This window comes from Ranitomeya variabilis, chromosome 8 (genome assembly GCF_051348905.1).
Source record: "Ranitomeya variabilis isolate aRanVar5 chromosome 8, aRanVar5.hap1, whole genome shotgun sequence".
In the NCBI taxonomy this organism is placed as follows: domain Eukaryota; kingdom Metazoa; phylum Chordata; class Amphibia; order Anura; family Dendrobatidae; genus Ranitomeya; species Ranitomeya variabilis.
In genome coordinates this window covers 206,657,754-206,729,842 of record NC_135239.1, presented here as the reverse complement: position 1 = coordinate 206,729,842, position 72,089 = coordinate 206,657,754, and the positions used below count along the sequence as shown (strand labels likewise).

The following is a 72,089-nucleotide window of genomic DNA, read 5'->3' as shown; positions in this document are numbered from 1 at the left end:
GGTTTTCAGGTGTTTGATTCACCCTTTCCTTACCCGCTGGCTGCATGCTGGCCGCAATATTGGATTGAAGTTCATGCTGTGTCCTCCGTAGTACATGCCTGTGCAAGGCAATCTTCCGTACTTATCATATGTTTGGCTTGTGGGGTGGGGAGGCAACATGGAAGCGTCTTCTTACAAAGAAACATATCCAAGCCCATCTACGTTTTGTCAAAACCTACATCAAGTCTATTAAAAGCATATAGTTAACATGTTCTCCCCGTGTTTGCGTTAGTTTCCTCCATGTTCTCTGGTTTCCTCCCACACTCCAAAGACATACTGATAGGGATTCTAGATGGGGACAGTGCTGATGTCTTTGAAGTGCTGTGGAATTAATGGCGCTATGTAGGTGAGTAAAATAAATAAATGTTATTTCTAATGGGACCAAAGTGGAACCTTTTGACCATAATTCCCAAAGTTATGTTTGGTGAAAAGCCAACACTAAACATTGCCAAAATGACACCATGCCCACAATGATGCATGGTGGAGGCAGCATTGTGCTTTGAGGCTGTTTTCCTGCAGCATGAACGGAGGCTTTATTCAAGGTGGAATCCAAATATCAGTCAATTTTGGAACAAAACCTTCAGGCCTTTGCTGAAAAGCTGAAGACAAATAGAAATTTTAACTTTCAGTGGCACAACGACCATAATTGACCTCCAAATCACCAAAACAATAGCTTCACCAGAATCTTTTGAATGACCAAGCCTGAGCAAAGTCCTGAACCTAAGTGACATTGTGGTTGACCAGAAGAGAGCGTTGTACACAAGAGATGCTCTCGCAATCTGGCAGATATGAAGCTTCAGCAAGGAAGAACAGGCAAAGATGGCCAATTGAATACTTTTCTAAGAAAAATCATTAAAAAATGTACCCAGTAGGAACACAAGGCGCGATGTGAGAATATTCCCCGCTCTGACTTCCTCACTCATAAAGAAGAACTTGATAGATGCTCGTAACTTCCCTTTACTCTTAGTCAATACTACTTCCAATTACTTATGATATGTTTTTATTTGGCCTGATCTGGATTATTTGTCACCCATATTAGGGTCACACACCAAACAATGTTATGCTGATGTAGGGAGGAGAACTAAGCTAACGGCCCCCCTCGCGTGCCTGGGCCGGAACTGTCGGGGCTGTCACCATTGTTTTAGGGGGAAGAGATTTCTGACCGGAGCAGTTCAGGACACGTGACTGACTCTTTCTATAGATAAAGAACCTGTTGACCCTTGCTCTGCCTCCTGTGTGTCACTGCATCCTACACACGTGCTGTCATCCTACACTGACATTATGTAATGTTTACTTCATTAGCTCATTGCAATCTTTCCTCCTAGTTCCTTACAATGACGAGTGTAAGGGTAACGATGAGTTGAACTTGTGACTCTCAGGCTCCGTATCTCACCATCCACTACGGCTTCTAACGTGAGACCACCATCACTTTATAGACAATCATCTTGCATATCTCATACTCACATTGTGACTATTTAGCATGTGATTAGTTCTGCAGATTTTCGTCATGTCGCTGCATTGTTACTGATTTGCTCCAAAAATCTAAATTTTAATTATTATTTTGTCAGTATTTTGTAAATCCACCTTTGGCCTTCAGCACGGCCTGAATCCTTCTGGGCTGCTCTCAATCAGATTCATGCCTGTCTCCACCGAAATCTGATCCCAGGTCTCTTCTGCACGTTCCCCATGTTGGTGCACACTGGTCGCCTCACTTGGGTCTGTATACCGCTTATTCTTTACCCACAAGTTCTGGGTTAGGTTGAGGTTTGGAGACAATCTGGCTCCTCTACTTCATTGTCATTGAACCATTTATTCCCCAATCTCTACATATTCTTCGAGTCGTTCTCCTGCTGGAACACGATGTCGTCCTTGTCATACCCATAGTACTCGAGTGTACGAAGTAACTCATCTTGTAGGACACTCACATATAGCTCAGCACTGAGACCACCAACGATCCTGGTCAAGTATCTAACACCTCTGTCTGTGAATCAACCCCGTTATCATCAGGCTTCCTCCACCGAACTTGACAGTTCCTCCAATTTCTCGATCCATTGGCCCCTTTTTTCCTTTGTTTCTTTCAGACCCATTTGCCCCATCAGAGCCATCTATTGACTTCCGTCTCATCGCTCCATATCCTCGTTTCCAATCTTCTACTTTCCACTTTTCGTACTTTGTTGCAGACTCGAGGCGACGCTTCTTATGATGACATTGAAGTTGAGGCTTCTTCACCTTTTTCCTGGCCACCATTCCAGACTTGTGTAACGTACATCACACGGTGCTGACATCGACGTCTGAGATCTCACTACTATGAAGCATACGAGCCTCCTCCACTGCCGTGTTTGTCTCCAGAACTGATAGAACTTGTGAGGAGCCGACTTGGTGACTCCGATATATTGCCTGGACGTCCACCTCTTGGCTTCTGAATGGATGGACGGACTTCATCTCGTATTCTTCCAGCTGTCATGGCCTCACATGATGCAGTTTGGCAATTTTCTTGGCCGAGGGAAAACTATCGATGAGCTGGATGATGCTGTTTCTGTTTTCTTGGGAAATTCTCATGGCTGCTCCTCGATTCCAACCGGTGACGTTTAGGAATCAACCTAATAACCCACTGAGATATTAGGGAATGTGAGAACAGGTTGTAATTTGTAGTTTACTGGAAGAAAAAGATGTTTCCACCTCCAGGAGCAAAACAGTAACAATGCAGCGACTTGACGAGAATCTGCATAACTAATCATATGCTAAATAGCCGCAAGTCACATTTATGTATGAGAAAGCCAAGATGACTGTCTATAAAATGATGGAAGTCTCACGATCAAAGCTGCAGTGGATGGTGAGATATGGAGCCTGAGAGTCAGAAGGTCAGAACATTGTTACCCTTTAGCTCATCACTGTCTAACAAGAGTGCTTTCTTTTTCTTTGGAATACAACTTTGTCAGCCTTCATAATTCTGCAGTCTTAGAATTATTCCCCTCCTTCATGAGAATCATCTTCAGTGCTTGGTAGAGCCCCTCTGGCTGCTGTGACCCGCTGCTCTTCTGGCTGCTATGACCCGCTGCTCTTCTGGCTGCTATGACCTGCTGCAAACCTATAAAGTCAGACACCAGCTTCTGGCAGCTTTCTTGGGGAATCTTAGCCCAATCCTCATATGACCTAATATTCTTGAGATTGGAGCTGTAATTTTCCCTCTTCAAATCCCAACAAAGATTTTTTTATGGGGTCTAAGTCTGACAACTGTGACAGCTGCTCCAGATTCTTCGAGGACTTCTTCTGAAACCAAGCCTTGGTCAATGTCCAGCTATGCCTGGGATTATTGTCCGGTTAGAAGGTCAATGGTGCCCGAGCTTCAGCTAACTTACAGAAGGCATTATACACTCACTGGCCACTTTATTAGGTACACCTGTCCAACTTCTTGTTAACACTTAATTTCTAATCAGCCAATCACATGGCGGCAACTCAGTGCATTTAGGCATGTAGACATGGTCAAGACAATCTCCTGCAGTTCAAACCGAGCATCAGTATGGGGAAGAAAGGTGATTTGAGTGCCTTTGAACGTGGCATGGTTGTTGGTGCCAGAAGGGCTGGTCTGAGTATTTCAGAAGCTGCTGATCTACTGGGATTTTCACGCACAACCATCTCTAGGGTTTACAGAGAATGGTCCGAAAAAGAAAAAAAATCCAGTGAGCGGCAGTTCTGTGGGCGGAAATGCCTTGTTGATGCCAGAGGTCAGAGGAGAATGGGCAGACTGGTTCGAGCTGATAGAAAGGCAACAGTGACTCAAATCGCCACCCGTTACAACCAAGGTAGGCCTAAGAGCATCTCTGAACGCACAGTGCGTCGAACTTTGAGGCAGATGGGCTACAGCAGCAGAAGACCACACCGGGTACCACTCCTTTCAGCTAAGAACAGGAAACTGAGGCTACAATTTGTACAAGCTCATCGAAATTGGACAGTAGAAGATTGGAAAAACGTTGCTTGGTCTGATGAGTCTCGATTTCTGCTGCGACATTCGGATGGTAGGGTCAGAATTTGGCGTAAACAACATGAAAGCATGGATCCATCCTGCCTTGTATGGAGCATCTTTGGGATGTGCAGCCGACAAATCTGCGGCAACTGTGTGATGCCATCATGTCAATATGGACCAAAATCTCTGAGGAATGCTTCCAGCACCTTGTTGAATCTATGCCACGAAGAATTGAGGCAGTTCTGAAGGCAAAAGGGGGTCCAACCCGTTACTAGCATGGTGTACCTAATAAAGTGGCCGGTGAGTGTATTTCCTCCTAGGATTTCCTGACACCTTATTAGATCCATCTTGCCCTACACACACTGCAATTAGATCTGTTTATCATCTTCCATATAGTAAATTAATTACTACGCGCTCCCTTGGGCATAAAGACTAAAGCTGGCCATGAATTCGAAAGTAAAGTTGGCCAGTCCTACTGATTTTGAACTGATGGGTCATATTGCCATAAAAAAAAGTTTTTCCGATCCAGTACGAGATTAAAAATAAAAAGTTGCAATAAAGATTTTTTATCCCATACTGGATCGGGCAAACATTTTGTTATGACTTTAATCAAAGTATCATGAGGCTTCTCCAAGCAAAAAGGATTGACCCTATTCGGGAACAAATGTCATATACACATTGGAGGGGGTGCGCTGCATCTATGCTCGTTTTCATATTGCCAGGTCATTGTTACTGCAGAATGAAGCCTGTCAATCAAAACCCAAAACAAAATAGCAGAGTTGGGGGTTTTCACCGCACTTGACATTTTTTCCCATATTTTAGCGCATTATATGGTAAAGTGATTGGTGCCATTCAAAACTACAACTCCTCCAACAAAAAATCTATCTCTATCCCTCATACTGTTACGGGCTCACCTGTGGAGGTGGATTTTCTAAGCCGTAGATTGGGTAATCAACAAGGACCGAAAATGATGGCACCGCAGCCAGGACTCAACATTGTGGCACGTGGATCAGTGAGATTCAGGACAGTAGAATACACAGGACGGCAGGCAGACAAGCAGAACAGGAAATATCAGAAAACACAGAGCCGAAAGTGTAGACTCACACAGGAATTATAGACATACTGTACTGTCAATCCCAGGCTTGCAGCAAACAAATGGTTAAAGACAGTAGGATGCTCTCAGCAGACATATGGTCCTTGGAAGGGATGAAGGTAAATGGAATACTTGCTTGCAGAGAAGATACAAACTGTTGTTAAAGGGTTTGTAGTGTGTACAACTCCAGAGAAGAGATTGTTATGCTTACAGCAGATGAAGGGATAATAAGCAGGTCTGAGCCAGGACGTAAACACAGACAGTAGAAAATCAAACTGTAACTCTCTTTGGGACCATATTCCTTCTAGTATAACAGCAATAAGAGGTTTCCATGAATCTTCTTACAGTCTTTAATATGGTTGATCTCATATTCCATGTCAGGATCAGAAACAGGAGCTGTCTGGACAGGAGGAGAGAATTTATTATGGACCAGAGGATGTAGAAAGGGGACATGAAAAGTATTTGGAAATTTTATTGTGGGAGGTAGCCTCAGACTGAAAGTGATCTTATTAATTTTCTGAATAATTTGGAATGTACTGATGAACTTATCAGCCAGATTCTTGCAAAAAGTCTTTTAAAGGATGTTTTTGGTGGAAAGCAAAACCTTATCTCCAGGAGTGATGTTGGGAACACTTTGGGGGCTGCAGACAAATTGGATTGCACCTCAGTCTAAATTTTATGAATATCCTGAGAGATGCTGTTCACAGAAGGAAGTTGACTTTTAGATGCAATTGGCAGAAGGAAGACGAGACTCTCAACCATACTCTGAAACAAACGGGGACTTCCCAGAAGAAACTTGCTTTGGACGAATTTGGTCCAAGGATGTAAATCTGGGCAATTGTCTTGATGGAATTGGAGAAAATTTGCAGTTACTGTTGCATGGACTGATTAAACCTCTAAGTTTGTCCATTACTTTGGGGGTGATAGACAGAGGTAGTCTAAGGGGATTTTTAAATTCTTGCAAAGTGCCCTTGAGAACCTGAAAACAAAGTCCACAAAGCGGTCAGATACTACACAAGCTGGGTGACCGTTGGACTGGAACACTTTTTTGAGAAACACTAGGGCTAGATGTGGAGCTGATGGAAGTCCTGGTAATGGTAAAAAACATGACATCTTTGAAAAATGGTCCACTAAGGCTCAGATGGTAGTGAACCCTTACAGTTCATGAAGATCTATAACATAAGAGGCGAAAGAAAACAGAGAAACACCCGACAAGAGAATTTGAACTGGTCACACTGAAGATAAGATGCCACAGATTTTTTTCACATCTTATTTCCATTTTGGCCACCAGTAGAGTCAAGAATTGACTTTTGCAGTTCGTTAAACACTTGAGTGACCAGAGAGAAGAGAAGAATGGGTGAATGGGCCTGAGATGATACTTTCCGGCTGAATGCTTTGGAGACTGGTAAACATCCTTTAGGTGGGAAATTGGAAGAAGTAGAGAAGAAAGCAAGAACATTTTCATGTTCAATTACATCGAAGGGTGTATCTTGAGAGGCATCACATGGATCAAAGGACCTGGATAGGGCTTCAGCCCTGTAGTTTTTCTCAGCAGGAAAGTAGGTGAGGATGAAATCAAACCATTAGAAGAAGAAAGATCATCGAGCTTGATGGGGATTCAGCATACAGGCTGACTGAAGATATTCCAGAATTTTATGGTCTGAATGGATGGTCACCAAAAACGTACCTCTGTCAAATAGCTGTTGCCATTCCTCTAGAGCTCATTTTATGTCTAACGTATGACAGAAAGTGGCAAAACTAGAAAAGAAATGTCTTCAATGTGTAGTGCTCGAAACTGAAGAGTCATCTTCTCAGTCTGGAATTCCTGGACCATTCGAGGAGACTAGCCTCAAAGGGATCTGCAAAGACCCAAAAGGTGTTTTCAGCCTTTTAGCCAGAGAGAGGTCAATAAAAGTCTCTGCAGTTCTGGAATCAATGGAAGCTTGTCCTGGAAACACAGAAAAACTGAAGAAAATAGGCATTGGCATGACCAGTTTGTCTTTAGGGGAATATAAAGGTAAGCCCAAGACGATCTCTCCTCCTTCGCCTAGAGTCTGAAGTTTCCCAATTTGTCTTGGAGTGTGGAACAGTTCATGTGAGAAATGATCCAGTTCACCACAATATAGACAAGGTCCCTCAATAAGGCGAAGGTATCTTTCAGCCTACGACAATTTTGTCTTGCCAATGTGAATGCGTTCCACTATGGCCTCTCTAGGAGTCAAGTCCACTATCGTTGTGAGAGATATTGGATTATCAAAAGAAGACGGTAAATCATAACCAGCAAGTTCATCTTTGATCCATCTGGATAGGGTGACATAGAAGATAACCAAGAGAGCGTCATTCTTCCAGGCCAATACAGCAGGCAGAGTACGGAAATGGATGGTATAATGTCCCACAAATATAATATAATGTCTAAACAAGAGTATGGAATCAGCTGGTGGGTGAAAACCACCAAAATCAACAAACACTACCGAATTCAGACTCAAAGGATGGAAAAGAATGCATCAGATGATCTTCCCGTTCCGATTATGGTGTGGCCCATGCCAAAGCATCTCAAGATAACAAAGAGGAAATATATGCCACTTATGACCAATCGGAAAAAAAATTGTTGGGGACAAAGCTCAAAGTGTACTGTGCATCGGGTCACAAAACCACGGCAGGTCTTAGGATGTCCATCAAATTGGTCAGGAATAAAAGTAGAGAAGTTAACCAAGAAGAAGGTCCCAGGTTAGAAATAGGTTGTGCACCTGTTGAGGAGCCGGAGGTTTAACTTCAGGAGTTGGAGGCAGAGTGTCCATGTGGGCTGAGAAGTCACACGTAGTTTTACTGAATACTTGCTTTGCAGAGAAGATGTAAAATGTAGTGTGAACAACACCAGAGAAGAGTTTGTTATACTTAAAGCAGGAAAAGGGTTAATCCGCAGGTCTGAGCCATGAGCTAAACACAAACAGTAGAGAATAAAACAGGAGTTTGCTGAAAAGATATCTACCAACCCAAAGGACTGGATGGTTGGGCAAACTTTAAGGCACAGGGCAACGGAACACAAAGCTTATTGAATACTCAGACACGCACAGCCGTCTGAGTCTGCCTTAAAAGGTCTAGGGTGATGATATCACAAGAGTTCATAAGTCAAGCTGAAAACCAGACGTGGACCACAGCAAAGGGATGTGGCCATAAGAATAGGGAGCAAAACCTGGCCCTGGAGCCAAGACAGACGAGTAACATATATGACTGTGCTGAGGGAAAAGTAAAAACAAATATGGCTCTTGGAAGAAGGGAAAGAAATAAAGAACACACAAAATTGGAAAAATTGCCCTTTCATTGAGGGATAAAATGAGCCCTGATCATTTGTTATATCGCCAATCGCAGCTTGTTTGGGCAGGACATTGGCCTCTAGGAAGCCGCACCACTGAGCCACCCTATCTGCAAGTATTTAGCAGAAATTCTACAGAATAACTTACATCATTGACTTCCTCTTTCAGAAGCCACAGACAAAGGTTTTATAAGTCTTGTAGGAAATAATAATCATGGAACGTTTCACTTTTCACACGCACTTCGGAGTCGGTGCAGACTCCTCTGACCATAGATGAGGATGAAGAGCAGCCGTCCCGGGCTCATGTACACTATGAGCGAGATGATGTTGGATAAGCAAAGTTTTCCATTAAGGCGGCGATACAGATGGATGAACATTGAGTAAACCTGATCATTTCTGGGGGAACAACCAACATCTTATGTGTATGGGGTACCCCAACCTTCAGGGGAACACACAGTGTGCATGTTGGATTTCAACAATCCCAAATTTTTGATAATAAGCTGCCGCCACAGGTATCTGGCAGCAACTTTTTCCCACTTTCCCCATGGAGAACTCATATTGAGCCCAACGTGCTGTATACGTGTTTTTGTGTGTGTGTATGAGAGGGAAAAAGAAGAAATATCTCAGCTACTCAAGAGCGCTACCATTAGTGTATGTGCACATGGTGTCGAAAATACCAATAAATAAGAAATGTATTTTATTCTTATACGGGTGGAGCTTCAAAGCATTTCATTCAGTGTTTAAAACAAAGGTTCTTACATGAAGCCGAGTCGACGAGATTATTTTTTTTTGCTCATGTGATGGAGCCGTTACTACGGTCGACTATCGTCTTTCAAGTTTGCCTAATTTTGTAGTCCACCCACTGTACGAGCATAAAACTTTCATTGTGCACAAAAACAAAGTGTCTGTGCTTAATAAACTACCATGCGTCCCCCGCGTCCAAATGGCTGAGACCATTGAGAGACAAATGGATCATTCTAGAAAAGCTTAAAATTCAAATGTAATAATAATATAATATCTATGTGTTAATTACAATGTAACTTTTATCACAAACTGAATCCAAGTGCAGAGGATTTGGATCATTACAGTCATACCAGACTGCACTCTGCTGCCTGGTCGCAATGTTGTCAGCTGCGCCTCCCTCCTCTCCCCTGGTCCGGACGCTCTGTCCTAGCTGTCAGGCCGGGCAATTGGCACCAATTGAGGACAACATCAAGTGCGTCATTTAATGCTTGGATACCTGGCGATCATCTCTGATCCTTGGTTTGTATCCCAACCTTACTATTTTGTTACTTTCTTGGATTCTTGTTGGATACCTTTAGTTTCATAGTTTTTAAGGTTGAAAGAAGACACAAGTCCATGGAGTTCAACCTATAGCCTAACATGTTGATCAACATAACAACTTGATGAAAATTATACCCATAGAAACTTATTTTAGGTAGATAAGTAAAATTGCATATTATTATGGGCTACATCGGGATTATAAATAATGCTGGGGTAATCGCAAACTACTAAAACACAACTGCAAAAAAATACGATCAAACAAACACCCAAACAAAATAGCATTTTTTTGAAAATTACAAACAACTTTATTAAATATTCCAGGATATTTGACAAAAGCAGGGGGAAATGGATTCAAGCCGCATTGCACATGTAGGAAACGCAAGTGTGCACAACCATGGGTAGAGTAGAATTATAGTATTATATGGATTTCACAACCAGTATAATACTAGCAATGTGAATCCAAATATATAGTAAAGTATCACAAATCTAGCCTAATTAGATTAAGTAGCAGACATACAATTTCAGTTAGATTAGTCCATATCAAGATCACAATATTAAGTTGAATAATTACCTGGGCAGGCTAGAAAGTTAAACACCCACAGAGTGCGCACACCCCGACGCGCGTTTCGGCGTGATGGCCTTTTTCAAGGGGTGATTAAGAAGAGGGCAAAACCCCCGTCAGGCAGATACTAGTTGACCCATATTAGGAGAAAAACAAATATTTCCCGACTCCACATACAGCAATCAGACAAGTTCTCTGGATCCTCACCCCATCACAGAATCCAGTATGCAGAATCTGTAATATTATAGGCATCCAAGCCTTGTTGTACTTTTTACACTTTTGGCTATGGCTGGTTTCTGACCGAGCTCTTTCTCTACTGTATGTGCTCTTGCTGTTCGCTCACCACCTGCTGATTGCTATGGATTACATTTCTTATAGTGATGCACAACCACCAACAATCCAGGACTTTTTTGGAGTCACCGACCTTGGGATTCCCAGTAGTGAAGTCCAGACCATTGTATGGGGAGGTTCCCATAGATTGCACATCTCCCTTGTTCTGGCCTTGGGATTGAAGAGATGAATTTAGTAGGTGCTAAACTGGAAATAGGATGATACTGTCGGATATAGGAGGTGATTGACGCTTGATATGATAACATGGTGGATGCGAGAATTCCCAATGGTGGTAAGACGTTCATTTTATGGGGAAGCTTTGACTGTCATTATACGGATATTGTGGGTTCTCCGTGCCACTACTGTGGGGGAGTCAGGAGCTGGATGTCATTATTCGGGGGAGGTCTCGGCTCTGGATGTCGCTCAAGACCCTCTCTCAGACCTGAAAGTGGCTCTCAAGTGAAGGAAGGTTGAAGACTTCTGCCATAGGGTGTGAATTTCCACATTGTGCTTCCAGAACAGTGAGTGACCGCTCTGTACTGCACAGGAGCAAGAGGAAAGGTGTAGTCACCCACCGGCTGCATTGTCTGTTGCTAAGCAACATAACTGAATGTTGCAAAGAAAGCAAACACAGTGCTTCCAAAATGTAAGGAGTCATTAGCCAATACGTGAACCTTTTCGGTAGTTTCCAATATTGCATTACTTCATTACATCCTCATGTTTTTTTTTTCTAGGACTTCCTTGACCAGACAATTCTTTGTACCCAGGGCAGAAAGTCTCAATTCTTTACATGGCCATACACGTCAGGTGGAAGTCATCTGAACGATGCTTTGGCCGATCCTCGGCAGAGTCATCCAAGCCAACTAACGGCTTCAAGACTGAACTTTTCAAGATGGATTATTGTCAACACAAATACCCAAATCCCTGTTGTACCTCTGAGCAGCTTCAGCTCATGGCGCCGGCACTCCTATAGAAAGAATGAAGAGCTGCAGTGTTGGTCTTCATGGCATCACAGCAGATCCTTCATTCTGTAGGCTTGGGCTACAATGTGACGTAGGACAGTAATTCTCAGGGAAAAGCGAGAACAGCACTTTTCTGAGCGTAGTAGGTGAGTATAGGGGTCACCAATAAAAGGCAAGCCTCTTACCTGCTGGGGATCTGCGGACCGGGCACCACCCCATATACAGGTGCGTGCAGCCGACCTGGTTCCTGCAGAACAGTCTGCCATGGAGAGATCCAGCAGAGCAAAATCAGGAGGAGAAAATGAAGGTGACCGGTGCGCTTAAAAAATGGAACATTCACCGAAATGGATAAAAATATAAAATTAAAAAACCTAATGCATTTCAGCTGTACCTAATCTTCCTCAGGGGTGTCTGGTGACACCTGAGGAGGGCTGGGTACAGTCGAAACTCATTGAGTTTTTTAATGGTCATTTTTATTTTTTGTTTTATCATTTCCAGAGAAAGATCCATTTTTTTGGCTTTGAAAGCGCCGATCAGACTTACATTAAAGTCTATGACAAGGGACAGAAAATCAAACACATTTCGAAAGATTTGCGTTTCTGCAGGTTAAGGTGCGACACCATAGGAAATGATTAGATGCAATGTCAAAGCGCGACACCAAGATGTCAGCGGATTCTACAATTGGTGACATTTCCATAGACTGCCGTCTTATTTCCCAGTACCGGTTCTTCCATATTGCGTCTTCTACAGATTCTAACTATATGTGAGAAAATGACATTGGAAGCAGAAGTAGATGATTATCCAAGGTGAAACTTTGCTGTTAAAAGGGGTTCTCTTGTAAAGACAACCGCCACCTATAAGTCCTCTTCTACCATACAGATCTGATGGGACACTCCCTTTAAGGGCTTTGATGAGAATGTGCCATCCATACGGTCCTATAGATTTCAGCGTGTGGCTCAGAGCGGCACAGACATTGGGGATTAATGGTCAGACACTATTGTCACGTTATTGGGACGAAGGTCATTTGTTAAATAGCCGAGCCCCATAGTCCTCGTCTCTGTAGATAAACTTCACACAGGGACGTATTTGTCTCTTTCTGCAGAGTTTGAGAATACAAAAAAAAAAAAAACCTCTAGATCGTGCTCCAATTAAAACAACCCACTAATTTGTCACAATTACAGAGGACAATTAGGGGAACTATGTTCTTTATTCCTTTGTAAATCCTCCAAGTGCCGTGAAAGTAACGGAATGCCGGACAATATAATTGTGCTATGATTAATTAGGAGACCGGCAATTAGTGATACGCAGGCGGCTTCTTACTCCCAACATCTTTCCTAAGACTCTGAGCAATTCTCTTCTGCAGACATTTCTTATATTTAAATGTTGCTAAATATCTTTAGTTTTATTTTTACATTTGCGATAATGTTTCTCTTTTAGAGTTAGCGGGGGGTTTTGAGTTAACGTCTATTTTCCATATGCATTTGATACATTGTATGTACGATTAATGTATATAATGTAAGGCCACATCATTTGTAAGAAAATAAGGAGTGGGAGATAAATGCAGAAGTGGGGCATATGCTTCTATTATAATTTTCCTCTGATTGTTCCACTCCTGATTTTGGCTTACAAATACTGATGTAAAATACTGACCAAATACTGCTAGTGTGAACGTGGCCTCATCCAGATAAATTCCTCCTGTGATGTTCACCGTTCCCCCTCTTTGGACAATTCCTCTTTGTTCGGGCTCATTCAGATGTCAGAATTTTCCCCATATGAGATCAGGGTTGATCAAAGTGTGGTCTGAGTCTCTTATACGTGAAGAAAAAGATAAGTTTCTCCACCTTCTCATATGAAGGTCCATGATAATCGGACTGCACTCTGATACCATCTGAGTGCAGTCCAATTTTACATGTCCTAATTTGTTCTTCTTCCTACGACCAAGTGTCCTATATATGAAATCCATCTCTGGCCCATTATGGAGACATAGCGAAGTGTCTATTCAATGTGGGTAATGAGAAATGCAGATTGCTTCATTTAATGCAGTTGTTGTACATAGGATTCAGCTAAAGACAGCGGAAGTTGGAATCAGGAATGCCGGTCCCATGGATCCTGCCAAACTGGTTCCACCTGGAAACAAAATACTGCAGTTGTCTTAGCATGTTTAGTAGTAGGATAATTCTCTGTAGATTAGTGTGATCTGTGAAAATTTAACATAGCAATAGGACTTAAAGAGATGGAATGCTCACGGAATGCTCACGGAATGCTCACGGAATGCTCACGGAATGCTCACGGAATGCTCACGGAATGCTCACGGAATGCTCACGGAATGCTCACGGAATGCTCACGGAATGCTGTTTCACTATTTTCATAAATTAAACGTGAACATGGACAAAACCCGATACACATTTTTAGAACTTTGGTTAATTGTTCTGATTGTCACAGAATTGTAAATAAACTTGTAAATCATCATCTTACAATTACTCGTTGATCGTCACATTAAGTCTTTTGGCTTCTTTACTATTTTGAAGAGTCAATCAGTATTTGTACACAACCTGGCAATGTTCTATACCCTCCTACCCCAGGCTCCATGTACTTTCTCCATCCAAAGTTGTAGCTTTAAGGCCACGTTCACACATTCCGCTTTTGGTCAGGATTTTACATCAGTATATGGAAGCCAAAACCAGGAGTGGGTGATAAATGCAGAAGTGGGGCATATGTTTCTATTACACTTTTCCTCTAATTCGCTCCTGATTTTGGCTTACAAATACTGATGTAAAATACTGACCAAATACTGAGTGTGTGAACGTGGCATAAACAAGATATAAAGATGAATCCAAGAACAAACAGCCAAACACAAAATGGATACATCATACCAAGATCTATTTACTGCATAAACTGCACCATAGTAACAATATGTTAATAGGTGGAGTTATTTGATTTTATAGAGCGGATTATCCCGATTTGTGAATTTTGAATTATTTTTTTGGACATTAATAATTTACAACAAAAAAAAAAACAGATGTAGCACTGATCTGCAGTATAATGCCACTTGTGCATTGTGATCCAACCCCAATCCTCAATTCAGAATCAGCAATTGATCATTGTCCGAACCAGAAGGTTAGGGTCGGGGTCACACTTGTGAGTGCAATGTGAGAAACTCCCGCATCAATATCCGGCACTGCCGCCAGCACTCAGGACCGCTCCGGACCAGCTGCATAGAAATACATGTAACCACTCTCCAGTCCAGAGTGCCGGCGGCAGTGCTGGATATTAATGAGAGAATCGCACAAGTTTCACGCATTGCACACAAGTGTGACCCCGGCCTTAGTCTGGATTCCATTCATCGTTTTCACACCTTTCAGGACAATTTTGTCCAGATCATTTTTTTTCCAAGGTTTTTTTTTAATTTGTCAGTTTCGTGGTCAGTAAATTCTATTGCATTTATAGGATTAATTTTTTTAACATTAAGGCTACATTCCTGCAGTTTGAGGAATTTTTTTTTACACTATTTTCGGAAAAAAAAAATGCAAGTAATTTATTTTATTTAATGGGTGCAGAAAATCCACATCAAAAATTCACCAAAAACTGATCATGTGAATCTAGCCCAAGTGTCTACATAAGGGGCTATGCTCACAAAGCTTTCAGTTAATGTTTGATGTTGCAGATTTTCTGCATTAAGTAAAAAATAGTTTTTGGTGAGTCTTATATTGCATATTTAGAAGAAAAAAAACTTCATTGTGGGAACATAACTTAAGACTTCAAAATGACAAAAAGCACATGAAAAAGTTACAAAATAAAAAAAAACTAATACTTAAAAAAAAGTGTGAAGGACGTCTTTCAATTTCTAGCAGGTTTTGCATTTATAGAAAAATTAATAAACTATCCATTTCGGAATCATCATAAAAATATCCAAAAAAAGTTAAATATTTCTATTATATTTATCAATCACTCTGGATTATATAATATGATTTTTTTTTATTTAATATTCAGATTTTACCAAACTAAGGGATCTTTTTAGATATCAATAAATGTGTAAATAAAAGAAAATCCAAAATTCCACAAAAGTTTTTTTTATTATTATTCATAATATTCACCTTCATTGAATAGGAGGATAGCATACACTTTTTTACAGACAATATTATAAACATGGTTTACAGAATCAACAATAACTTAAGGTCACTAAACAAAACAAGGTAAAAAATAAAAACAAAAAAATACTGTATCATTTTTATGCGGCTACCGATACAAAATAATTTATTCCGGGCCCCCAGAACGAACTGCAGGCTGGCAAGATATTGCACTTTTATATTTCTTGTATCAGTGATATAATTTCCCTCCCCAACCACCAAAAAATAAAAAAAGGTACAAAATAATGTACAGCTTGTACCATGAGCATTAACCCTCGTGCAACTGGAAGTGTTTCCTGGCATCCAAGAGTTTAAAGAAATTTTTTTTTAAAGAGGACCTTCAGGTGCAATCCCAAGTTTTTATCTTTTTTTATCAACGTCTTTAATATGTGCATCTATGCCCGCACTCATACAAGTTGGCCCTAAATTAATAAGCCCCCCCCAAAAAAAAAAAAAAAATTGTTGTACATTGTGTAAATGTTTAACAGGAGAATTAATTTCGATACTTTTCCATCGATGGATTTGTTTTCTGTATTTTATCCTCCACCAGCTATGCCCTCAGATTAATAATATATACATATTAATGTGATATTAAATCATTAACATTTAGACTTTTTTTTAAGATGGGGCAAGCATGTTACATTTTCACATTATTATATTAAAATTACAAGATGATCAAATTTTCTGCTAAAAGAGAAATGGGAGGACACAGAAAATCTTTTTTGCATTTTTTGTTTACGTGTCCTAAATTGGCTTTATATAAAAATCAATTTTAGGGCGATGAGACTTCACCTCTTGAACAATTAAGGGTCGAACATTAAAAAAAGCCATCCTGAAATGATAAAATAGAGATCCAAATATTTCTCCGTTACATTGAAAACATATCTGAATTTCAAGAAAATCTGGCACGTGCAAACAAGGAATGTCGGGGAGCGAAGCCAATGAGCCTTAAAAATAAAAAAATAAAGTAAGAAAAAAGTTCAAGAAATCTAGGACCAGGTGAAATCACTTACAGAGGACCACATAAAACAATTTTTCAATGTTTGTTTGCCTTCACGGTTGTTTAGTCCCGAAAAACCTCTTCCAGCACCAGAAGGGTTAAGTTCAGGTCAAAGATGTCCAAGAAGGAGCAACCAGGCAGTGAAACAGTCAAATAAAAGCTCAAACCAGATGATTCCCAGGGCAAAGACGGATTGAGAAAAAAAAAAAAATTTCCAGGAGCAAAAAATAAATATTTGTTTCATTTTTTTAAAATTAAGCCTTTCATTTTTATTTATTTTTTTTAATTTTTGTTTTCTCTATATAAAAAGGTGTCCATTATTTATTTTTTTTGAAACAAGTCTGTAGTATAAATCCAGCATCAACTACCACCGGGTTTCTTTTTTTTTCCACCCACAAGAGACGTTAATGTATTTACAATATTCACAGTAATTTAGAAACAAGGAGAAAAGTAAGAAGATAAGATCTCACGATGTCCATCTTATTACCTTCACCGCGGGTTGGTTGGTTGGTCAGTAAGTGGAAAAAAACAGATTATTCCTATTTCCAGTCCGGAGGGAGGGAGGAGGAAAGTGCTTATCTGGTCCCACCATGGAGTCCTGTTCAAGTCCAATGTGAACGCCTAGACGAGGTGCAGGCCAACTCTACATTGTCTTCTCGGAGGTCTCCGGGCGCCAACCCAAGGCAATGCCCACGTGCGCGTACAGTCTCTGTAGGAATTATATTTATCCCATTGCTGTTACCATGCTGGATGGGTGTGGGTGCCCAAAGGACAAACTGGAGGAAGGGTGGATTGGTGTCGGTGTCTGCAAAATGTGGCCGGAGTGGCTGAACGGAGGCAAGTGCCCCATCGGAGCCATGTGGCTGGCCAGGGCCGCGGCGCTGAAAGGGGACGTTTTCTCCTGCATACACTTGGAAAGTTCCTCAAAACAGTCCGGGCCTTTCTTGTTTTTCTTGGACTTGTTGGACATTTTCCGATTCCTGGTCTGAATTCCTTCCTTTTTCATGGTCAGGGGCCGATTCACCTGTAACAAAATACAAGAAACATCAGACTCGGGGTCTAATCTAAACCATGTACAAGACTTCTGCGCTCCGGCAGAAGAGATGTGCCAGGTTAATGCTATTTCCTTAAGTAGTAAGCCATCCCTTCTATCAAGAGGGACACAGATGGTTTTTATTTAAAAAATGTAATCTAACCAAAATAAAAATAAAAAAGTAGCCCTTACTCAATGGCAGCGGCGCGTCATGGCTGGAGAACAAGTCGGCAATGTCACCGGTGCCCAATTTAGCTACTGACGACATTGGGTTGGTAGAAAATGGAACATCAAATTGTAGGAAAATCTTCAAACTTTATTATTTCATATTCATCAAGTTAAAAAACAGATTATCTAAAAAAAACTCGACGGGTTTCTGACACTGCCCGTCGTTTATATAGCGCCGATGTACTGGGCAAAGTGACTGGTTCTATTGCACAAAAGTTACAGATTAAGAAAATATGTAAAAAAAGTTATCATTTTTGGAGTCTTTATTGCAATTTTTGCCCCCTTGTTACTGATCTGAGGGTTTCGGGACAAGTAGACATCATTCAGTAGCCGAATGGTTAAACCAACATCATCCAAATTAATTCAACAAATTGAAAGAGAAGGGGAGGATTGTGCGGCCATTGTCTCGCCGTCTCCCTTTTGGTTTTACGGGGCTGCAGTAGCCAAGCTGTTGCATTGTTAGGTCACATTGGATGTGGCATTGCTATGCTGCGGGATGAATGGTGCATTACCCCGGGGAGCACCTAACAGAAACCAATCTCATTGAATTCCAAGGAAGCCAAGCTCTGCCACAGCGAAAGCCTCATCACCGGGGGCGACTTACATTGTGTAATTTGTAGTACAGTCCGCAGGCGTTACACACCGGGTCTCCATTTGCATTGCGTCGCCATAAGGTCGTGGTCGTCGTTTGACAGTTTGCACAACAGGTCCCCGCTCTCCGAGCTGCTGACTTAAGGGAGAGATCAATACCGGTCAGTATGTGCCACCAGAAGCAGGCAACCTTTATCATGTTACATAGTCTACAGGCCGATAAAGCAATACATTGATGATTTCTGAAGATTTACTGAAAAAGCAGAAAAATTACTAAACTTGGTAACACTTGAGACCTCAGATCTTTTTTCCTCCATGAATGTTAAAAAAAAAAAAAAAAAAACACCATTCCATCATTGTGATTGATCAGATTTTCAGTGTTTGGTCAGTGTGTCGATCTTTACTATCAGTATGAAAAAGAATTCTTACCCAATTAGGCCTCAGATGTCGCTAATCACTTGTTCTGTCCATGATGCTCACTGGTAAAATATATACATACCCAATAAATCCCGACAGCCACCTCTCCGCTAGTCCTTCCCCAAATCCCTTCACTGGCCACCAATTCCCCAACGTATCCAATTCAATCTACTAACAATGACCTACAGTTCCATCCATAACCTGTCTCCTCCATATATCGCCGAGCTAATCTGCCGATATCTTCCCTCACATAGCCTCCGATCCTCCCAAGACCTCCTCCTCCACATTGATTCGATCTTCACCCAATTATCTCCAAGATTTCTCCCAAGTGTCCCCCATTCTCTGGAATTCTGTGCCCCAACACGTCCGATCATCTGATACATTTTCATGTTCCATCTAAAAGTTCCAAATGTATCTCTTCAAAAAAGCTTAAAGACTACACTGACACTGCTGCCACCTCACCACCTCCTCGCCACACCCCTGGAGCGACCACCAGAACTGCCACCTCACTACTCCAGGAGCGACCACCAGAGCTGCCACCTCGCCACTCCCAGAGCGACCACTATAGCTGCCACCTCGCCACCCCCAGAGCACCCACCAGAGCTGCCACCTCGCCACCCCCAGAGTGACCACCGGAGCTGCCACCTTGCCACCAACGGAGCGACCACCAGAGCTGCCACCCCCGGAGCAACCACCAGAGCTGCCACCTCACCACCCCTGGAGCAACCACCAGAGGTGCCACCTCACCACCCCCAGAGCTGTCACCTAGCCACCCTCAGAGTAACCACCAGAGGTGCCACCTCACCACCCCCGGAGCAACCACCAGAGGTGCCACCTCACCAACCCCGAAGCAACCAGTGCTGCCACCTCGCCACTCCGGAGCAACCACCATAGCTGCCACCTCACCACCCCCGGAGCGACCACCAGAACTGCCACATCACTACTCCAGGAGTGACCACTATAGCTGCCACCTCACCACCCCCAGAGCGTCCAGAGCTGCCACCTCGCCACCCCCAGAGCAACCACTATAGCTGCCACCTTGCCAGCCCCAGAGTGCCCACCAGAGCTGCCACATCGCAACCAGAGCTGCCACGACACCACCCCCAGAACCACCCCCAGAGCTGCCACCTCGCCACCCCCAGAGCAACCACCAGAGCTGCCACCTCGCCACCATATCCCCTTGACCTACTGTCTTTCCCCATTATCCTGTAGACTAAGCCCGCAAGGGCACAGCCCTCTCCCCTCTGTACCCTTCTGTCATTAGTTTGTTCTTGAATATATATATATTTTTTTTTAATGTCCAGAAACATGGAATCAATGACGCTTAAAAATAAAGTCTATGGCGATATTAACACCTTTTCGCAGATCATGTGTCCAGAAAAGCATCAAGGCGACATGTCCATTTTTGATCAGATCAGCATTACCCGCAGAAGTCTATGGATCCAAGAAAATTACGGTCAGAACAGGGACGGCGTCAGTGTGCAGCCCGTGTACTGTGCGTAAATAACACTCCAATAGATTGGAGACATTTTGTAATTTTTTTTATAGCAGAAAATCAGTGATGGTAAAAACTGACATTGATCAACCACTGACGAAACTCAATGTTTTTTGCATATGTGAAAAATTAGACAAATAAATGAGGTCTAAATAGAGAAAAACAGATGTGTGAACAGTCACAGTCTATAAAGCTACATTTTCATTGTGTTTACACCGCATATTTTTTTGAAAAAAATGCAAGTAACGTATTCCACATAATGGGCGCTGAAAATCTGCAACATCAAACACACAAATACTCATGAGAATGTAGCTAATGGGCAGATTCTATCCAGGAAAAACATGGAACATACATACATACTATCTAAACGTCAAAAAAAATAAAAAAATGAAATATGTTCAATCAGCTGATGAATTTGTAATTTGCCACATTTTATTAATACCCCGAATAATTTGTTTTTCAAGCTTCTTAACAATGCTGCCACTGGGGATTTGACTATTCTAAGCTTGAAAGTCAATTAGGCAGAGAAGAGCTAATGTTTTAGGTGACTCAAAGGAATTCCCCATCTGAGTAACAGGATGACTTAGAGGTCAGAGCGAAGTCTTCACTGGCGCTTCAGGAGTTAATATTTTGATTATTTTTTTATTTTTTTGGGAGGGGGGTGTTCTACCTTCCCTCTAAGTCTTTCCAAGAAAACACATACATTTATTATTATTAACCTCAGAGGCATTATTTGTAAAGTATTGGACATTTCAAAACAGCCGGGACGGCCTCGCCTACAGGGTAAAACTCTCTAAACTTTTTATTTTATGTCCGGAAACAGAGAGTGGAGGTTTCCTTATCAGCACAATGCAGATATCCGGATAGGAAGCTTCCAGCATGAGCTCACAGAGCCCTGAACAACAAAGGCACAAAGTGGAGAGGTGACTCCATGGAAAAAGAAAGAAAATGAATAGCTTAGAAAATGTAGGGATTGTCCTGGAGAGAGAGAGGGGGAAGAAAAGTCACTGTGCTCCAGACTACACAAGACCAGAGACTCCATGCCCAGCACAGCCAGGGTGTTCCCCTGATTTATGGGGCTGATAAGGGGACTGGTCGGGCAGAGCACGAAGGGAGCAGCCCGATCACCCTGCATTGTTCTCAGGCTCCTGGGGAACTACAAGGACCTGTGCACACCTTGCAGATTGGTCACTTTTTTTCTGCACATGTGTTACAAAACCTAAAGGGTTTCCTGATGTCAGCAAAGAGAATGAGAATCCTGAAGTCTCATGCACACATTGCATATTTTTGACTTGCAGATTTAAAAATCAGCAGGATGGGGAAAATCTGCACCAAAAAACACGTAAAAAAAAATAACGCACCTATTTTATGCAACGAGAAAAATTTCTGCACCAAATACTGAACATATGAACACTAATGAGAATTTCTGCACCAAATACTGAACATATGCACACTAATGAGAATTTCTGCACCAAAAAACAAAAAAAAAAGCGCTTTTTTAAGCAGTGTTTTTCCTCCCAAGAAATGCAGACTTCACACCTAATGTGTGCACACCATGAGTCTTGGGGGAGATTTTTACACTTTTCAAAAAAAATGCAAGTGTCATTTTATTTAATGGCTTCATAAATGGTGCAGAAAATCTGCAACATCGAAAAGCTCATGGGAACAGATTAATGGAAAAATCTGCACCAAAAACACCTATTTTATGCAACGTTTTCCTGCCAAGAAATGGTGCAGAAAGTTCTGCACAAGTTTTTTTTTTTTTTTTTTTTAAGGTTTAATTGAACAAGAAACAGTACAAAAATTGTTCAAAAGCATCAGAAAAGATCCGACAAATAGAATTTGACAGTACTTTTAAACAGACCGTGCTGCACAAAATATTTAACGTTTGCACAAATCAAGTCCTAAACTAGCTGTAACGTCATCCTGGAACTTTAGCCCCAGTCAATGACACTAGTGTAACAGGATCAATATTCCATGATTGTGACTGCCTGCAGCTGTCAGGACTGGTGGCAGCAGTGCCTGCTCCGAAGTCAGGCAGAGAGCTTGATCATCCAGAAATGATATATACACCCCTGGGTGGGGGTTGTAATTTAACCCTGTAACCAAAAATAAGTCACCCCTTCCCCAAGTTCAATGTTATAGGAAACCTGGCAGGAAGAAATGTGATGTCACAGGTTCCCCTGCGGAGCCTTCTGACCACACACTGATCACATCCTTACTAAGACGTCATTCACATGTCTGGATTTAAACAGCAAAAAAAAAAAAAATGTGCAGGTGTCATCTGTGTTTTGCATCCTTTTCTGTAAATATTTAACATTGCAAAGTATTGGAATGATGTAATTAATGCTATGTCCACAGAAGGGATCCAGCAGGAATCCATGGGCAAGAAAGTTATGCACAACTTTTGTCCACCCCCCCCAAAAAAAAAAACCTGATCCAGTTAATTTATTATTTGTAAAGCGCTGCGGGATATGTTGGTGATCTATAAATAATAATAATAATAATAATTATTATTATTATTATTTATTATAATAAATATCCAGTTTAAACATTTATGGAAAAAGGATCAGTTAGCCATCGGTTTCTACCATGTGAAAAGGATCCGTTTTTTGCTTAGTGGATCACTTTGAATGGAGATTACTCTGAAGTTCACATGTCCAGTAGTAGATGCTAAATATTTATTTTTCTGCCAAAAGTGGATTCTTTTCAAATAGGAGAAAAACAGATGGCTCGGTTTTCCAGACTTCAATGTTACAAAAAAAAAACAAAAAAAAAAAAACAGATCCAGTATAGTTTTTAGATGGACAAAAAAAGTTGTGCTTGCACAATTTTGTTAATGGATTGCTGCTGGATCCGTTCTAACACATCAGTGCTGGCCATTAAAAAATGGATCCAGTTGAAATGAGTTTAACATTGAAGTCTATGGAACACTGATCCGTCAGTCATCCGTTTGCTTACTCTATCAGTTTCAAATTAAAAAAAAAAAAAAAAAAAAACAACTTTATTCGTTTCTTTATCCAATCGGTGAAAAACGCAGATGCACTGATGCAAAATAATGACAAGTATTTTTTTTTCACATAGGTGTGAATTAAGCCAAAAAAATGCAACCTAGACATTGTAAAAGAAAATTTTAAAAAAAACTCAGAAGACAATAAATAGATCTCCAAGTGTAAATTAGTATCCATATATCTAACATAGCAATATAGGAGGATATATGACCAAGCCCAGAAATCGCACAAGAAATATATAATCTATCAGTGTGAACTGCAACCTGTGACTCAGCACTCCCAGCTTCCTATGTGATGAGAGTTGTAGTCCTGACATTAGCTGGCCTAGGTCACACTCCCTCCTCCCAAGCAGCGCTCCGACCACAGTCACCTACCAGTCTCCTCTTGGGTTTTATGAGTGGTCTATTCTGACCATTCATTTTGTGGTAGAGGCCGCAGGCGTTGCACAGATAGTGGCCGGTGCCGTCCCTCCTCCACAGCGGCGTGGCCGTGGCTCCACAGTTCACACACTCTCTCCCTTCTAAATGGAAACACGAAGAAACCGGATTTCTTTCTTTAAAAACAAATTCACAATATTTTTGCACTGATCTCCAGACACAAATCAGAAAAAAAAGCAGTAAAGTTTGCACATCAATGATTCGTTATATAACACCTTATTGCACCCCCAGAAATGCAGAAACAAATATATATAATGCAGTATAGAAAAAGCAATCGGGAGAAACCCGACAACTGCTAATAAACGTAGTCGGAAGTAACAATATTTATCTTCTGGTTTCTTATTTGTAAACAACGATAATTCCATAATAAAACATACGATAATTCTATAATTAATAAACATAACATACTGATAATTCTATCATTAACATAACATACGATAATTCTATTATATAATCTGTATAATGAACAACAAGATATATTACAAGGTAATGAGATTTAATTATATCTCATCCGTTCTATGCAAAAAAATAAATAATTTTATACAGGACAAAAAAAAAAAAAAAAGGTAGAAGTCGATAAACTAATATTTTTTTTTTTCCATATAAAGACCATAATAGTTAGCAACATTTTTTACATGACAATATATAAAAAAGCCTCTAACACAAGGCATAAAGGTTTCTAAAAAAAAAAAAAAATCAAGGGAAGAGGTTTCCTCCCGGTCTTCAGTGAGCAGGAAGCAGGAGTCGTCCCTTAGGTTTTAGATTTCCAATTTATATATTTTTCTGACCTTTTTTTAACATTTGGATGCAAATTTAGTGCAGCTACTAACTGACAGCTAAACACAAAAAAATGCTATCCGTGGGAAAAATATAATCTTGTAGCTGAAGCTACAGAAGTGACCTACTAATAGTATAACAATTATATAATAAAAAGACGCTGCATCTGCACACAGCTCTATTCATTCTATTTATTCTGATGGAAATTGCTCCTGTAATTAACAAGCAGTGACGATCGTCATCAGCTACTTATGTCCTATAATATAAATCTCTGTACTTTATATTCGGGATGGATTAATTCAACATTTCCTGCATTTTACATAATTATCGGAGATTTACTAAAATTGTTAAAAACGTATCTTAAAATAATTGCTTTTTCGGTATATAACATTTCCTGTTTTATACTTTTCTATTCCATAGATAATTTGGAATATTGCACAGCCCGAATCTATATAAAATTATCCATTTTGTTTTTATTTCTCTTTCACGTTAATTCTAGATTTAAAAAAAATAATAATTCTGCATTGGTGAAACATTCCTTTTGTGCAGACATTGGGAAGTCATGTATATTCATGACCTAGATAGAGTGATAGTAAAGTCATATTTTCTCCATTACCCCTCTCCTGGAGCCAGGGTCGCCCACCAAGCTTCCCCCTGTTTGTAGTGTGGCCAGTTCCCCCTGAAGGGTCTGTCGCCCACCTATTGATAGCGATTTATCCCTGCCATGTTCTACAAATGTATCCAGCCTGTGTTCCGGAGCTGCCAGACATTTTCCCAGTAGGGATATATTTTATACATCATCATTTATATATTTTCTGCACCATTTACAAGGTTAACAGCTGTTCCCTATGGAAGGGAATTATCTGACTTTTTGGAAAGTTTTATTTGCGCCTCTGAAACATTTTTTATTCGTTTTTTTAATTCGCAAATACTAGGATTTCACCGCTCACCCAACAAGACATTAGATTCCAATTCTCAGTAGACATGTGCAGAGCACGATCACCTCCCAGGTGAAAATGCAAATCACTCACTTGTCTAGCTCATGAAGATATTGAATGGAGATGAAAATAGAATAAAATTATTGTCCTTTATTAGCGCATCCTTAAAACAAGCTGACGCGTTTCAGGCAAAACTGCGCTATTGCCTGAAACGCGTCAGCTTGTTTTTATCTTGCGCTAATAAAGGACAAGATTTTTATTCTATTTTCATCCTCTCCATTCAATATTTTCAGAGCTGGACAAGTGAGTGATTTTCTTTTTTAATGCATAGAGGAAATCGTTCATCTTGTATATAGGATCTATAGGGAATCACTGGGGATTATTGGTCATTCATGTGTTCACATTTTCCAAAGTTGATACAGTGAGAAGCTCTAGGCAGTTTTGGGGTCTCACCTGAACACGATCTGCTTTTGCTCCTCTGTTTCGGGGTGAAGCTGGAGGCCGGGCCTCCCAATAAGCTGCCGGGATGGAAGAGGCCGCTGCTGTAGTCATGAGCTGCCGGCACATAGGAGGGGTAGGTGGGGATGGGGTGGTGGGTGGAGGACTGGGCGCCCATGTTCCCCAGGCTGCTCCTCAGGGGGCTTCCTCCCTCCATCTTCATCCCCTCAGACAGGGACATCTGGTACTTGATACTGTCCTTGTCCTCTATCCTGGAGGCCGGGGAGGCCGCACTGCCCGGATCCGGGGATACATCCTTGGGAGGGGTCGGGGGGAAACCGAACAGGTGCGGGCTGGAATGTGAGGCGGAGGCGGCCCCCGAGGAGCCCCCGCCAGGATATAGGGAGCCCCCCGTGGCCGCATGGTGCAGGGGGGTCTTGGCAAAGGGATTGACAGTCCAGGGGTTGTGGTGATGGGCAGCGGCCAGGGGAGACTTGCCGCCGTCCAGCCAGGGCAGTGCCGGGCTGTGCAGGATGTGTGGCCGGCACATCTGGCTGCCGGTCAGGCGAGCTGCGAGCAGAAGAGACCGGCAATTAGCCACAATAATCCCTGACTGCAACATATCCAACCTGCAGCCCCCAATATACCACCCAGCATCACAGCCCCCCAATATACCACCCAGCATCACAGCCCCCCAATATACCACCCAGCATCACAGCCCCCCAATATACCACCCAGACCCCATCCAGCATCACAGCCCCCCAATATACCATCCAGCATCACAGCCCCCCAATATACCATCCAGCATCACAGCCCCCCAATATACCATCCAGCATCACAGCCCCCCAATATACCATCCAGCATCACAGCCCCCCAATATACCACCCAGACCGTATCCAGCCTCCCCAATATACCATATATCATGCAAATAACGCTCCGCAGCAAACAAATAGTACATAAAACAAGAGCTCAAACTATGAAAAAATAAAGTGAAAAATTCGGCAGAAGTTGTCGGGACTCTATAGATATTAGAAGCTGTCAACAGACCTGGAATCTTCAGATAGAGTTCGGCCTAAATCTTCCCCGGATGAGGCTCACATCCAGCACAATAAATAAGACTCCCCCAATCTCACATATCCCCTCCCTTGATGTTTATTTTTTTGGGGGGGTATCCATGTGTTTGTGCAAATTGATAAATAAGTATACTTAAATAAAAAATAATACTAAAATAGAATTGTATAATAAATTCTGAAATAAACTAATGATAAAAACTAAAATATTAAAATACAAATGATGCAAATAATATTAATTTTAGCAAGTTTGTTGGGGTCCAATAAACTGAAGTGGGCTCTTGTGTGGTCAGTGGCAAATAAAGGGTTACCGAAGATGGCAGCCACTGGAGGAGGAAGTCTGACAGATCGCGTGGTCCCCAGGACAGGAGCACATTCACACCGTGCGGTCCCAGGACAGGAGCACATTCACACCGTGCGGTCCCCAGGACAGGAGCACATTCACACCGTGCGGTTCCCACATACCGTGCGCCTGGCTGTAGGACACCCGGGCCCGGGCATGCGCAGAGTTGGCATAATAGGGATTTCCCTGGGAGTCCAGATGGTTGAAGAAGACATCGACCTCATCGGGGGGCAGCAGCTGGGTGGGCTCCATGTAGTTGTGCGCCAGTCCCGGGTGGTGGCTCTCGGGGTGCTGCCCGTTCAGCACGGCATGGTGGGCCATCCAGCGGGGCTGCTCGGTGGCCACTTCCATCATCGCTCCCCAGTGCAGCTCGGGTCCTGTACACTGGTGACTGAAGGGGAAATCCTCGGGTTCCTCAGAAGAACCGGGAGCACCTGTGGAGAGCAGAGGACATTACACTCAGCCAGTGTCACCGAGCGCCCAGCCCCCGGCGGCGGCAGCAAAGCACCAGGAACGGGGACAGCACACATGGATACATTGTATCAGCAATAGTGCAAGAAGTGGAAGCACAGAATGTCACGGAGGATACATTGTATCACGGCCCTCTCCGCAGCGCTCTGTTATCAGCTCAGCACGGGAAGAAGAAGTTTCAGAAAAGTTACTTACAGCAGAAAGTGCGCAGCGATCGGGCAGAGCGGCGGGGCGGCGTCAGTGTGAGGGCAGCCTGTCCGCTCCCGGCCTCCCCGGTCCCGTCCGCAGCCTCCGCTCTCAGCCCTGGCGCCAGCTGGACTCCCCTCACTAAACAGCGGCTCGCAGCCTCTCACAGCTAATAACCCCCTGCCAGCCAATCACAGCGCGCAGCCGCTCAGCCCGCCGCTCCTATTGGTCACTCCCCTGAAAAGCCACATTCCCTAATTCACTCCAAACATCTAAAGACCCCAGAGAGGGGGGGGGGTCTGATTACTGGGGACATGGGGGGGTCATTAGTGGCCGCACTAATGGGAGGGGTGGTCTGCTGCACCATTTACATACTCTGCATACTGGACATGTGCAATATATGGCGGCATGGAAACTCATCAGTCATCATCAGGGCTGAGGCTAGCTACACATCACATAGAGGATAGATAGAATAGATAGATAGATAGATAGATAGATAGATAGATAGATAGATAGATAGATAGATAGATAGATAGATAGATAGATAGTAGATAGACAGATAGATAATAGATGATAGATAGATAATAGACAGATAGATAATAGATAGATAGATAGATAGATAGATAGATTAGATAATAGATAGAAGATAGATAATAGATAGATGATAGATAATAGATAGATAATAGATAGATAGATAATAGATAGATGATAGATAGATAGATAGATAGATAGATAGATAGATTAGATAATAGAAGATAGATAATAGATAATAGATAGAAGATAGATAATAGATAGATGATAGATAATAGATAGATAGATAAAGATAGATCGATAGATCATAGATAGATAATAGATAGATAGATGATAGATAATAGATAGATGATAGATAATAGATAGATAATAGATAGATAGATAATAGATAGATAATAGATAGATAGATAGATAGATAGATAGATAGATAATAGATAGAAGATAGATAATAGATAGATAATAGATAGATAGATAATAGATAGATGATAGATGAAAGATAGATAATAGATAATAGATAACAGATAGATAGACAGATAGATAGATAAAACTGACTATAAGAAGATGATTGATACATTTATCTATTATCTATCTTTTATCTATCTATTATCTATGTATCTACACACCTACACATGTAGTACACACTACATACCTTTGTCACATCTTAATATTATTTATTTAATTAACTTTGAATGACACACACACACCTACTGGCAATGTTACCTTCTCCAGTTACTATATATAATGTTAAATTATACTTTTGTATATAAATAAAAATAATATAATAACAAATATATATTTAAATAGATATTAGTAAGTGGATAGTTTGATAAGTTGAAATAGTGATGGACAGATGATAGATAATAGTAATAGTCAGTGTGAGACATTACATCTCTTAACACATAATTTACTTGTTAATTGAGATTTTGTCTCCTTGTTGCCCACAGATCGCTGCCTGTCCCCAGAGTTGTAGACTGGGGTCTGTCTGCACCCACACCTGATATTGGGGGATGTGCCATAGTGGGGGCTGGCTCAGTGGGCACATGGTGGGGTGCAGGTGATGGGGCTGCCAGTAACTGTGACAGGTAGAAGATTAACACATAAATAGTAAAATAAACAATACAGTCACCAGATTAAAGTCTGCACAAAGCCGCCCTAGAATATGCAGATCGCAGCTCTGGGGTCTTCTGTTCCTCCCACCACAAACACAACAACTAATTAAAACAAAACAAGTTCATTCACCCAGTAAACCGGACTAGTCTGGCTGTTTGTTTTTTTTTCTTTTTCTGCCAAACACGCCGCAAACGGGTTAATGCTAATAGTGGCTTTTATTTTGGGGTGATGATGACCGCAGGGCGTTATGGAGACAGGGGCACTTACTCACTGAGTCACTGAGCCAGGATTGGACCCTTTGTTTGGTTTGTGTGTGTTTTGCACATGAGCTTTTTTTGTTGGGGGGGGGGGGGGATTTAAAGGGCCGAAAGTTAGTAATTAGGTAATAGGGGGCTGGCTTTGGCTTTTGATGCTGTGTCTCTCGTTCGCCAATGCAGCCATCCAGACGCCTGCTCCCTGACGTCACCAAATCTGCAAGGAAATGGAGGGTTGTGTCCCACAGTTTAATAAAATTCCAATCAGCCTGTGGCTACAAGTGGGAAACGAATAGTATCGATGATGATGATGATGATGATGAGCGTTATAGTTGTCCGTAGTAGTGCAGAGTGGAGGCCGAGCCCCCAGCCCCCTCCTGACCCCAGGATTTTGCACTATTATACAGTTTTTCTCCAGGGCTCCTGTCCGCTCTTCCCATAAACCTTTCCGTCCACACATTGTAGCAACAGATAGAAAGTATCCAAGAAAGGGCAGAAACCAGTTATAATGGTGTGATGTCCCAGTATTACCACCAGTCATATTCTGGGAGGACCGGCCGGCGCTGCAGAGGTTAACTCCCCATAGAGTCAGGAGGAAATGCAGCCGCAGACAGAGGAGCTGTGTTCAGGAGCAGAAGGAGGAGAACAGGGACCCCCGGACACCGCGCTCCGGGAACCTGGGGACCCCGCACTGAGACCATCCCCTGCCCGGGAACCTGGGGCCCCGCACTGAGACCACCCCCTGCCCGGGAACCTGGGGCCCCGCACTGAGACCATCCCCTGCCCGGGAACCTGGGGCCCCGCACTGAGACCACCCCCTGCCCGGGAACCTGGGGCCCCGCACTGAGAGTGACCACCCCCTGCCCGGGAACCTGGGGCCCCGCACTGAGACCACCCCCTGCCCGGGAACCTGGGGACCCCGCACTGAGACCACCCCCTGCCCGGGAACCTGGGGACCCCGCACTGAGACCACCCCCTGCCCGGGAACCTGGGGACCCCGCACTGAGACCACCCCCTACCCGGGAATCTGGGGACCCCGCACTGAGACCATCCCCTGCCCGGGAACCTGGGGCCCCGCACTGAAACCACCCCCTGCCCGGGAACCTGGGGACCCCGCACTGAGACCACCCCCTGCCCGGGAACCTGGGGACCCCGCACTGAGACCACCCCCTGCCCGGGAACCTGGGGCCCCGCACTGAGACCACCCCCTGCCCGGGAACCTGGGGCCCCGCACTGAGACCACCCCCTGCCCGGGAACCTGGGGCCCCGCACTGAGACCACCCCCTGCCCGGGAACCTGGGGACCCCGCACTGAGACCACCCCCTGCCCGGGAACCCCGCACTGAGACCACCCCCTGCCCGGGAACCTGGGGCCCCCGCACTGAGACCACCCCCTGCCCGGGAACCTGGGGCCCCGCACTGAGACCACCCCCTGCCCGGGAACCTGGGGGCCCGCACTGAGACCACCCCCTGCCTGGGAACCTGGGGCCCCGCACTGAGACCACCCCCTGCCCGGGAACCTGGGGCCCCGCACTGAGACCACCCCCTGCCCGGGAACCTGGGGCCCCGCACTGAGACCACCCCCTGCCCGGGAACCTGGGGGCCCGCACTGAGACCACCCCCTGCCTGGGAACCTGGGGACCCGCACTGAGACCACCCCCTGCCTGGGAACCTGGGGCCCCGCACCGAGACCACCCCCTGCCCGGGAACCTGGGGCCCCGCACTGAGACCACCCCCTGCCCGGGAACCTGGGGCCCCGCACTGAGACCACCCCCTGCCCGGGAACCTGGGGGCCCGCACTGAGACCACCCCCTGCCTGGGAACCTGGGGACCCGCACTGAGACCACCCCCTGCCTGGGAACCTGGGGCCCCGCACCGAGACCACCCCCTGCCCGGGAACCTGGGGCCCCGCACTGAGACCACCCCCTGCCCGGGAACCTGGGACCCCGCACTGAGACAACCCCCTGCCCGGGAACCTGGGGACCCGCACTGGATCCGGCGGCTGCAGCCCCCTCATTATCGGTGGATTGCGGACTCCTCTGGAGATGAGACCCCTGTAGGTGAGTAACTTCCATCACTTGTGTTTATAGCGCGGGGCTGAGGGGCTTCTGCTGGGGTCCTATGTGCAGGATTAGGGGACTGTTCACACCTGCGCACACCCTGGATCACACATCCGTCTCTTATTCGGCGCTGTCACTTTATTGCCAATTGATACAGACACAATCTGTACAATAATGGCAGGAAAAGGCTCAAAAGGAGCAGAAAAGGCTCAGAGAAGCCTTGATATAAAGCGCAGACTAGCCTCGGTGTAAGGCGCAGGGACCACTCGGTGTAGGGTGCAGAGATGCCTCACTATAAGGCCCAGAGATGCCTCAGTATAAGGTGCAGAGAAGCCTCAGTATAAGGTGCAGAGAAGCCTCAGTATAAGGTGCAGAGAAGCCTCTGTATAAGGCACCTCGTCGCCTACTTTGCGCCCCATTATTACTGTGTAGATACATTGTAACATTCTGAATCTTAACTGTTGATTCTTTCAATAAATATTTTCACAAAATGCCCAATAAATGTGTGAATGATACTTTTCTCCTGTGATTTATTTCTGCGGGTTATTAGATAGAAATCGAGGACAACAAATAATACAGATAAGTTTTACGCCAGATCCTGACTGCGGTGAGAGGACGATATAATCGTATGCGATCCCAGATGTCGCGACATTGTGCTTGTTATATGGTGGCCCCGGCAGTGCAGGGACATTACTGATGAGGAGGAGAGTTCTGTGTGTGAACAGTGTCAGTGGCCGCAATGAAGTCACCAGAGCCGCCGAGCAGTGCGGGGAGCAGGGAGCGGTGCGGGGAGCAGGGAGCGGTGCGGGGAGCAGGGAGCGGTGCGGGGAGATGGGAGCAGTGCGGGGAGCAGGGAGCAGTGCGGGGAGACGGGAGCAGTGCGGGGAGCAGTGCGGAGAGACGGGAGCAGTGCGGGGAGCGGTGCGGGGAGCTGTGCGGGGAGACGGGAGCAGTGCGGGAAGCGGTGCGGGGAGCAGGGAGCTGTGCGGGGAGCAGGGAGCTGTGTGGGGAGCAGGGAGCTGTGCGGGGAGCAGGGAGCTGTGCAGGGAGCGGTGCAGGGAGCAGGGAACTGTGCGGGGAGCGGTGCAGGGAGCAGGGAGCGGTGCGGGGAGCAGGGAGCGGTGCGGGGAGCAGGGAGCGGTGCGGGGAGCTGTGCGGGGAGCGGTGCGGGGAGCAGGGAGCTGTGCGGGGAACGGTGCGGGGAGCTGTCACTGCCGCCCGGAGAAGGGACTCTCTGATTACATGGTAGATTGGAATGAAAGCTCCTCGCTCCCCGGATTGTTAACCCTCTCTCCGCCGGCTCTCCGGGAACATTATCCTCTCTGGAGGTCGGGAGGGGGCTGCAGCTGACCGGGCACCGCCGCCTGCTCCTCTCCGGAGCTTCATTCATTAATCCACTCAACGGGACGTGAAATATCTCGCACACGACCGTCTGCAGCGGCTTAGCCCGGCCGGCCTCATTCACACGGCTGCTTACACAGGTCTCCTGCCCAATTATGTGCAGCCCCCCAAGGAAACAGATCAGACTGCGAGGAGGGAAGGCGAGAAGGGACATGGGGCAAATAGCAGAGAATCTACTGCGCCCATCTCTCCAGATAAACGATACAAGTGTGTGTGTCTATATACTGTATATATGTGTGTGTATATAATGTCTATATACTGTATATATGTGTGTGTATATAATGTCTATATACTGTATATATGTGTGTGTATATAATGTCTATATACTGTATATATGTGTGTGTATATAATGTCTATATACTGTATATATGTGTGTGTATATAATGTCTGTATGTATATGTGTGTGTGTGTGTATATATATAATATCTGTATATGCATATGTGTCTGTGTACATAATGTCTGTATGTGTTTTTCTATATATATGTATATGTGTGTGTCGATATATATATACACACACACACACACACACACATATATATATATATATATATATATATATATATATATATATATATATATATATATATATATATATACATATACATATACACGCACACTCCGCTCTTCTCATACACAAGTGCTGGAGCATCTCAGGATTATTCTCCACAATTATATCATCTTGTTATTTATTATCTCATTTTTATACTTTGCTATTTATTTCGATACAAGATATAATATTCATCTACTACATAATATTCGATCCTATATTACAAGTGAAGAAATCACACCCAAGATAAAGGTCACAGAATGGGAGAGATGATAGTAAATAATGAAGATGATCCTGAGGATGAGGATGATAACTGCAACTCGTAGTAGTTCAGCAGTTGTTTCCGCAGGTCACCTGGCGTGTGTGTGTGTGTGTGTGTATACAGCATAGGTGTGTGTGTATTTGGTGTGTGTATATATATATGTGTGTGGGTATTTGGTTTGTGCGTGTGTGTGTGTGTGTGTGTGTGTGTGTGTATATATGTGTGTGTGTATTTGGTGTGTGTGTGTATACAGCACATGTGTGAGTGTGTGTGTATTTGGTGTATGTATATATATGTGTGTGTCTCGGTTTGGAGGATTGGAGTGCTTGTTCCCGGCACTCGGGGGTCGTGCCCACTGTCCTTTCTTCTCTTCGCCTCCATTCTTCTCTCCTCTCATCTGTGCCCCTAATTGGTTTACAGCGACAATGACAGGCATGGAGGACGCCAGGTATCATCACATCCTCCAGCAGCACCAGGAGCTGCACAACAAGCACCAGCAAACCCTGTGTCAAGTCTGTGCACAGATGGTGATGAAGGTGGTGGTGGTGGTGTGTGTGTGTGTGTGTGTGGGGGGGGGGGGGCAGAGGGTCTTACCTGCCTGGAAAACCTACAGCGAGGGTCTGCGGGGTTTAGTAGGAAGGAGCCTCCATAGGAGCATAATAGCGGCTGTGTGCAGGAGAGGAGCTGCTCCCTCTACACAGGCACATAGCAGTGACGTCACTGCAGGGCACACACTCACTGAAGGGCACACTCACTGCACGCTCTCTGCAGGGCACACACTCACTGCAAGGGACACTCACTGCAGGGCACACACTCACCGCACAGTTACTGCTGCCTTTGGGTCACTCCTGCTGATGCAAATGGGGGGGCACTGTGGAAAAATGTATTATGAACCCATTTTGGTGCCCTATATAACTGCTGATAGTGTGGATGCAAATATGTATCCATCCTGCACATACACCTTACACCATAAATAATAATAATAATTATATATATATATATATATATATATATATATATATATATATATATATATATATATGTATATATATATATATATATATATATATATAATGGATAGGTAATTCGAGATGATTAAACATGGTAGTTTTATAGATATGGAATATAGGAATATATATTGGTGGATATCTGATGAATTAATATAACAGCCGGGTAAACAGATACAAATTAGTTGTAGATATACATGAAATCGGTAGATGGATTCTAGATGAATAAACATGAAAGATTGATATTAGGAAGGTATAACATCTAAATAAATAGATAAGAGATAAATGCAAATAAAAGATGAATATTGCTTCAATTAGATACATTTAGGATTAAATAAGTAGATATGTGATAAATATAATAGTCAGAAAGGGAGATAAGGAGAAAGATGTGAGGTTAAGTGGGTAGATAATAGAATAATAGATAGATAATAGATAGATGTATAATAGATATATAGATAATAGATAAATAATAGAGACATAGATAATAGATAATAGATAGATGATAGATAGACAGATAGATGTATAAATAATAGATATAGATAGAGAGATAATAGATAGATGTACAATAGATAGATAGATAAATAATAGATATAGATAGATAATAGATAGATAGATGATAGATAACAGATAAATGATAGATAATAGATAGATAGATGATAGATAATAGATAGATAGAGATAATAGATAGATAGATAGATAGATAGATAGATAGAGATAATAGATAGATAGATAGATAGATAGATAGATAGATAGATAGATAGATAGATAGATAGATAGATAGATAATAGATAGATCTGATTGATCATTTTGGCTGCTTTTAAACGAAGAACAATTTCCAGTTGGATGATACTGGGATTATATTTGCGACTGTTCATGGACAGCTGACATCACACAGCGCCTTGTTCACACATCATTATTTAGCTGGAGATGAATATTTGCTGCATACAAGGACTAATGAGCACATTCCAGGCTCAGCCCGGTCCGTGTACACTGTCCGCACTTCACCAGTGTTCCCCCCGCAGAGCTCCTGCTCCTCTAGATAAGATGATGATGATGATGATGATGGTGACAGGACCATTATCAGGGGGGCTGGAGATGTGCAGATAACGCTATTATTTCTCCCTGCAATAACACCCGGCGCTATCCCGACATTACAGGCGCAGTCCGCCCGGAAAATCCTTTTGTTCCTCTGCTTCATCTGCGACAGCCCCGAGCTCCTGGGCACGTGTGTGAGGGTCCGCTCCCCCCAATGCCGGGGCTGGGGGTCCTGCACACTACTGGGGGGAATGTCCTGCACAAAATAAAGTGGCTTAAACATGCAAAGCTGAAAATCTCCTGCACGGGAGCGACAGACGCAGCAGGTGCCGGAGAGGCTGCGACATCAGGCCCTGTGCACACTGCTGCGACATCCCCCACAGGAAGCTCTCATACCTGTCCATCCGTCTATCTATCTATTCATCTATCTATTTATTATCTATCATCTACCTATTATCTATCTATCTTCTATCTATCTATTCATCTATATATTATCTATCCCTCTATCTCATAACTATTTCATATTTATCTGTCTCCATATATAATCAATCTGTATCATAAATGGTTTAAATATCCATTATACTGTATTTACTTTGCTACAGCTGTTTCCATTTAAATTCTTTTACATTTTTACTAAGATTCTTTAAAAAAAAAAAAAAAGCAAACAAAATGTAAGCAATTTTCATTAAAATATAATATGGTAAAAATAAATAAAATTAAAAATATAGATAATGTAATAATTATATAGATAATATAGATAGAGAATAGGTAGATATATAACAGGTAGATAATAGATAGATAATAGATATATTTATAATAGATAGATAATAGATAAATAATAGGTAGATAATAGATAGATAATGGATAGATAATAGATAATAGATAGAAAGATAGATAATAGACACAAGATACATAATTGCTAGATATATAGATGATAGATAAGATAATATAATATATATATATATATATATATATATATATATATATATATATATATAATTGATAGAGATACAGATAGACAGTAGGATATTTTACTAATAATTAACCAATAACTGAGTCCTGTAGATCAGATTTGAAGACGCACAGAATTATATTATTTCCAACCTTCATATGGCAAAAGCTTCTCTACAAAACATTTGGAATCTGATTTGTTCATTTCCGTCTGTAATGATCCTGTGTATTTCTATGTGTTTATATCTATATTTATAGAGGGACGTTAGAGATCTGAAAAATAATCGCTATAAGAAGATACAACAATATTTTGTCGATGGTGATGTGGGAAGCAGAGAGGCTGCTGACATCTCCTGACATTATTCATTCACTAAAAACTTGTTCCCGAGGAGAAGCCGCAGCCGGCACCAGTGTGCACAGCGCTGTACGTCTCCGAATGTATCACACAACGAAAGCATCAGCGCCGTATAATACAGATCTATCGTGTAGAAATAGACAAAAGTCTGCAAACAAATGGAATCTGTTGTGATGGATGATACAGCAGGTGATAGAAGCACATAAGCAGCAGCAGAGAATCCTGACACCATCACAGATCAGCAGATGTGCACAGTGCTGGTGCAGGGATATGGTGCACACTGTCACCTCTGCACACTGTCACCTCTGCACACTGTCACCTCTGCACACTGTCACCTCTGCACAGCGGCCCCGTCCTCACCTGCTGTCCTGGGCGATGCTCGGAGGCTTCACATCCCCTGCAGCACTGGCAGCCCTGGGCCCGGCTCCTCCACAGCTGGCAGCCCTGGGCCCGGCTCCTCCACAGCTGGCAGCAGCTCCTCTCTCCTCCACAGCTGGCAGCAGCTCCTCACCAGCACTGGGGATGGCAGCAGCACAGGCTCTGTACACAATCAGGCGCTCTGCCCCTGGCCCTCATTTGCATTGTTACAATATCTATACAAGCTGATCGCATTGTCCGCCTCTTGCACCTATTGTTACTGGCTGCTGTCACTGCCTACGCGACTTGACTTTGATATTTTGCTGTGGATTGATATTATGGCACCGAGAGAGGCAGAGCCCGGGCAGGCGCAGAAAAGGCGCAACAACTCTGCTACACTGCCACCTGTGGCTTTACATGGGCTGGGGAACTACAGATCCCAGCCAGCAACAATGTCTGCTCTATAATAGGGGGACACCAGTAGGCCTCTAACAACCAGATGTTTCTATTTTAATACAATTACCATCAGGATCGATCTATATATCCATCTATCTATCTATCTATCTATCTATCTATCTATCTATATCTGTCTATCTTATATTATCTAGCTATTATCTATCTTACATTATCTATCTATCTATCTATCTATCTATCTATCTATCTATCTATCTATCATCTATCTATTATCTATCTATAGATCTATCTATTATTATCTATCTATTATCTATCTTATATTATCTATCTATCTATCTATCTATCTATCTATCTATCTATCTATCTATCATCTATCTATTATCTATCTATCTATCTATCTATCTATCTATCTATCTATCTATCTATCTATCTATCTATCTATATTATCTATTATATCTATCCAGCTATCTATTATCTATCTATTATTTATCTAACTATCATCTATCCATCTATCTATCTATCTATCTATCTATCTATCTATCTATCTATCTATCTATCTATCTATCTATCTATATTATCTATTATATCTATCCAGCTATCTATTACACAGGTCAACAAAAAAAAAATTTTTTTCTGGTGTCCAAAATATTTTAATGAATTTGGGGTATTTTTGGGGTGCTGATTCTGAATATGCTATCAGTTTTGCCAGATTGGCTCAAGTTTTTGAGATTTTTGGTATCTTATTTATAGCACTTGTTGGTAAATGCGACGCATCATCTCATTAATTTCTTTGGATTAGTACTTGAACTGAGCAGTTCTCAATATAGTTTTGTGTTAATTAGTGTTCTAAAAGTTTGTTCATAGCTTGATTTTTGCACTAACTTTATGTTGTTGTCTGTTTTCCAGTGAAAATCATGAACTCATCAAGAAGAAGTTGTCTTAACGATCCAGACTCATTCTGTTACATTTGTGGTGAATACACACTGCCAAAACATAGAAGAAACATAACAGACTTCGTAAAAAAAAGTGTATTTTGCCTATTTTGGGGTTATGCTTGGGGACCAAGACAAGTTTTGGGCACCACACATACTGTGCAAAGCATGTATCGAATTATTACGAAAATGGAGCAAAGGACAAAGAAAAAGCTTCAAATTTGGTGTTCCAATGGTGTGGAGAGAGCCAAAAAATCATCATGATGACTGTTATTTCTGTGCAGTGCAAGTGCAAGGATTCAATAAGCATAAGAAACGAAAATGGGAGTAACATGGAATCTGCAAGAAGGCCTGTCCCTCATTGTGAAGATGTGCCTGTACCTGTGTTTACCATAAATAACAGTCATCATGATGATTTTTTGGCTCTCTCCACACCATTGGAACACCAAATTTGAAGCTTTTTCTTTGTCCTTTGCTCCATTTTCGTAATAATTCGATAAATGCTTTGCACACTATGTGTGGTGCCCAAAACTTGTCTTGGTCCCCAAGCATAACCCCAAAATAGGCAAAATACACTTTTTTTACAAAGTCTGTTATGTTTCTTCTATGTTTTGGCAGTGTGTATTCACCACAAATGTAACAGAATGAGTCTGGATCGTTAAGACAACTTCTTCTTGATGAGTTCATGCTTTTCACTGGAAAACAGACAACAACATAAAGTTAGTGCAAAAATCAAGCTATGAACAAACTTTTAGAACACTAATTAACACAAAACTATATTGAGAACTGCTCAGTTCAAGTACTAATCCAAAGAAATTAATGAGATGATGTGTCGCATTTACCAACAAGTGCTATAAATAAGATACCAAAAATCTCAAAAACTTGAGCCAATCTGGCAAAACTGATGACATATTCAGAATCAGCACCCCAAAAATACCCTAAATTCGATGAAATATCTTTGGCACCAAAAATGCTGTTGACCAGTGTTATCTATCTATTATTTATCTATCTATCATCTATCCATCTATCTATTATCTATCTATCTATCTATCTATCTATCTATCTATCTATCTATCTATCATCTATCTTCTATCTATCTATCTATCTATCTATCTATCTATCTATCATCTATCTATCTATCTATCTATCTATCTATCTATCTATCATCTATATTTGTCTATCTTATATTATCTATCTATTATCTATCTATCATCTATCTATTATCTATCTATAGATCTATCTATTATTATCTATCTATTATTATCTATCTATCTATCTATCTATCTATCTATCTATCTATCTATTATCTATCTATAGATCTATCTATTATTATCTATCTATTATTATCTATCTATCTATCTATCTATCTATCTATCTATCTATCTATCTATCTATCTATCTATCTATCATGTGTTTCTTTATATTTTTCTACTCTTTACAAAAAAGTGGATTATGACAAACATTTGTGAAGCACAATAAACCCAATAATTTCCACCTTTCCTCCTCATTATGGCTCCATCTTTGCTCCTCACTTCAGACCTCCCCCCATCCCATAAGTGGCAGCACATAGAGAATACATCCACAGAGCATTGTTCCCTGGCATCAATGATGAGAGTGCCAGTATTTCATAGCTGATCAGGGCATTTCATCCCTCGCCCCCTCTTTTATCTGCTTCTTCCCATTCTCCATTTTTATTTATTTATTTTTTTTCTAGGTTTTTTTTTTCGCTCTGCTTTTTATTTGCCATCAAATTGCTGAACACACAGCAAATAAAATCAGGCGAATGAAGAAGATCCAGCTATCAGCAGAGACATTGTTTAGAAGAAAGAAGCCTCCAAATGTTTAAGTCCTATTAAGGAAGCCAGCCATAACTAATATATAAAAGGGAAGGTTGTGCTTGTGTATCAGCAACCTGAGCATTCAGCCCTGATAGCAGGTAACAAGGCTCGTCCCATCAGCTAGATAGACATGCAAATAGGGATTCTGCAGCCTGAAAACACCATTATTAAAATATGAGACCCACACAATTAAAAATTGCCAAAATGCTATCTTGTTCTCTCTTCACATAGAAAATATACAGCTCTAGAAGAATCAATTCAAAGGCAAAAAGGCCTGCAGAAAAAAAAAAAAGAAAAAAAACTAATAGGAAAAAATTATCATAATAATGAGGGTGAGGATGTTACAGGAGCAGAATGAGGCCTATTCTACTGGCATTTCTGCCTGGCTTTGTGATAGGGTTCAGGGAAAGAGCTCTTGATATTGTGCAGATAAAGTCTTATCTGTATCACACAGCACAGATCCAGAAGAAGCGGCCTAATTACTCCCCTCCATTATCAGATCTGTACAAGGAGATGGACACTGGGCCTACACTTGTATTGTGCAGCCTCAGAGATCAGGTATGTTCAAATATACAAGATATTTACAATTAAAGGAGCTTCATAAGACCCTATTCACACATCAGTATTTCTCATCAGTATTTCTCATCAGTATTTCTCATCAGTATTTCTCATCAGTATTTTTCATCAGTATTTCTCATCAGTATTTCTCATCAGTATTTTTCATCAGTATTTTTCATCAGTATTTGTATGGCAAAACCAGGAGCGTCTCCAAAACACACAGCAGGTGTCAATCTTTTAATTATAGTTTTTCCCTGTAAGTTCCGCTCCATACAAACACTAATAAAAATGCTGGCCAAATAATCATATGTGAATGAGGCTGAAAAGTTACCCTCCCACAGTGAGTTTTTGGTGATTGTGCATTTTGAAAAAAAAAAAATGCAAGTACCGTATTTTAAATAAAGGGGTATTGCTATCTCAAAGATCCTATTTCAATATGTAGTAGGTGTAATAATAATAATATTACCTCCAATACCTCCAATTAGAAATGTATAGTTCTTCTGATAAGCTATGTCACACCATGTGCAAGGCATTGCAGTATATAAAGTATCCGTGTTTAGGACCACTCATATAGTGACAGTTCGCTAGTTGCTAGTTATCGCAACCATGGATACCTAAGCTACTGCAATACCTGCACATAGGGTGAGCACCATAGCTCATCAGAAGAACTATACTACAATTCTAATTGAAGGTATTTGCTAATATTATTATTATTATTACACTTATTGCATATTGGGATAGGATCTTGTAGATAGAAAAAAACACTTTAATGGATTCAGAAATGGCGCAGAAACTTTTGCAACATTAAAAACTCAACAAAAGCTCACCATGGGAACATAGCATTAGATGGTTTTATTCACACATCAGAATTTCATCACTATTTTATGCCAAAACCAAGAGTGTCTACAAAACACAGAACCAGTGTCAGTCTCTCAATCATAGTTTTTCTCTGTAAATTCTACTCCTGGTTTTAGTTTACAAATACTGATGTAAAATACTGACCAAATACTGACCTTACAGAGAAAAGCTATAACTGAAAGATTCACACCTGTTTGTGTTTTGGAGGAACTCTTTGTTTTGGCATAAAAATACTGATGAAATACTGATTAAAAAAATACTGATGTGTGAATAAGTAAAATGTCCCTAAACAATTTTTTTTAACAAACTAATATTTCAATCAAAGGTTGCCAGTAAATAATATATTAAAATAAATGCCCAAATAACAATGAAAACAAAATATAATAATAAATAATACATATAATAAATAAATGCTAAATAAAGAAAACAATTCTTCACCAATTTTTTTCAATTTTTAATGATTCTTTTCCTTATTCTAAGCTTCACCCCCTCCACCTCCTGATATGACTGCTTCTGTTTTTTAAATAATTGCAATGTGAAAGATTCCTTTAAATCATCATTGGGCTGAAAATAGTTAATCATGTCCTAACAAGGAAACTAATCTCCTGAGTGATCAGCTCAAGCAGAATTTCTTCTGCCTTCTATTTAGGGAAAAGGAATAATAAAAAGCCAATTTTTCCCCTATAAATGATCTTCAATAGGAAATGGATAGGACCCAACCTATCAGGTGAATGTATTTGTCGGATGATGATGTCCTCTTATTTATTTATTATTGCAGTAAAGATGTCAGAATGTAACATTGTCTTCTAGATTCTTCATTTGCAGGATGAGCTGACAGCTTTGCCCCCTGTGCTTTCACCTAAGTCAGGGGAGGAGGGGGTAACTGAGGGTCTCTAGCAGCCCCCCTACTCTTATTATTGGGATCCAGGGGTAATTTTTCATCTCTGCTAGCTAATCTTTGTTCCTGGGGAAGATAATAAATTGACTAATCGTTATCTCTCGGGCTCCTGGAGGCTGCTGGAGAATAGAGTTGAGCGGGGTTGAAAATTGGCTCCAAAGTGCTGCAGAAATAAATGGCGCTCCTTATCTCCACCTTGCAGATAATCTGCGCCTTTCAAAAGCCACACAACAAACAGCACGTCCCCAGCATCACATGCATCATTTACCCGAGCAGATCTCGCCGTTTGATGGCCATATAGACAACATCTATGGATTTTCCTCCTCTTCTTCTTCTCCTCCTAGGCAGGCAGCAGGGGCATGCAGCAGGAGCAGGCAGCAGGGGCAGGCAGCAGAAGAAGGCAGCAGGGGCAGGCAGCAGGAGTAGGCAGCAGGGGCAGGCAGCAGGGGCAGGAGCAGGCAGCAGGGGCAGGCAGCAGGGGCAGGAGCAGGCAGCAGGGGCAGGCAGCAGGGGCAGGCAGCAGAAGGCAGCAAGGGCAGGCAGCAGGGGCAGGCAGCAGGCAGGGCTCAGGGGCTTTATGCCTCTAATATATTATAACTGCACTGAATGACACAGAATAAATAAACTATATTGCAATATGAAGGAGGCGCAGAATATTGGATTCATAATGACAGAAAGCAACAACATCTCATTTACCACATTACCCTGAGAGCAGATTACAGCTTCATTCATTCATTACCGGCCCTGGAATCCTTACATTTACAGCTAGAAACATTGTAACATTGATATACATGTATCCAAATATCACAGCGTTACAATGTTTCTAATTCCAAATCTAAATATTTCAGGGCCGGTAATTAAAGAATAAAGCTGTAATCTGCTCTCAGGCTAATGTGGTCTAATTCCAAATGTATCTATCTATCTATCTATCTATCTATCTATCTATCTATCTATCTATCTATCTATCTATCTATCTATCTATCATCTATCTATTATCTATCTATTATCCATCTAGTATCTATATTTCTATATATTATCTATATCTATCTATCTATCTATCTATCTATCTATCTATCTATCTATCTATCTATCTATCTATCTATCTATCTACCTATCTATCTGTCTATGTTTTAATATATGTTTATACACATGTATATTTTAATATTCATATACATTTTAGTATTTGGATATTGTGATCCTTGAATAAAATGAATTAAGGATTATAAATTATAATATTTCGATACAATGAAGCACTTGGAATCACTCATATTGTGTGTGTAATATGCATTTTTGTTATTATATCTGAATACAGTCCTCATTTTGGATGGTGGATTTGCTTTTTAGTGACAATAATAATAATAATAAATATTAATATAATTATTTTGTTTATGTAGTAACATTAATCCCTTTGATAAATATACACAGAACTGTAACAAGAATTATATTATTTATGTTATTTAACTCTCCCTATCTATTTGTTGATTGATTTAAAATGAGGAAGGGGTGACATTATTTTGGTGCAAAAAAGTCAGGGGGCATTTTGCAGAGATAGAAGGATTGTCTATTTCTGTGGATTTAGCTCCATGAACATTCAATACTCATCCAGAGAAGATAACCTGCTGCCTGCTCTGCTGCTGCCTGCCTGTAACCTGCCTGTAACCTGCCTGTAACCTGCCTGTAACCTGCCTGATGGCTAAAGTGCAGCTAATTGAGGGATGATCAGTATTAATTGCAGCAAAGGGAACCTTGTGTTACCAGATAAGATGCCCAAGATGGGAAAGTGTCAAAGGGTCCAGAGCAACTAATGTCCCATATAGAGAATAAGGAACACAGACACTTATAAAATGAATTAGTCTATTTATCATCTATCTATCTATCTATCTATCTATCTATCTATCTATCTATCTATCTATTATCTATCTATCTTTCTATCTATCTATCTATCTATCTATCTATCTATCTATCTATCTATCTATCTATCATTATTCTATCTATATATCTATCTATCATTATTCTATCTATCTATTATTTATCTACCTATTATCTATCTATCTATCTATCTATCTATCTATCTATCTATCTATCTATCATCTATTATTATTATTATTATTTATTTATATAGCACCATTAATTCCATGGTGCTGTACATGAGAAATGGGTTACATACAGAGTTATAGATATTGTTTACAGTAAACAAATTTACAATGACAGACTGGTACAGAGAGGAGAGGACCCTGTCCTTGCGGACTATCTATCTATTATCTATCTATCTATCTATCTATCTATCTATCTATCTATCTATCTATCTATCTATCTATCTATCTATCTATCTAAAAATCCAGAAAAATTGGAGGCAGCTCACCGTTTTGTAGTGAAAAGGAGCTATTTAATCAGCCCAGAAATCAAAGTTTCGGTCCCAACAGGAACCTTTCTCAAGCGTTTCTGTATTTATATAATTGAGGTTTGGTATTTGCCTGGGGGGCTCTGCACCCCGACTCTTTCTTTGTGCTGCTCTAATTCTCTTTCTCCTATCTATCTATCTATCTATCTATCTATCTATCTATCTATCTATCTATCTATCTATCTATCTATCTATCTATCATCTATCTATGTATCTATTTTTTGCAGTTTTTTGGCACCAATATTATTATAGTCTTATGCCAAATTTCCATTATTTTTCAAAACATCTAACATTCTTTACACATGTTTTTACCAGAAAAAGTAGGCCTTAGCGCCCCATACGACAGTGTCAGCCTGGGGCTCCGTAGCGATTCTGGCCACACACGGGGCGCTGGATGTTGCTGCCGCTCCCAGCACCTTGTAGGTTGCAGTGTGGCCGCTGTCAGCTGCATTATTCCAGGGCTTGGTGTCTGTACAACCTGTGTGGTGCCTAATGTCACTGTGTAGACCCAGCCTTCTCACCTGTGACAAAAATAAGCTGCAAACTCCCTCCAGTAGGGGGCGCCATATTAAATAGTTATAGGCCCCCTGCACATATGTCCGGTGCTATACTGTTGTTTCCTTCCGATATTTAAAGTGGCTGTCCGGGACTTTTACATTGATGACCTGTCCTTAGGATAAGTCATCAGTATCTGATGGGGGGACACCTGGCGCCCCCGCCAATCATCAGAGGCATGCATATGCCACCAAGTCCATCACCTGTATAGTGGCCGCGGCCGGTACTGCACATCCGTCCCGTATTGGCGGGGACCGATATATATTGAGTAAACGGTATAAAAGCTTTTTGGTCATTGTTGCATAAAATAAGTATAATCAGACTAATAAAACTGAGCATGCAGCAACAGATATGTGTGAACGCAGCCTGAGAGTTATGTTTACAGCAAACCTGACGGCAGATTGGCGCTGCCTGAACCGCGGGCGACATGAACAACAATGGCGCGGTCATTACAGCCAGAAAAGTAAGAGACTACTGATATAAAACGTTCAGTTCGTCTGATTTTTCTCTTTATAGGTATATTTTTGAGTAAAATGTAAATTGTTCATTTCTTCTATAAACTTCTGACAACGTCTCCGAATTTCTAAGCAATACATTTTGTATTTTTTTTCTAACAAAGAAGAAATGGTCAAAATAAAAAACAAACAAACAAACATTGCTTTCAGACCTCAACTAATGCAAAGAAACAATTTCATAATCATTTAGAAAGAACAATACTAATGTTTAACTCGGGAAGAGTTCAGAAATCAATATTTGGTGGAATAACCATGATTGTTAATCACAGCTTTCCTGAGTCTTGGCAGCTTTCCAGCCAATTACTTTACAAAGATGTAACCTCAGTAGGATCTTGATTTGTACAGAATTAAATCGTTTTATTCAATCGATTAATAAATGTATCTCATTGTATCCTTCCCATGTTGGAGTCCTTGTGTGATCCACGCTGCTGCTCGTTGAGAAGGCGCAGTACCTCTTTCTGCCTTCGGAATCTCAGGATGGCGCTGTTACCCATTATTACTTTGGATTCTCCATCTTGGACTTTCTCCAGAATTTCTCCAGACCGTTATGTTGTGATTTAATTACCAACGAGACGACGGCGCTACAGAAAAATCACACATCTTCATTTTCATATAATTAAAGGAGAAGAATTAAAAAAAAAAGAAAGAAAAACCCAAGTATCCGACAATTGAATTTTTTATTCTGGGAAGTATAGATCTCAGACCCATTAGTGGAGATCTTAAAAAATGGTGCAGTGTAATGGAGATACGAGATCTTGACTGGTGGCCGCGGCCATAGCATATCTCACAGATGATTTATTACATTCTGCCGGGTACAAAATTAAAAAGGAACGACTTTCTGATTTATCCGAGGAAAGAAACCAAAATATACGTCTTATTTTCCTTGATGAATCTGGGGATGTTGGGTTGTCGGCGCCGGTGCTTTGTTATTGCTCTCTGGGTACACGAGGCTCCGAAATGTTATATGTGATGGGAGCGAAAATGTAAATATGGGATCTCACTATAGGAACCGGAGGAGGAAAAAGTGTCCAATAAAGTTTCTATAATAAATCCTCATCAGTGACTGGTGCCTATGGGCAGTAAAGGGGTCATGGGGGGCAAAGATGATGCCACACATTTATTTGCTCCTATGTCTCTTAGGGCGCGTTCAGACCTGGGTATTTTATGACCAGATTCGCCCATTAAGCTCAAATGGAAGCCATACAGACCCAACCCATACGGCATCCGTTTTTATGGATCCCTTGTAATTATTAGCGTAGAAAATGGTCTTTGATTATAAAAAGAAAACAGACAAGTGGATAAAAATATGGAGGGGATAAAATAATCTCCCAATTTTTTTGCAAATGGACTTGAGCTCTAGCGCCACCTATTGGAAGTAGCAATTAGTAAAGACAAAACCGAGCCCTGCAACATGACTGGATAAAATCCAAACCAGGATCTGGCCTATAAGCCTCCTTGCACTGACACGTCAGCCATGTCACTCTCCACAAGGAGAAACGTTACCTCTTAGACGCCATTTTTTTAGGGATCAAAAACTTGGTGGTCATCTTAGTTGAGTTATGGTCAGATTATTACAACCTTGTTGCCATGTAAATAGCCAAAGCAGGGGAGTAACTTGAAGCTCATGGACCCCAATGCTGAAGCTCCAACTGGACCCCCAATTATTGCAAGTCTTTAATAGCATTGGTCTTTCTGGGCCCCCTAGGCTCCAGGGCCTGGTTGTGATTGTAGTTACATCCCTGTGTCCATGTCTCCATATTAAGGCACCAAAAGGCCCTTGTGTAATGCCCTATATGTGCCCTTATGGCCGTATGGTGGCCATGCACATTAGACTATTGTCAGTACAACATGGCTATGTTGACACGACCGGCGGACAGTGTGATATTTCTTTACTCACTTATATATCGCGATTAATTCCACATCCGCTTTACAGACATTATCATCGCTGTCCCCATTGGGGCTCACAATCTGGATTGCCTATCAGTCCTTGGAATGTGGGAGGAAACCGGAGAACTCGGAGGAAACCCCCTCAAACATGGGGAGAACATACAAACTCCTTGCAGATGTTGTCCTTGGTGGGATTTGAACCCAGGACCCCACTCCAAGGCTGCAGTGCTAACCACTGAGCCACCATGCTGTGCTAACCACTGAGCCACCGTGCTGTGCTAACCACTGAGCCACCATACAGTGCTAACCACTGAGCCACCGTGCTGGTGCATTCATTTTGGAAAAATAGGATTGGTCATGTTGATATTCAACCTGCCTCATCCTTTGTTCTCATGAGAGATAAGCCCTGAATAGAAGCAATGGAGAAAATACGCATGCTCAGCTGAACTGAGCGTACATGTCTGTATGGGGCTCAGAAGGAAAAGCTCAGTGTTTCCTATAGAAAGGTGATGTGCAACCTGATAACAGGTCTGCCTGGTAAGTGAATCATTCTGTATTTTGGGGCCGCCCGTTCTCGCCCATTTTAAGGCTTTCGATAACAATAAATTGGTAAAATGTTGCATCTGCATTAATAATATCGGCGCACGTTTGTGGTGCGGGCCGGATGAGCCGCACCTGAACGTTACATTGTAACATTTACATTTTATCGCCTTGCTACATAGTTGCGATACATAAAATATACATTAAAAAAAAAAACCTTGATATTTCCCGGCTGCAAATGTTTTCCACATTTTGCTTTTTTTTTCTCTTTTCTCATTTTGCAGCTTGAATTCCTGGTTTTCTGTAAAAGAGAAGTGAACATGTTGTTTTTTTTAATAACCCAAATATTACGTATTAAAGACCCAGAGTGACTCACAATGACAAAAAGCTGTATTTTTCCAATACACACCAGCACATTTAATAACCTCCCATGCATCTCGGCTCGGCCGCTGTCTGATGGTTGCTATGGTAAAAGCAGATAACGCGCAGCCATTTTCCATATCTCTATAAAAGTCTATTATATTGCAGGATTAGTTCATCTTCTCATAAGGTCAAACACAAAGTCACACAACCTGAAATATTTAGAATCTATGTACACTGGATTTTTTTTTTCCTTTTGGCCTTTCAATATTCACTGAAGGGTGAGGCTTTCTGCGGCTTCTACTCTAAAAAAAATGTTAAGCAATAAATTATGATTAATAACTGAGGAAAGACACAATTGTTTTTTTTTCTCTCTTTTTTTTTTTTTTTCCTTCTTTGCCTTTTTAATAGTTCGAGCACATTATCTATTCATCAGAGCCTGGGAGCCCTGCAGCATGAGCTTCCTATAGGCAGGCAGACAGTGCCACCTGCTGGTGAGAGAGCAGATTGCAGCAGCACTGCATCAATTCAATTATCCAATAAATCTATTATTCTTAGTAAAACAATAAATTATTCTTAGTAAAACAATTCTTAATAAAACACTCATAAATCAATTATTCTTAGTAAAACAATAAATTATTCTTAGTAAAACAATTCTTAATAAAACACTCATAAATCAATTATTCTTAGTAAAACAATAAATTATTCTTAGTAAAACAATTCTTAATAAAACAATAAATCAATTATTCTTAGTTTTATGTTTAGTGTTGTTATTATCTTCTTGGCTTTACTATAAAAAAAATCATAGACATGAATTGTAGAATATATAAACTAATAATAATAATAATAACAATAATAAATATATATACACAAATAATAATAATAATATTTTTTATGACATGATTAGTAGACTATATAAACAAATACTAATAATAATTACTATCTTTGTCATGATTTGTAGAATATATAAAATAATAATAATAATATTAATAAAAACTATAATAATAATAATAATAATAATAATAACCTTTATAATTCCAATCCTTTGTCCTTTGCTGTAATCTGCTGTAATTACAAGTATATTTAATTAATTATATTTATTATTTGTTATTATTTATGTGTCACTTTATATACATTTTTTTTGCATTATTCCACATTATTAGATTAGATCAATATGTCAAATACTAATTTCTTCCAGTTACAGGTCCACCAACATCTGGTGTCAAGAAAGCAAAGTTATAAGATTTGTTACATTTTAGCTTTGCTTAAGGAGATACATTGTGACAAAGGGTTTTTTTGGACAAAAACGAAAAAGATCCCTTTGTGACTGGTTTGTGATCCCAGCAGCGTCCAATAATAGACTATTACATGGCAATGTTGTAAAAAGATGGACAACTAAATAATATATCGTCTCTGCCTCATAGATGGGAACTGTCAGGATGATTTTACTACTGAAATTAGTGGTACGGCTGTAAAGGTTGTAGAAAATCAATAAAACCGATGCCTGATTTGTAGAAATAGGATGTACCAGTGAGCTTACACGTGGAAATTAGCCTGGAAGTGCAATGGGGCGTGTCAGTGCACCCAAAATATATAATCACAGGCCCAAAGCTTATTTTCTTAGCATTGTATTACTAAAAAATAAGCATAATCTTTATTCTCAGCCACAACACTAGTCTGATAAAAAAAAAAAACATCCTTAAAGGCTCCCTATACTGTATGTTACTTTTTTATACCTTGTTACTTTTGTGTTCATTCTATTTTCCTTTTCTTATTATGGGAGAAATGTCCTATAAAAACACAATTTCGATATATAAAAGAGAGTCAGGACTATTTTAGTGCAATTTTATTCGCCTTTTTAGCTCGGGCTACATATTTGATGGCGGCCGCATATCTGTCGCTCAGTTTATATTCTCAGGCAGTTCCCGTCTGATAAGATCCCGGCATTACTATAGAAGCAGTGTACAAACCACCGATTCCGGCCATTCCTGATATCTAGGAATAAGAAAACAAGCTACAAAGTCACAAAAGGTATAAATAAATAATCTCCGGCAGAGTAATAAGGAGCGATCTAATACCGATATGTTATGTGTCTCCATATGGCGCACTTGTAAGGAGAAGTTAGTAATTGTATCTTCCCATCTGGGGATGAATGATTTTTATTTTTGCACTGGACAGCATGTTGGCCCACTTGTGTTTCCCAACTAGGATTTCCAGAAAACCTGTGGAGTCCCAAAAACACAGCAATAAAATTCCTTACACTTTTACAATAGGTAAGCAATAATCGGATTGCAGGGTCTGTCTGATGAGCAGGGTCTGTCTAATGACCGGGGTCTGACTAGTCCAGGCTGCATAAGACTAAAGGGTCTGTCTGATGACCGGGGTCTGACTAGTCCAGGCTGCATAAGACTAAAGGGTCTGTCTGATGACCGGGGTCTGACTAGTCCAGGCTGCATAAGACTAAAGGGTCTGTCTGATGACCGGGGTCTGACTAGTCCAGGCTGCATAAGACTAAAGGGTCTGTCTGATGACCGGGGTCTGACTAGTCCAGGCTGCATAAGACTAAAGGGTCTGTCTGATGACCGGGGTCTGACTAGTCCAGGCTGCATAAGACTAAAGGGTCTGTCTGATGACCGGGGTCTGACTAGTCCAGGCTGCATAAGACTAAAGGGTCTGTCTGATGACCGGGGTCTGACTAGTCCAGGCTGCATAAGACTAAAGGGTCTGTCTGATGACCGGGGTCTGACTAGTCCAGGCTGCATAAGACTAAAGGGTCTGTCTGATGACCGGGGTCTGACTAGTCCAGGCTGCATAAGACTAAAGGGTCTGTCTGATGACCGGGGTCTGACTAGTCCAGGCTGCATAAGACTAAAGAGTCTGTCTGATGACCGAGGTCTGACTAGTCCAGGCTGCATAAGACTAAAGGGTCTGTCTGATGACTGGGGTCTGACTAGTCCAGGCTGCATAAGACTAAAGGGTCTGTCTGATGACTGGGGTCTGACTAGCCCAGGCTGCATAAGACTAAAGGGACTGTCTGATGACCGGGGTCTGACTAGTCCAGGCTGCATAAGACTAAAGGGTCTGTCTGATGACTGGGGTCTGACTAGTCCGGGCTGCATAAGACTAAAGGGTCTGTCTGATGACTGGGGTCTGACCAGTCCAGGCTGCATAAGACTAAAGGGTCTGTCTGATGACCGGGGTCTGACTAGTCCAGGCTGCATAAGACTAAAAGGTCTGTCTGATGACCGGGGTCTGACTAGTCCAGGCTGCATAAGACTAAAGGGTCTGTCTGATGACCGGGGTCTGACTAGTCCAGGCTGCATAAGACTAAAGGGTCTGTCTGATGACCGGGGTCTGACTAGTCCAGGCTGCATAAGACTAAAGGGTCTGTCTGATGACCGGGGTCTGACTAGTCCAGGCTGCATAAGACTAAAGGGTCTGTCTGATGACCGAGGTCTGACTAGTCCAGGCTGCATAAGACTAAAGGTTCTGTCTGATGAGCGGGGTCTGACTAGTCCAGGCTCCATAAGACTAAGGGTATGTGCACACGTATTGTGGAGGACTGCAGATTTTTCAGCAGCGGATTTGGGAAAACCGCAGGGCAAAACCGCTGCGGTTTTTCCTGCGGATTTATCGTGGTTTCTATTGCAGATTCCGCTGCGGGTTTACACCTGCAGTTTTCTATTGAAGCAGGTGTAAATCCGCAGCGGAATTCGCACAAAGAATTGACATGCTGCGGAATGTAAACCGCTGCGTTTCCGCGCGTTTTTTTCCGCAGCATGCGCACTGCGGATTTCGTTTCCCATAGGTTTACATTATACTGTAAACGCATGGGAAACTGCTGCGGATCCGCAGCAAAATCCGCAGCGTGTGCACATACCCTAAAGGGTCTGTCTGATGACCGGAATCTGACTAGTCCAGGCTGCATAAGACTAAAGGGTCTGTCTGATGACCGGGGTCTGACTAGTCCAGGCTGCATAAGATTAAAGGGTCTGTCTGATGACCGGCGTCTGACTAGTCCAGGCTGCATAAGATTAAAAGGTCTGTCTGATGACCGGAGTCTGACTAGTCCAGGCTGCATAAGACTAAAGGGTCTGTCTGATGACTTGGGTCTGACTAGTCCAGGCTGCATAAGATTAAAGGGTCTGTCTGATGACCGGGGTCTGACTAGTCCAGGCTGCATAAGATTAAAAGGTCTGTCTGATGACTGGAGTCTGACTAGTCCATGCTGCATAAGACTAAAGGGTCTGTCTGATGACTGGGGTCTGACTAGTCCAGGCTGCATAAGATTAAAGGGTCTGTCTGATGAGCGGGGTCTGACTAGTCCAGGCTGCATAAGACTAAAGGGTCTGTCTGATGACCGGGGTCTGACTAGTCCACCAGTATGTGACTCTCATTATATCTCAGGTTGGAGCACAGATTTAATATCAACAAGGAGGGGATTTATCCTGTCCTCTGTGTTGATCTCTGCTGAGTAAAGCAGTGGATGAAGAGAAGCGACAACCTCCTGGACATATTTTAGCCTCACTAACATAGTTGTTGCAGTGCAATATTCTGTACAGTCAGTAATAATCCATAAAATGTCTTTTTGGTGACCCAAAGTATACAAAGTACATGTATGTAGGACATAGACGAGAGGGGGGACTAAAGATCAAATAGACCCTCCATCGTGGGCAGGACCTGATGTTTGCTTTGCCTTCTTCATGACACAGGATCCCATATTCTTATTTGCTAATAACGACGTTATGCCAGAGATGGGAGAACGGAAATGTTTTTTTTTTACACGGGGTTGGATCTTCTCTGTCCCATCCCCTGGCAGCCACATGGTGCCTCTGTCATATGTGCCCATGACGCATTGCTGGGAACAATCCTCCTCGTGGATCTTTGCTTGTATTTTTCATTATTAGATTATTTGTCTGTACAGGTCCCATGATGTCACTTCTTCCAAGGACCTTATTTTTAGTGCCAGTTGTGTCCTTGTACGTAGACACAGCTCGCTCATCTCCACCTTCCTGTTTGGAAAAAAAATCACTTTTATATTAGCAGGTTTTATATTTTCCATTGTGCTTGTGGATAGAAAAGTCTGTGCAAGGCTGCAGCTCGGAGCTGCGAGTCCTGTACATCATGTCACTGGTATCTTACACTAATTCATAGCATCATCCGTGTCATGGGTTACTCTGACATTAGGAACAAGCAACACTGCCGAAGGGTTATGTCCACCTTCGTAACCACATATTATTTAATGTAATTGCTACCATGCATCTTAATACGCAGCAGTCATTTCACCCCAAATTACAGTAAATGGTCATCTCATTGCTCTCATCCACCACCATAAGAAAAGCTGTTTCTGGGGCTCAGGCCAGTATAACGTGTCCAAGAACGGTCCTGACTCTCCTTCCTGCCTTGTAACTTGCCACACACTATTTTTCAGTGTGTGGTTCTTCATCATCATCATCAGTCATCAGACATCAGCAGCATTCTGTCAGCACTATATGTCCAAAAATTTCCTTTACCTCACTTCCCTGCATGCATGGTCCCATAATGCATTGCTCCTGTTGCTGTCCAATGCCCTTATTTTAAATATTGCCTTTCTGTTTGTTGTTCAACAAACAGAACAGGATCAGAAAGACAAAGACACACCCTCACTTCCTGTAGAAAGACAAAGACACACCTTCACTTCCTGTGGAAAGACAAAGACAAACCTTCACTTCCTGTAGAAAGACAAGAACACACCCTCAATTCCTGTAGAAAGACAAGGACACACCCTCAATTCTTGTAGAAAGACAAAGACCCACCCTCACTTCCTGTAGAAAGACAAGGACACACCCTCACTTCCTGTAGAAAGACAAAGACCCACCCTCACTTACTGTAGAGACAAAGACAAACCCTCACTTCCTGTAGAAAGACAAAGACAACCCCTCACTTCCTGTAGAGACAAAGACACACCCTCACTTCCTATAGAAAGACAAAGACACACCTTCACTTCCTGTAGAAAGACAAAGACACGCCCTCGCTTCCTGTAGAGACAAAGACACACCCTCACTTCCTGTAGAGACAAAGACAAACCCTCACTTCCTGTAGAGACAAAGACACACCCTCACTTCCTGTAGAAAGACAAGGACACACCATCAATTCCTGTAGAAAGACAAGGACACACCCTCAATTCTTGTAGAAAGACAAACACCCACCCTCACTTCCTGTAGAAAGACAAAGACCCACCCTCACTTCCTGTAGAGACAAACCCTCACTTACTGTAGAGACAAAGACACACCTTCACTTCCTGTAGAAAAACAAAGACACACCCTCACTTCCTGTAAAAAGACAAAGACACACCCTCACTTCCTGTAGAAAGACAAAGGCACACCCTCACTTCCTGTAGAGACAAAGACAAACCCTCACTTCCTGTAGAGAGACAAAGATGCACCCTCACTTCCTATAGAAAGACAAAGACAAACCCTCACTTCCTGTAGAGACAAAGACACACCTTCACATCCTGTAGAAAGACAAAGATACCCCCTCACTTCCTGTAGAGACAAAGGCAAACCCTCACTTCCTGTAGAGAAAAAGATACAATCTCAACTACTGTAGAAAGACAAAGACACACCCTCACTTTCTGTAGAAAGACAAAGACAAACCCTCACTTCCTGTAGAGACAAAGACACACCCTCACTTCCTGTGGAAAGACAAAGACACGCCCTCACTTCCTGTAGAAAGACAAAGATACCCCTAACTTCCTGTAGAGACAAAGACAAACCCTCACTTCCTGTAGAGACAGATACACTCTCACCTACTGTAGAAAGGCAAAGACACGCCCTCACGTTCTGTAGAAAATCAAAGACACCCCCTCACATCCTGTAGAAACAAAGACAAACCCTCACTTCCTGTAGAGACAAAGATACACTCTCACCTACTGTAGAAAGACAAAGACACACCGTCACTTTCTGTAAAAAATCAAAGACACACCCTCACTTACTGTAGAGACAAAGACAAACCCTCACTTCCTGTAGAGACAAAGACAAACCCTCACTTCCTGTAGAAAGACAAAGACACACCCTCACTTCCTGTAGAGACAAAGACACACCCTCACTTCCTGTAGAGACAAAGACTAACCCTCACTTCCTGTAGAGACAAAGACACACCTTCACTTCCCGTAGAAAGACAAAGACACACCCTCACTTCCTGTAGAGACAAAGACTAACCCTCACTTCCTGTAGAGACAAAGACACACCTTCACTTCCTGTAGAAAGACAAAGACACACCCTCACTTCCTGTAGAAAGACAGACACGCCCTCACTTTCTGTAGAGACAAAGACACGCCCTCACTTCCTGTAGAGACAAAGACACGCCCTCACTTCTTGTAGAGACAAAGACCCACCCTCAGTTCCTGTAGAAAGACAAAGACCCACCCTCACTTCCTGTAGAAAGACAAAGACAACCCCTCACTTCCTGTAGAGACAAAGACCCACCCTCACTTCCTGTAGAAAGACAAAGACCCACCCTCACTTCCTGTAGAAAGACAAAGACACACCCTCACTTCCTGTAGAAAGACAAAGACACACCCTCACTTCCTGTAGAAAGACAAAGACACACCCTCACTTCCTGTAGAAAGACAAAGACACACCCTCACTTCCTGTAGAAAGACAAAGACACACCCTCACTTCCTGTAATCCATCTCAGTGTCTCTGTTGTCCGATGTGGATTACACCTGACTGCAGGCTATGGAGCGCAGGCCGTGGACCGTAAGTTACACAGAAGGGAGACACCTAGTGGCCGACACTTCAGAGTAATTTTAAGTTTGAAAATGTTACATAGGTGTTGTGAATTTGCTTTTTGCTCCCTCTAGTGGTTACTAGTTTTTTGACTCTGGTTTTTCTGTCATTCCTTTTATCCGCACCTGGGTCGTTAGTTAGGGGTGTTGCTATATAAGCTCCCTGGACCTTCAGTTCAATGCCTGGCAACGTAGTTATCAGAGCTAGTCTGCTGTGCTCTTGTCTACTGATCCTGGTTCCAGTTATATCAGCTAAGTCTGCCTTTTGCTTTTTGCTATTTGTTTTGGTTTTGTATTTTTGTCCAGCTTGTTGCAAATCTATATCCTGACCTTTGCTGGAAGCTCTAGGGGGCTGGTGTTCTCCCCCCGGACCGTTAGACGGTTCTGGGGTTCTTGAATTTCCAGTGTGGATTTTGATAGGGTTTTTGTTGACCATATAAGTTACCTTTCTTTATTCTGCTATCAGTAAGCGGGCCTCTCTGTGCTAAACCTGGTTCATTTCTGTGTTTGTCATTTCCTCTTACCTCACCGTCATTATTTGTGGGGGGCTTCTATCCAGCTTTGGGGTCCCCTTCTCTGGAGGCAAGAAAGGTCTTTGTTTTCCTGTACTAGGGGTAGCTAGATTCTCCGGCTGGCGCGTGTCATCTAGAATCAACGTAGGAATGATCCCCGGCTACTTCTAGTGTTGGCGTTAGGAGTAGATATATGGTCAACCCAGTTACCACTGCCCTATGAGCTGGATTTTTGTATTCTGCAGACTTCCACGTTCCTCTGAGACCCTCGCCATTGGGGTCATAATAGTTTGCCAGGCCAGTATTAAATGTTTAATGCATTGCAGAAGAGGGATTATAAGAAAGAAGATTCTGAGTTTTTTTTTTTTTTTTTTTTTCTTCTTCCCCTTTACCTCAGAGTGGCTATGCTTGCTGCAGACATGAATGTCCAGACCTTGATTACAAGTGTGGACCAGCTGGCTACTCGTGTGCAGGGCATACAAGACTATGTTATCAGAAATCCTAGGTCAGAACCTAAAATACCGATTCCTGAACTGTTTTCCGGAGACAGGTTTAAGTTTAGGAATTTCGTGAATAATTGTAAATTGTTTTTGTCCCTGAGACCCTGTTCATCAGGAGATTCTGATCAGCAAGTAAAAATTGTTATTTCGTTCTTACGGGGCGACCCTCAGGATTGGGCTTTTTCGCTGGCGCCAGGAGATCCGGCATTGGCTGATCTTGATGCGTTTTTTCTGGCGCTCGGTTTACTTTATGAGGAACCCAATCTTGAGATTCAGGCAGAAAAGGCCTTGCTGTCTATGTCTCAGGGGCAGGACGAGGCTGAAGTGTATTGCCAAAAATTTCGGAAATGGTCCGTGCTGACACATTGGAACGAGTGTGCACTGGCCGCTAATTTTAGAAATGGCCTTTCTGAAGCCATTAAGAATGTTATGGTGGGTTTTCCCATTCCCACAGGTCTGAATGATACTATGGCACTGGCTATTCAAATTGACCGGCGGTTGCGGGAGCGCAAAACCGCAAATTCCCTCATGGTGTTGTCTGAACAGACACCTAATTCGGTGCAATGTGATAGAAAAACTGCAAATTCCCTCATGGTGTTGTCTGAACAGACACCTGATTTAATGCAATGTGATAGAATCCTGACTAGAAATGAGCGGAAAATTCATAGACGCCGGAATGGCTTGTGCTACTACTGTGGTGATTCTACACATGTTATCTCAGCATGCTCTAAACGTATAGCTAAGGTTGTTAGTCCTGTCACCGTTGGTAATTTGCAACCTAAATTTATTCTGTCTGTAACTTTGATTTGCTCACTGTCATCTTATCCTGTCATGGCGTTTGTAGATTCAGGTGCTGCCCTGAGTCTCATGGATCTCTCATTTGCTAAGCGCTGTGGATTTACTCTTGAACCATTAGAAAATCCTATTCCTCTTAGGGGTATTGATGCTACACCATTGGCAGCAAATAAACCGCAGTATTGGACTCAGGTTACCATGTGCATGACTCCTGAACACCGCGAGGTGATACGTTTCCTGGTTTTACATAAAATGCATGATTTGGTCGTTTTAGGGCTGCCATGGTTACAGACCCATAATCCAGTCCTGGACTGGAAGGCTATGTCAGTCTCAAGTTGGGGCTGTCGTGGTATTCATGGGGATTCCCTGCCTGTGTCTATTGCTTCTTCTACGCCTTCGGAAGTTCCGGAGTATTTGTCTGATTATCAGGATGTCTTCAGTGAGTCTGAGTCCAGTGCACTGCCTCCTCATAGGGACTGTGACTGTGCTATAGATTTGATCCCAGGCAGTAAATTTCCTAAGGGAAGACTGTTTAATCTGTCGGTACCTGAACATACCGCTATGCGTTCATATATCAAGGAGTCTCTGGAGAAAGGACATATTCGTCCGTCTTCTTCCCCTCTTGGTGCGGGATTCTTTTTTGTGGCAAAAAAGGACGGATCTTTGAGACCTTGTATTGATTATCGGCTTTTAAATAAGATCACTGTCGAATTTCAGTATCCTTTACCGCTGTTGTCTGACTTGTTTGCCCGGATTAAGGGTGCCAAGTGGTTCACCAAGATAGACCTTCGTGGTGCGTACAACCTTGTGCGCATTAAGCAAGGTGATGAATGGAAAACCGCATTCAATACGCCCGAAGGTCATTTTGAGTACTTGGTGATGCCTTTTGGGCTCTCCAATGCGCCTTCAGTTTTTCAGTCCTTTATGCATGACATTTTCCGGAAGTATCTGGATAAATTTTTGATTGTTTATCTGGATGATATTTTGGTTTTTTCTGATAATTGGGATTCGCATGTGGAGCAGGTCAGGTTGGTCTTTAAAATTTTGCGTGAAAATTCTTTGTTTGTCAAGGGCTCAAAGTGTCTCTTTGGTGTACAGAAGGTTCCCTTTTTGGGGTTCATTTTTTCCCCTTCTGCTGTGGAGATGGACCCAGTCAAGGTCCGAGCTATTCTTGATTGGACTCAGCCCTCGTCAGTTAAGAGTCTTCAGAAGTTCTTGGGCTTCACTAACTTCTACCGTCGTTTTATCGCTAATTTTTCTAGCATTGTGAAACCTTTGACGGATATGACCAAGAAGGGCTCCGATGTAGCTAACTGGGCTCCTGCTGCCGTGGAGGCTTTCCAGGAGTTGAAACGCCGGTTTACTTCGGCGCCTGTTTTGTGCCAGCCTGACGTCTCACTTCCCTTTCAGGTTGAGGTGGATGCTTCGGAGATTGGGGCAGGGGCCGTTTTGTCGCAGAGAGGCCCTGGTTGCTCTGTTATGAAACCTTGTGCCTTTTTCTCTAGGAAGTTTTCGCCTGCCGAGCGAAATTATGATGTGGGCAATCGGGAGTTGTTGGCCATGAAATGGGCATTTGAGGAGTGGCGTCATTGGCTCGAGGGTGCTAAGCATCGTGTGGTGGTCTTGACTGATCACAAAAATCTGATGTATCTCGAGTCTGCTAAACGCCTTAATCCGAGACAGGCCCGCTGGTCATTGTTTTTCTCCCGCTTTGATTTTGTTGTCTCGTATTTACCAGGTTCAAAGAATGTGAAGGCCGATGCTCTTTCTAGGAGCTTTGTGCCTGATGCTCCTGGAGTCGCTGATCCTGTTGGTATTCTTAAAGATGGAGTTATCTTGTCAGCTATTTCTCCGGATCTGCGACGTGTGTTGCAGAGATTTCAGGCTGATAGGCCTGAGTCTTGCCCACCTGACAGACTGTTTGTCCCGGATAAGTGGACCAGCAGAGTCATTTCCGAGGTTCATTCCTCGGTGTTGGCAGGTCACCCGGGAATTTTTGGCACCAGAGATCTGGTGGCCAGGTCCTTTTGGTGGCCTTCCTTGTCAAGGGATGTGCGGTCATTTGTGCAGTCCTGTGGGACTTGTGCTCGAGCTAAGCCTTGCTGTTCTCGTGCCAGCGGTTTGCTCTTGCCCTTGCCTGTCCCGAAGAGACCTTGGACACATATCTCCATGGATTTCATTTCTGATCTTCCGCTATCTCAGGGCATGTCCGTTATCTGGGTGATATGTGATCGCTTCTCCAAGATGGTCCATTTGGTTCCTTTGCCTAAGCTGCCTTCCTCTTCCGATCTGGTTCCTGTGTTTTTCCAGAACGTGGTTCGTTTGCACGGCATCCCTGAGAATATTGTGTCAGACAGAGGATCCCAGTTCGTTTCCAGGTTCTGGCGATCCTTTTGTAGTAGGATGGGCATTGATTTGTCGTTTTCGTCTGCTTTCCATCCTCAGACTAATGGACAGACGGAGCGAACCAATCAGACTTTGGAGGCTTATTTGAGGTGTTTTGTCTCTGCTGATCAGGACGATTGGGTGACATTCTTGCCGTTGGCTGAGTTTGCCCTTAATAATCGGGCTAGTTCCGCCACCTTGGTTTCGCCTTTTTTCTGCAACTCTGGTTTCCATCCTCGCTTTTCTTCGGGTCATGTGGAGCCTTCTGACTGTCCTGGGGTGGATTCTGTGGTGGATAGGTTGCAGCAGATCTGGAATCATGTGGTGGACAACTTGAAGTTGTCACAGGAGAAGGCTCAGCGCTTTGCCAACCGCCGCCGCGGTGTGGGTCCCCGACTACGCGTTGGGGATTTGGTGTGGCTTTCTTCCCGCTTTGTTCCTATGAAGGTCTCCTCTCCCAAATTTAAACCTCGTTTTATTGGGCCTTACAAGATATTGGAAATCCTTAATCCTGTATCTTTTCGTCTGGATCTTCCTGTGTCGTTTGCTATTCACAATGTATTTCATAGGTCCTTGTTGCGGCGGTACATTGTGCCTGTAGTTCCTTCTGCTGAGCCTCCTGCTCCGGTGTTGGTTGAGGGCGAGTTGGAGTACGTGGTGGAGAAGATCTTGGATTCTCGCCTCTCCAGGCGGAGGCTTCAGTACCTGGTCAAGTGGAAGGGCTATGGTCAGGAGGATAATTCCTGGGTGGTCGCCTCTGATGTTCATGCGGCCGATTTAGTTCGTGCCTTTCATGCCGCTCATCCTGATCGCCCTGGTGGTCGTGGTGAGGGTTCGGTGACCCCTCACTAAGGGGGGGGTACTGTTGTGAATTTGCTTTTTGCTCCCTCTAGTGGTTACTAGTTTTTTGACTCTGGTTTTTCTGTCATTCCTTTTATCCGCACCTGGGTCGTTAGTTAGGGGTGTTGCTATATAAGCTCCCTGGACCTTCAGTTCAATGCCTGGCAACGTAGTTATCAGAGCTAGTCTGCTGTGCTCTTGTCTACTGATCCTGGTTCCAGTTATATCAGCTAAGTCTGCCTTTTGCTTTTTGCTATTTGTTTTGGTTTTGTATTTTTGTCCAGCTTGTTGCAAATCTATATCCTGACCTTTGCTGGAAGCTCTAGGGGGCTGGTGTTCTCCCCCCGGACCGTTAGACGGTTCGGGGGTTCTTGAATTTCCAGTGTGGATTTTGATAGGGTTTTTGTTGACCATATAAGTTACCTTTCTTTATTCTGCTATCAGTAAGCGGGCCTCTCTGTGCTAAACCTGGTTCATTTCTGTGTTTGTCATTTCCTCTTACCTCACCGTCATTATTTGTGGGGGGCTTCTATCCAGCTTTGGGGTCCCCTTCTCTGGAGGCAAGAAAGGTCTTTGTTTTCCTCTACTAGGGGTAGCTAGATTCTCCGGCTGGCGCGTGTCATCTAGAATCAACGTAGGAATGATCCCCGGCTACTTCTAGTGTTGGCGTTAGGAGTAGATATATGGTCAACCCAGTTACCACTGCCCTATGAGCTGGATTTTTGTATTCTGCAGACTTCCACGTTCCTCTGAGACCCTCGCCATTGGGGTCATAACACATAGGTAAAAGAGACGACACAGGTCCATCAAGTTCAGCCTTACTCCACCAACTTTACATCGTGAGTCTCCAGATTATGTGTAACCACAGCACCATCTGTTCTAAGAAAAGCCTCCATCCAATGGTGTCTGCCATGATGACCTCTTACGGTCGGGCATTTCATCATTATAGGGTAAATGAAGCACTTTGTAATTCGTTAGTCATTGCACTGCCCCCTCAGATGAGACCATTTAAATAGAAAAGGTAGCAAATTTGCAAATTGTTACTTACAACTAAAAAAGTCTATTCCCGTTTTGTGTATGCAGCGCCTAACCCGACCAGCGCTACTCCATAGTAACAGACTACAAACACTCTGAGTGGTGGGGGATTCACAGGACAGGCTTCCCTTTTAATTCTCAGATAATCCCATTAAGTAGTTGAGACTGACTGGGGGCATTGTATAAAATGAAAAGTTTGTGCACCGTGTATAAGGCACACTTGTCTGGGCAGTGATATGGCGATCGTTTCTCCGTCTCCTGACGCGGCTTTTATCCCACCGTCACTGTCGCACGCCACGCTTCGTGCTTGGAATACCAGGAGATTTCTGCTGCGTTTGCGGATTGTGTGAGGCCTGTGTTCATGTAGATGCAAAACTCAATTCTCCAGACTTAAAAGTACAGTGTGACCCGAGGAATGTGCGCGCCATTACATCTGTCACAACCCCGAACAAAGAGGCGAAACAAGTCTGAGCCCCGCTGGTCACCGGCCCCTGGACCCATTCACCAGGGCTGACCTGGAGCGCAGGACCCCAGCGGACGGAACAAGGGACTCACTGACATTGTCCTCGGTCAGCTGACCTCAGCCCACATGAGGATGATGAGAGTCCTAGCAGCCGGCACTGACCGCAGAGGAGCGGAGAAGACATGCCGAAACTAAGAAAGAATGACAATTACCGATCTACGGAGGAACAACTAAAATGATCATTTTGGATTTCCTTCCCATCATGAGGATCGGTGAGAATCCTATCTATCTATCTATCTATCTATCTATCTATCTATCTATCTATCTATCTATATTATGTATCATCCATCTATTATTATCTTCTATCTACCTATTATCTATCTATCATCTCTCTATTTATCTATTATCTATCTATTATCTATCTATGTCTTATCTATTATCTATCTATTTATTATCTATCATCTCTTATCTCTTTCCATTATCTATCTATCTATCTATCTATCTATCTATCTATCTATCTATCTATTATCTATGTATCTCTATCAATCAGCTATCTAATTATTACACTGGTCTACAAAAAAAAAAAATTTCTGGCGTGGACTTTAAGAACAGTTTTAGACTAATTTGAGGGTGCTGAATTCAAATCTGATCTTACAATTTCTCTATCACATCACGTTTTTGTGCTACAGGTATACAGCCCATTTTCATGAATTCCATGATAAATATAAGTAGAGTATGAAAAGTGCCGGTTTATACGGTTCACTAAGGTAAATTTAGTTTTCATTTAGTCTCCCAATAAATGTGAGAATATCTTTGTTTTCTTTGAACATGCATAATTCCCATTTGTTATGATAAAACCCTTGTTTTCTGTGCTACTGGGACAGGAGAGCTACAGCAGAGCATTGGGTGAAAACTGAATGGCCTCAGCGACAGAGTTTGTCGTCTGGCGATAAGAATGTCATCCATGATCCTCTAGTGGATAGGAAGGACATTGTCTTTCCTCCCTTACACATAAAACTTGGATTGATGAAGCAGTTCGTCAAAGCTCTCAATCACAGTGGAGAATGCTTTAACTATATATGTTCAACTTTTCCTGGTCTTAGTGAAGAGAAGAAAAAGGCTGGAATATTTGATGGACCTCAAATAAGAACACGTATGAGAGACCCAAATGTTATCACATCAATGAATGAGACAGAAGAAAGAGCTCGGAGTGCATTTTGTAATGTGGTGCAGAATTTTCTAGGGAATTAGAAAGCCGACAACTATGAAGAGATTGTGGAAGAGCTACTAATGAGTCTGCGAAATCTTGGATGTAGAATGAGGATCAAGATTCACTATTTACACAGCCATTGGGACTTTTTTCCAGAGAACCTTGGGGATGTGAGCGAGGAACAAGGGAGCGTTTTCATCAGGACATTAAAACAATGGAAGAACGGTATCAAGGCCGGTGGGACTCACATATGATGGCTGACTATTGCTGGAGCTTGGTGAGAGACAACCCAGAAGCTGAACGTCAGAGATCAGCCAAGAAAAGAAAGTTCAAATAATAACGGCCATTTGCCATTCATCTGTGTGCCATATATATATTTTTATATTTTGTAGTTTCATTCTGTCTTGATTTGCTGTACATAGACTTTGTAATCTTTGTTATTCCTTGATTAAAAATATACAAAATTGTAGCACCGAAAATCATGTGTTTTTATCATAAAACATTAGGAGTAATTTTCATCAAAATATCTTGAAATCCTGATGTGATAGCCAAAAACGGAGTTCATATTCGTAATCAGCAGCCAAAATTTACTTAAAATATGTTTTAAAACCTTTCGGCAGAAAAATTGCGTTGAACAGTGTTATCTATCTATCTATCTATCTATCTATCTATCTATCTATCTATCTATTATCTATCATCTATTTATCTACAGTGCCTTATCAAAGTGTTCATATACCATAAACATATATCTACAAACTTAAATGTATTTTATTGAGATTTTATGTGATACCAACAAGAAAAGAAGAGTAAAGGAAATGATGCAGCTATAAATCTGAACATTGTGCGATGCATTTGTATTCAGCCCCCTGAGTCAGTACTTTGCAGGACCACCTTTCGCTGCATTTACTGCTGCAGTCTTTTAGGGTCTGGCTCTCCAGTTTTGCACATCTAGAGGTGACATTTTGCCCTTTCCTCTTTGCACACTCGCTCTCACTCAGTGAGACTGGATGGAGACGTCAATGATCAGCAATATTCACGTCTTGTTACAGATCCTCTGGTGTTTAGGTCTGGACTGTAACTGCGTTGTTCACACAAATAAGTATGCTCTGATCCATACCCTCCATTGTAGCTCTGGCAGGGTGTTGTAATGCTGGAAGGTGAACCTATGCTTCAGTCTCAAATCTTTTACAGTCTCTAACAAGTTTTCCTCCAGGACTGCCCAGTATTTAGCTCTATACATCTTTCAATCAACTCTGACCAGCTTCCCTGCCCCTGCTGAAGAAAAGCCTCCCCATAGCATGATGCTGCCACCACTATGTTTGACAGTGAGGACGGTGTTTCCAGGGTGATGTGCAGTGTTACTTTTCCACCACACATAGTGTTTTGCATTTAGCCCAAAAAGTTCTCCTTTGGTCTCATCTGAGCAGGGCACCTTCTTCCGCATGCTTGCTGTGTCCCCTACATACCTTTTTGTAAACAGGACTTTCTATGGCTTTAAAAAATGGCTTCTTCTTGCCACTCTTCCATTCCAGTATAATAGTTGTCCTGTGGACAGATTCTCCCACCTGAGCTGTGGATCTCTGCAGCTCCTCCACAATGACTATGGACCTCTTTGCTGCTTCTCTAATTAGTCCTCTCCTTGCTTGGGATGTCAGATTAGGTGGACGGCCAGGTCTTGGTAGGTTTGTAGTTGTGCCATACTACTTCCATTTTTGGCTGATGGATTGAACGGCGCTCCGTGAGATGTTCATAGCTTGTGCTATTTATTATAACCTAATCCTGCTTTCCTCTTTTCCACTACTTTATCCCTGACCTGTCTGGTGTGCTCCTTGGTTTTCATTATGCTGTTTATTCCCTAATGTTCTCAAACCTCTGAGGCCTTCACAGAACAGCTGTAGTTATACTGAGAAGAAATGACACACAGGTAGACTCAATGTAATTATTATGTGACTTCTGGAGGCGATTAGTCATTTTATATAGGCGTATCAGACTACAGAAGGCTGAATACAAATGTACCTCACAATCGTCAGATTTATAGTTTTAAAATATTTAGAAAACCAGGTATCATTTCCTTTACACTTCACAAATACTTGCTACTTTTTGTTGCTATCACGGGGTATGAGTACTTTTTTAGGGCGCTTTATGTGTCTCATATGTATGTAGTGCAAATCAAGGTCTCCTATGAAGCCCAGCGTGTTACTGGTATCCAGAGGAATACTAAACTGGCAGCAACGGGGGCCTTCAGCAAGTCCACAGCTGCCATGACAAATCATCGACATCCCGGGATTACGTCATGACATGAGTTTCTTTGCACACCGGAGCCCGATAATGACACTTAAGTTCCATTGTCAGAGACGTACAATGGTATTTAAGGGCTAAACAGCAGCGATCAGAGGTATCTCCATTCGCTGCTGATAGGGGCAGATGTTGGCTGTGTAGCACAGCCAGCATCTGCCCTGTGTGCTGCGGTCTCAGCTCCTGAGCCTGCTTTATACATGGCACCTGCTGTATGACGTATTAGGAAATCATGTAGCCAGAAGGGGGAACATTTTAAGCTTTCTAATTTTGTCTCTAACGTGTTTTACTGTGGCTGTGACTTTTATTCAGATCCTGATAGTCATTCGCAGCCTCTTTTCAGTACACAGCCGGGATCGGGGGCTATTTTTACCCCTGGTGGAACGGCAGAGACTTTCCGCTCCATGTCTGAAGAGTTTGATGGAAGTTTTAATAGAATAGCAGCGTTATTAGAGGCATCCAACCCCCTCATTCAGTAATCCAATCCCTCCAGGTCTTGTTATGTTATTCAGTGACGTGTTTGCTTTGGCTGCCGCCAAGAGGCAGAGAGATGCTCGTAGGTAGGAACTCGACATATTTAACCTGGCTCCAAAATCTGTTTTATCCTTTCATCAAATTAGCTCAGCTGCAATGGATAAAAAGCCACTGAAAAAGGCCGATCCTGCGGAAGAATTAAAGTAATGAAAATGCTCACTAATATCACAGAATAAGGAGCGCTCGGAGACCTGTGCAAGGGTTAACCCCGTCATGGATCTCCAACATGGCGGATAGTCACATTAGAGCTGTTGGAGGCCAACTATCAGCTCAGCTACTACTGGGAAGTAGAATTATAATACTTGCTGGTTTTCCCCAACTGCAGCCCCTCGCAAATTCCACTGCCACCCCTCCCACATACAGATGCCGCCATTCCCATATTCAGCTTACAATCCCTCCCACATCCAGATACAGCCCCTCCCAAATACAGCTGCTGCCCCTCCCACATACAGCTGCCGCCCCTCCCACATCCAGCTGCCGCCCTTCCCATATTCAGCTTCCGACCCCTCCCACATCGTGCTGCAGCCACTCCCACATTCAGCTGCAGCCCCTCCCACACAAGCTGATGCCCCTCCTACATAAGCTGCTGCCCCTTCCCACATCCAGCTGTTGCTCCTCCCACATACAGCTATTGTCCCTCCCACATACAGCTGCTGCTCCTCTCACGTACAGCTGTCACCCTTCCCACATAATGATATTGCCCCTTCCCACATCCAGCTGTTGCTCCTCTCACGTACAGATATTGCCCATCCCATATACAGCTATTGTCCCTCCCACATACAGATATTGTCCCTCCCACATACAGCTATTGTTCATCCCATATACAGCTATTGTCCCTCCCACATACAGCTGTTGCTCCTCCCACATACAGCCATTGTCCCTCCCACATCCAGCTGTCGCTCCTCCCACATACAGTTATTGTCCCTCCCACATACAGCTATTGCCCCTCCCACATACAGCTATTGTCCCTCCCACATACAGCTATTGTCCCTCCCACATACAGATATTGTCCCTCCCACATAGAGCTATTGTCCCTCCCACATACAGATATTGTCCCTCCCACATACAGCTATTGTCCCTCCCACATACAGATATTGTCCCTCCCACATCCAGCTGTTGCTCCTCCCACATACAGCTATTGTCCCTCCCACATCCAGCTGTCGCTCCTCCCACATACAGCTATTGTCCCTCCCACATCCAGCTGTCGCTCCTCCCACATCCAGCTGTCGCTCCTCCCACATACAGTTATTGTCCCTCCCACATACAGCTGTTGCTCCTCCCACATACAGCTATTGTCCCTCCCACATCCAGCTGTCGCTCCTCCCACATACAGTTATTGTCCCTCCCACATACAGCTATTGTCCCTCCCACATACAGATATTGTCACTCCTACATACAGCTGTTGCTCCTCCCACATACAGCTATTGTCCCTCCCACATCCAGCTGTCGCTCCTCCCACATCCAGCTGTTGCTCCTCCCACATACAGCTATTGTCCCTCCCACATCCAGCTGTCGCTCCTCCCACATACAGCTATTGTCCCTCCCACATCCAGCTGTCGCTCCTCCCACATACAGCTATTGTCCCTCCCACATACAGATATTGTCCCTCCTACATACAGCTGTTGCTCCTCCCACATACAGCTATTGTCCCTCCCACATGCAGCTATTGTCCCTCCCATATACTACTATTGTCCCTCCCACATACAGCTATTGCCCCTCCCACATTCAGTTGCAGCCCCTCCCACATCCAGCTGCCGCCCCTCCCATACACATCCGAAGGATAACTCGTGTCTTCAGGACACAATCACACATTTTTCGCAGACCCCAGATTCCTGGACGGCCCCTTTCACAGCCCCTCAGAGCTCATCATAACTTTGCGGTCAGTATTTAAGGGGTTAAAGATGAATCCCCCCCAATCACAGTGCTCAGTGGTGGGACTTGCATGACCCACCTTCGCGGGAGCCTGTTCCATCAATCTATCATCCCCTGCGTGATCTCGCACTTCCTCACGTTTTTCCATCCGCTCACGTTCTGCAGCTATGATAAAGCCGGCAGTGTATTCCAGGCCTGTGTTACAGTATCGGGGGCTCTTTAAAACCCCCTTTTTATTTTCCATAATATTACACCCCAGACCCCTCTTTCCTTTTTGCACTGAGCGCTTTCTGTTCTGCTGTTAGGCCGATAAAGCCCCTTTAACCCTCCCACATCCGTCCCAAGGGCCAACGTTAGCGACTCAAAGCCCAGGTATCAAATGCCCCGTCCCAACCCTGGCTCAGCCGCGGCCAACACCGGTGTCCTTCCCTCCCATCGAGCCCCCGGCCGTCCCCCGGAGATGAGGAATTCTGCAGATCCTTGATACAACCAACATGAAGTCAGTTTTTGCTACTCCCATCAGGGGACGTAAAAAAAGAGAAAAACTTGTAGGAACTTTTTAATTTATGTCAAAAGATTTTTTTTCTTACTTGCAAAGAAGCCTTTTTCTCCCTCGTCAATGAGTGATTCACGAGCTTGTTTTTCGATTTGTCTTAACTCATATTTTCATAACTCTGGTAAAATCAAAGAGAAATGTGTTGAAATGCCCATTAAGATATAATTTACACTGCCTGATCCAAGGCCACATTCACACACAGACGTGTCAGGACCCGGAATCTTCCCCAAACCTCCAGCGCCCGGGATGTAACAGGAAGAAACAGTGACAATGTGTCAATAGATCTGATATGGTTCTATCATCTATTATCTCTCTATCTATCTATTATTTATCTATCTATCATCTATCTATCTATCTATCTATCTATCTATCTATCTATCTATCATCTATCTATCTATTATCTATCATCTATCTATCATCTATTATGTATCTATCTATCTATCATCTATTATCTATCTATCTATCTATTATTTATCTATCTATCTATCATCTATTATCTATCTATTATCTATCATCTATCTATTATCTACCATTTATCTATGTATCTATTATCTATCAATCTATTATCTATCCATCTATCATCTATATATGTATTATCTATCATCTGTCTATCTCGCCATCTATTATCTATCTATCTATCTATCTATCTATCTATCTATCTATCTATCTAGTATCTATCTATTATCTGTCTATTATCTATCTATTATAGAAGTTTTCTATTGGTGAGAGGTCTGGACTGCAGGTGGCTTGTTCATCATCCAAACTATTCTTCTGCAGAGCCGTGATAATGTGATGGATGCAATATGTGGTTCACCATTGTCCTGCTGAAATATGTACAGCCTTTTTTTAAATAGATATTGTCTGGATGGAGCAAATTTTGTAACACTGCCAGGTAATGCTCAGCGTTAATGGCGCATCAAGTGTGCGCTGCCACTGCCATAGGCACTAATACAGACTCAACCATCAGAAATGATAACTAGCAGAATGTTCCCTCTCCACAATAACAAGCTGGATGGTCCATCTCCTCGATAACAAGCTGCATCGTTCCTCTACTCAATAACAATCTCAATGTTCCTTCTACACTATAACAAGCTGTAGGGTCTTTCTCCTCAGTAACAAGCTGGATGGTCCATCTCCTCGATAACAATCTGAATGGTCTTCTGGATAATAAGCTGGATGGTACCTGTGCTCCATAACAAGCTGGATGGTGCCGCTCCTTGGTAATAAGTTGGATTGTCCTCTCCTGCATAACAAGTCCAATAGTCCTTCTCCTTGATAACAAGTTGGATGGTCCCTTTCCTTCATAACAAGCTAAATGGTTCTTCTCCTCGATAACAATATGGATGGTCCATCTTCTCGATAACAAGTTGGATAGTCCCTCTCCTCCATAACAAGCTGGATGGTCCCTCTCCTCCATAACAATATGGATGATCCCTCTCCTCCATAACAATATGGATGGTACAGCTTCTCGATAAGTTGGATAGTCCCTCTCCTCCATAACAAGTTGGATAGTCCCCCTCCTCCATAATTAGCTGGACGGTCCCTCTCCTCCATAACAAGCTGGATGGTCCTTCTCCTCGATAACAGGCT

The 72,089-nt window shown here is 42.5% G+C and overlaps 1 protein-coding gene across 4 annotated transcripts; it reads right to left on the bottom strand.

Moving 5' to 3' along the window:
- Positions 1-15,601: 15,601 nt before the first annotated feature.
- Positions 15,602-38,215, bottom strand: GATA2 (GATA binding protein 2). 4 transcript variants are annotated; one of them, XM_077276553.1, is made up of 6 exons: positions 37,982-38,215; positions 27,575-27,886; positions 26,055-26,609; positions 23,824-24,002; positions 18,540-18,665; positions 15,602-17,698 (listed from the first exon to the last, which is right to left on the bottom strand). In XM_077276553.1, the coding sequence occupies exons 2-6, from the start codon at positions 27,804-27,806 to the stop codon at positions 17,399-17,401; spliced, it is 1,392 nt and encodes a 463-aa protein (XP_077132668.1). In that variant the 5' UTR covers positions 27,807-27,886; positions 37,982-38,215; the 3' UTR covers positions 15,602-17,398. The 4 variants fall into 4 exon arrangements, with proteins under 4 accessions (XP_077132668.1, XP_077132667.1, XP_077132669.1 ...); XM_077276552.1 differs by lacking the exon at positions 37,982-38,215 and adding an exon at positions 28,119-28,270; XM_077276554.1 differs by lacking the exon at positions 37,982-38,215 and adding an exon at positions 28,119-28,270 and having other exon boundaries at positions 23,824-23,969.
- Between the last annotated feature and the right edge of the window lie 33,874 nt (positions 38,216-72,089).

Bases quoted from the DNA above. Each gene is read 5' to 3' on its own strand.
- GATA2 (XM_077276553.1), bottom strand. From the start codon at position 27,806: ATGATGGAAGTGGCCACCGAGCAGCCCCGCTGGATGGCCCACCATGCC. The intron at 26,610-27,574 runs GTATGTGGGAAC...TTCTGCTCGCAG, and splicing joins GTCCTACAGCCAGGCGCACG to CTCGCCTGACCGGCAGCCAG. The intron at 24,003-26,054 runs GTGAGACCCCAA...TTGTTTTTAAAG, and splicing joins CAAAAGCAGATCGTGTTCAG to AAAGAAATCCGGTTTCTTCG.